The sequence below is a fragment of the Azolla caroliniana genome, unplaced genomic scaffold, assembly GCF_043228905.1.
Source record: "Azolla caroliniana isolate FFs.n. ecotype wild unplaced genomic scaffold, voAzoCaro1.0.p SCAF_9, whole genome shotgun sequence".
Classification (NCBI taxonomy): domain Eukaryota; kingdom Viridiplantae; phylum Streptophyta; class Polypodiopsida; order Salviniales; family Salviniaceae; genus Azolla; species Azolla caroliniana.
In genome coordinates, this window is record NW_028230444.1 from 172,806 (window position 1) to 236,636 (window position 63,831).

At 37.1% G+C, this 63,831-nt stretch overlaps 8 protein-coding genes across 11 annotated transcripts in view; 4 read left to right on the plus strand and 4 right to left on the minus strand.

Annotated features, from left to right (window-relative positions):
• LOC147859667 (Heavy metal transport/detoxification superfamily protein) overlaps positions 1-1,814 on the plus strand; it is a 1,825-nt gene extending 11 nt beyond the window's left edge. Inside the window, exons 1-4 of the mRNA XM_087325195.1 lie at positions 1-319; positions 953-1,006; positions 1,104-1,163; positions 1,476-1,814. The exon at positions 1-319 is cut by the window's left edge and continues 11 nt beyond it. Coding sequence (XP_087181321.1) covers positions 80-319; positions 953-1,006; positions 1,104-1,163; positions 1,476-1,634 — 513 coding nt within the window. The 5' untranslated portion in view covers positions 1-79 and the 3' untranslated portion in view covers positions 1,635-1,814. The remainder of the gene's footprint in view (positions 320-952; positions 1,007-1,103; positions 1,164-1,475) is intronic.
• Positions 1,815-6,748: 4,934 nt separating this feature from the next.
• Positions 6,749-8,308, plus strand: LOC147859668 (uncharacterized). The gene has a single exon (XM_087324667.1). It carries the CDS (start codon positions 7,171-7,173, stop codon positions 8,281-8,283), a length of 1,113 nt encoding a protein of 370 aa, XP_087180793.1. The 5' UTR covers positions 6,749-7,170; the 3' UTR covers positions 8,284-8,308.
• A 16,131-nt stretch (positions 8,309-24,439) lies between these two features.
• LOC147859669 (uncharacterized) lies at positions 24,440-27,011 on the plus strand. The gene is made up of 4 exons (XM_087324693.1): positions 24,440-25,349; positions 25,806-25,992; positions 26,173-26,312; positions 26,638-27,011. The coding sequence occupies exons 1-4, from the start codon at positions 24,502-24,504 to the stop codon at positions 26,744-26,746; spliced, it is 1,284 nt and encodes a 427-aa protein (XP_087180819.1). The 5' UTR covers positions 24,440-24,501; the 3' UTR covers positions 26,747-27,011.
• A 999-nt stretch (positions 27,012-28,010) lies between these two features.
• Positions 28,011-32,188, minus strand: LOC147859670 (catalase-3). The gene is made up of 8 exons (XM_087324213.1): positions 32,053-32,188; positions 30,444-30,488; positions 30,260-30,356; positions 29,742-30,019; positions 28,883-29,659; positions 28,715-28,804; positions 28,439-28,600; positions 28,011-28,341 (listed from the first exon to the last, which is right to left on the minus strand). The coding sequence occupies exons 2-8, from the start codon at positions 30,456-30,458 to the stop codon at positions 28,282-28,284; spliced, it is 1,479 nt and encodes a 492-aa protein (XP_087180339.1). The 5' UTR covers positions 30,459-30,488; positions 32,053-32,188; the 3' UTR covers positions 28,011-28,281.
• Positions 32,189-37,418: 5,230 nt separating this feature from the next.
• On the minus strand, positions 37,419-41,163 carry LOC147859671 (putative pentatricopeptide repeat-containing protein At3g01580). The gene is made up of 2 exons (XM_087324917.1): positions 40,934-41,163; positions 37,419-40,464 (listed from the first exon to the last, which is right to left on the minus strand). Exon 2 carries the CDS (start codon positions 40,066-40,068, stop codon positions 37,855-37,857), a length of 2,214 nt encoding a protein of 737 aa, XP_087181043.1. The 5' UTR covers positions 40,069-40,464; positions 40,934-41,163; the 3' UTR covers positions 37,419-37,854.
• Positions 41,164-42,136: 973 nt separating this feature from the next.
• On the minus strand, positions 42,137-44,449 carry LOC147859672 (putative pentatricopeptide repeat-containing protein At3g01580). The gene has a single exon (XM_087324132.1). The coding sequence runs from the start codon at positions 44,338-44,340 to the stop codon at positions 42,148-42,150; it is 2,193 nt and encodes a 730-aa protein (XP_087180258.1). The 5' UTR covers positions 44,341-44,449; the 3' UTR covers positions 42,137-42,147.
• Positions 44,450-46,483: 2,034 nt separating this feature from the next.
• On the plus strand, positions 46,484-53,923 carry PK3 (serine/threonine protein kinase 3). Its single transcript, XM_087324454.1, has 6 exons — positions 46,484-46,742; positions 49,123-49,271; positions 49,388-49,531; positions 50,761-50,946; positions 53,064-53,188; positions 53,442-53,923. Exons 1-6 carry the CDS (start codon positions 46,547-46,549, stop codon positions 53,662-53,664), a joined length of 1,023 nt encoding a protein of 340 aa, XP_087180580.1. The 5' UTR covers positions 46,484-46,546; the 3' UTR covers positions 53,665-53,923.
• Positions 53,924-54,951: 1,028 nt separating this feature from the next.
• LOC147859674 (protein phosphatase inhibitor 2-like) lies at positions 54,952-58,715 on the minus strand. 4 transcript variants are annotated; one of them, XM_087324851.1, is made up of 5 exons: positions 58,614-58,715; positions 58,176-58,243; positions 57,379-57,479; positions 56,749-56,928; positions 54,952-55,552 (listed from the first exon to the last, which is right to left on the minus strand). In XM_087324851.1, the coding sequence occupies exons 2-5, from the start codon at positions 58,202-58,204 to the stop codon at positions 55,305-55,307; spliced, it is 558 nt and encodes a 185-aa protein (XP_087180977.1). In that variant the 5' UTR covers positions 58,205-58,243; positions 58,614-58,715; the 3' UTR covers positions 54,952-55,304. The 4 variants fall into 4 exon arrangements, with proteins under 4 accessions (XP_087180977.1, XP_087180975.1, XP_087180978.1 ...); XM_087324849.1 differs by having other exon boundaries at positions 58,176-58,298; XM_087324852.1 differs by having other exon boundaries at positions 58,176-58,264; positions 58,614-58,709.
• Positions 58,716-63,831: the final 5,116 nt, after the last annotated feature.

Below are 63,831 nucleotides of genomic sequence, written 5' to 3' on the forward strand. Positions count from 1 at the left end.
GGTGGGGGTAGGAGAAACAGAGGCGCAGAGCTCTGTTTGTAGGGTCAGAAAACAGAGAGAACATAGTAGGTAGATTGAGATGGCAATGCATTGTCTATGCGAGAATCCTTTTCTTTTGAATTCTCTCTCTTTCCCATCCCTGGGGATCAGACATGGCAATCGCAGATCCTTCATCTCTGTAAAGGCCATTTCATCATCACAACCACCGCCAGCATCTTCTTTTTCTAGGTCGAAGTTCTCTGTTTCTGCAGTCGCAGAAGCATCAGAGGTTAAAGCTGTAGCTCCCCTTGCACCAGAAGGTCTCATCATGAATCTCAAAGTAAGTCATTTATCAGTTCTTATGCTCTATGCAGTGTTTTTTTCTCTCCTGTGTGTGTGGATGATGAACATATGGATATTGTGAGATTCGGAGATATTATACATGATTCTTTCTGTAGACAGCATATATGTGGTATTTTTCTTGTTAAATTTTGAATAACAAATATGTTGCTCTTGATTTATTTTGGTCATGTTTTGAATCCGCATTTTGATATTTTTATCTTGAAATTTGACAGCAAAATGTTGTATCTTTGTTATTACAAGATTTTGTTGTAGTCAGCGTGAAGAGGTATATAATGCATGGAAAACTGTATGCTGCAAGGATAGGATCACACAACCTTGCATATCATTAAAGAGAATATGCTATTGATTCTTCTCTATAATCCTTAATTATATGGTACAAAGCGGATTGTATTGTGCAACAATTATGCTTTATCATTCAAGTGGATGAATCAATGTAATATAAAAAGAATAAACAATCCAGGAAGGTTTGCACCAATACATGTAATATCCTTTCCTTTAAAGGACATGGTCTTGGTCCTTCATTTGGAGTCTATTATATATATGTGGAATTGCATATGGAACAACAAGGGATGTGTTGATTCATATATGATCAGTTTTTGTGTTTTCACAGGTAGAAGGAACTCTCAATGATTCATTGATTCCCAAGGTTACTGAAGCATTGAAGGTAATTCTTATTATGTGCATATTGCTCAATGTGGCATAGAAGTTGTCCATGGAAGGTAAGCTTAATCATCTGTACTTTCTGATTCATTCCTATGCAGAAAATGCAAGGTATATCGAATCTCAAAGTCTACTCATCTGAAGGTGTTGCAACAGTAGAGGTGAGTGTGCTCATCATGTTTTGGGTCATGAATATAATGTTTTGGAAATTTACTAGACTACCAGATGCATCGTAAAACAATTACATCAGAAATACTCCCTATTTAGAAGCAAATTTTACACTATTAAGGGGTGTTCTGTCAGTTTGTATTCAAAAACTTAAGGGTATGCTGGTAAAAACCCACCAAGTTAGGGATGTATTCATAGTTTTTCCCTTTTTATGAATGCAAATGCAAATTTTCATGGCATTTAGTCTTTGTGTCAGTGGCTTGCTTAGTCATATGTTGTGTGTCTTTTGTTGGAAATATTTGTAGTTGTTGAAGCAAACAAACATCCAGGCGACAGGTGAGGCGTCGTCTCTGTTGGAGACAATGCAAGGGGAAGGGTTTAAATTGCAGAATCTGAGCATATGTTTTGATGATCCTGGTGCGGATGGTGATGATGATATTGCTTATGAATATGAGACATCATGATGACAACAAGTTGTAGACCCCATAGGTTCATATCGTTTTTTTACTTCATTCAGCAATGCATTATGCAATGCTCTTGTACAAGTATTGGTTTGTAGAACCACCACCATCATTTTGTTTGAGAAGAGGGAACAATATGTATTTTGAGTGTTCAAACATGGATATTGTTTACAATGGACATTTTATTAACGGATCATCAAAAGTATGATATAAAGGATAAAGCGCTGAAGCGCTGAGTGATAGACTTAGACCATTTGATAAGCTTATCATTGGTACCTTCCCCTTTTGATTGTGTGTGCTATAATGTGAATGAAGATAAGATATATTGTAGTCTTGAATTCACTACCAAAGTCTCAATTGACAATCATTCTAAATGAGTCCATTGATTCACTTACCATATAAAAAGAAATGAGCATCATTTGAATGTGAGAATTCTGTCTTGGTGATTATAAGAAGAGCTTTAGGCTTTTTCATTTTGCTTAGTGTTACATGACTGTAGGTGTATTGTTTGGTTGTGATAATTCTTTTTGGTGATTATACGAGATTTAAGCTTTTCATATTGCTTACTGTTGCATGTTTGTAGGTATCAACATACCCCCCAAATTAAGGGAAGTAAATATGCTAGCATGTTGCCCCCGGCACATGGTGTAAATCACCATAGAACCAAGGATAGTTATGGGTTGCAGGGCAAGTGTATAAGAGGATGATACTTTTAGTATATCATTATATATATGAAATGTCTCCTTGTCAAGGGTAGAAGATTGGTGCACGTGTCTAATTTCTAATATAAATTGAACCTTCATAAGCCAAGATCTTGATTTGCATATTTTGTGTCCCAACACCTCTTATGTCTTCTTTGAGATATCTCCAATCATTGTACCTACCTCATTGTCCAAAAGCTCAACGGTTCATCACACTCATGCATATACCATTTCTCAATGATCACACCCCTTAGTTTATTATTGCTTTACTAGAAGTGTCTTCCATACTAGCATATAAACTTTTCATTATCTTATAGGAGTTGCCAAGCGACTAATGGCATACTATTTACTCTCTTGAGTATCAACAAAACTCGATCTAATATCAATAGGACAATTGGCAACCCTAAGGAGAATTTGGTTACAATGATTTTCCCATGTTTTTTACATGGCATACACTATTCCTTATTCATTCTAACTTTCATCCCCAATGGCCCTTTATTGCCTTGAGGTATGATTCAGTCCATCCTAATGTTGAGACCCTACTAGAGAAGCTTTGCATGCTCCAAACTTATCTTTAGAAACACTATTGTCGGTCCACACACCCTACCCCATCATGCTTACCAATGTCCATAGGAAGTTCACTCTAAGAATCGTAAGGGTATCACAAGGTGTAAAATTAGGACTAAAGCTCACTCTTGACAAAAGCAAAAGGAGGCCCCTTAATCCATTCAATGAATCTCTTTAGCAATGTTCAAGTAAGCGAAGGAAAATTTTATATTCTAATGGCAAATGTCTATTCATGTTGGAAGAAAACAAGAGGACCCCCCCAAAAGGAGTAATATCCCCCTAAAAAGAAATCCTTCCTGCTCGCATCCTTTTCTTTATTGCTTTTTTTTCTATTCAGAGTGATTTGTTTCACTATGATATGATTCATTGTGATTGCATTTTCTCTTTTCCTTTATCTTAGCAAGAACCCACCAATCTCACAATTTTCCTCATATCTCAATAAGTGACATGAGTACGTGAGGAACTAGTGACTTGTCCCTATGACAAGCTTGATTATTGATGCGTGTGGCCTTATAAGATGATTGGCTAAATTGATGATGTTGGTTTTCATTTGGAGCTTCCGCCATTAGTTCATCTTCAGTCGGTGTTCCATTCCCCTTTGTTGGGAATGTACACAGTGAATCCCTTTTCGGATCAAGTGTCTCTACCTCCACCACCAATTGAGACTGATGATCATGATGAGTTTGAGGTTTTCGGTGTTGAACTGGGACCTCAAATTCTTGAGATGTTGCCTTTGTTATTTATTATTACTTTGCATTTATATTCTTGATTCTTCATTATGTATATATCAAATCACTTGATGATATTTTTAGAGTATTTCTTGCGTACTTTCATGCACTTTTTGTTCCTTGTTTTCTCATGGGCTCATAACAAGGAGGAGATTAATGGTACAACCCTAGAGCTCATACTAGAGCCCCTTAAAAAATGATGTAAAATTATTCACATATAATGTTTCAACAATTGCCTCATTTTATGTACTCTTGAGTTTTGATAAGCTTGAGTAATAGCCATTACACATAAAGTATGTGCCCTTGTAATTCTCCATGTATTTAGTGGAGTAATATTTCAAAATATATACAAATATTATCTATTGATCCATCATATTGACTTTTGATGAACTCCTTGGTCTCTTCACATTTGTTTACTTTCCTTGCAAAAGGTTCTAGTTCATTAGTGTTTGACATATAACTCATGAGTATGAGCCAAATACTTGTTATCTACATGGATGAGAACTAAACTATTTCCATATATTTGTAGATAATTTATGGTTGGATATTGTACACCTCTCTCTATGTTCTAGCTCTAGTTTATAAGGAAGAATGGTTCATGATGAGAACAATTAGCCAATCAAGGGAATTATTGGTTGATGCTTGTGGTCAAGTGGCCATCAAGATTTAACAACTAACTTCCATAGTGCATGAAAGAGATCTCTCCTACACATTACAAGACCACAAATATGATGGAGCTCCCTAGAGTGAGAAGCCTCGATGAATAGTCACAAAGTCTTTGATGTGATTGTATTGTTAACAATGAACTATTGGTCCTCCACTTGCTTGTTGTGGCTTGCCCTTTGTTGCTAGTAGATTACAACCACATAATCCGTTACAACTTTGAATAACCTGTAGGAACAATATCAATTAATTGTGGGGAAATTATATTGGTAGATTTCCTATAGTTACACATGTTAAAACAAAATTTTAGAAATTATGGGGTCGGTATGGAATCATCCAAAAAAATAAAGTAGTTTGTACATGCTAATTAGGTTTAGACGCTAGAAGTTGTATAGAGAAGTCAATAATGGAGACAACCTCAATAAATAATTAGGGTGAGTGCGTATTATCTTCAAAGGATGGAATAGCAACACCCTTTTTTGCTATTTGCCCTTTGTGTTGTGTCATTTAGCCTCCCTCCAACATTTATCCTTGAAAGTTCTCGTTTCATAGGTACATGATGAATATTGACGTTGTAATCCCTTGGTTGGCATTATCTCTCCCTAGCTATTAGGCTAAACACTAAGAGACCTATTTCTCTAGTTTCTTGCTCTTCTAATTCTTGTTAATTATCGCCTTGGCATACAAAGTTAGTCTTTACAACTTAGCATACATATCACCAATAAATAAAACTTTTCTTAACCTTGTACCCCAGGAAAAAAGGGGTTTTCATAGACTTTATCTACCATGAATCATGCTCATATAATGGTTCTAACCATCATAAACTTAGCATGCATTTTATGATCACAGTTAAACAAACAAAAATTTGTTGCTTCTAGAACTTTGTTTTTGTCATACAACTTAGCATACATATCACCAATAAATAAAACTTTTCTTAACCTTGTACCCCGGGAAAAAAGGGGTTTTCATAGACTTTATCTACCATGAATCATGCTCATATAATAGTTCTAACCATCATAAACTTAGCATGCATTTTATGATCACAGTTAAACAAACAAAAATTTGTTGCTTCTAGAACTTCGTTTTTGAAATTTATACTGTTTAATACATGAGACACACGCAACTTCATTTTTGCCTTTCTACTGAAAAGTATATGGTCCATTCATAATCCAAAATTTGTTGGACGGCCTTACCAATAAACATAGAATATCATGTTGTTAATGAAGATATAATTAGTTATCATATCCTTCTCAAAGATAGATGACGTCGTTATGATATTTTTCTGATATGCCCCACCCATAGTGATTGGAAATCCTTTGAAGTAAATTGTTTATTTTGGACAAATGATTTTCATGACGATATCACAATCTTTCAAAAAGAGATGGATTTTAAACATATTTACAATGTTAAGTGTGAGTGATGAGTACCTCCAATAAAAGTAAAAGAGACAAAATGCTCCTTTATGTGTCACGTTATGTTCTTAGTTTTTACATATATTCCTCAATTGTTGGGATGTACACAATAATGCTTGCAGTGTACATAGATACGAGTACAAAAGAATTCTCTCCAAACGTCACTCAAATGAGAGTATGGAGAGCCGAATTTTCAATTCAAACGATTCCCTAGATGGTCGACAAGGGCCACGATGAACGTTTCTGTATAAGTCTAAGTGCAAATAATGAGTGGCCCCAATAGATTGGAAGGGAAGTTTAGGATATATACCTACAATAATGTCTTCTTTATTTCCCTAATACCTTTGTTCGCTTGTAGAGTAGCTTCTCTTATTCCCTACTACCTCAATATGCTTGCCACTCTTGTCCTCTAATTCATCGATTTCTCTAAATGGTTAAGATTTCATGGGTTAATGATAAGCTACCTTTGCTTTATTAATTCATGGAAGCATTTCATTTATACAAATAGAGGGATACCTCATTCGTAGTTTCCAAATGAGGTATTATTGTAAGCATATTTCTTGAGATGTCCGAGGTGGAGTGACATCACACGCAAAGTTCTTTATTCTCAAGGGCCTTCTTTTTATGCGTTGCAGTGGGAAGGCATCACTTTAAATCTGTTTCTCATCGACCTTGCAAAATAAAGGATACAAGCACACCTTGGTATCATATGTCAAGCAAGCCATGCCCAAGAAGTACACACACACACACACACATTGAGTCTCTCCCTCTCTCCCTCTCTCTCATACACACACACACACACACATTCACTCTATTTTATTGTACTATGACTAACTCCCTAGTATTCTTAATTGTAGTAGATCAATCCAAGGAAGTGTGGAAACATGTGTTTTTTGCCAAGCCTTATGAGACAACCCAGTAAAAGTAGCGAACATGTATCGGTGTGCGGTTTATGTTTGAGTATTCTACCTTTAATTTAAAACGAGAGAGAGAGAGAGAGAGCCGAGAGAGAGAGAGAGAGAGAGAGAGAGAGAGAGAGAGAGTAATATAATAAGGTGGGAGAGGTACTTACGGATAGTATAATATATACATGTCCGAGGTAGTTCAACACTACATAGATATAGTTTGGGCTTCATTTTCAATGTATAATGACTTTGCAATATTAACAAGTCACTCTCATGTTAAGATGTGTTCTCTTGTACTCTTATTTTAAGAGCTGTATCCCCTCGTTTCCCGTCTCATAGGCCAATGTCTCGGACTAGTCTTAAAAGACGGTAATCTATCTATCTATCTATTTATCTACCCATCTATCTATCTTTAGTGTACCAGAACCCATGTGAGGACATCAGGCTTTAATTAACACACACCCTACACAATCATCATCTTGTTGTCGTAGCGACCAATATAAATATCTAGATTTACACAACATTGATCGTATAGATTGTTTCTTCATGAGCACTAGTAGTGCATGAACCAAAACCTTCACCACCAAATGGCGCAATCGAAGTCCCTATGGAGTTGCTACCATGCCAATGATAGCTCTGCATCCCTAGGTGATGTTAGTGGTGACCCGAGCCTAGTAGTTAGTGGCCGTGACCCTGCGGCCGCCGAACTAGATGTAGCGGTATCAATACTTAGAGATGCGGAGACGAAGCGGGAGGCCAATGCGGCGGTTGAGATGAAGCAGGAGGCCGACGAGCATAGCTCAAATAAGATGACATTGCAATTAGGACATGGTGACTTGGTTACAGTAGATGGAGGAGGAAAAGATGAGTATAATGATGATGAGGATGAGGATGAGGATGGAGAAGCACATGATGACAAAGCTTCCTTAGAAGATCATAATGAGGCATCAGCTGCTGCTGATCTTGGGCCTTCTTCGGGCAGTGGTGGTGCGGGTGCGCGTAAATTTGAGTGCAATTTCTGCTTCCGCGAGTTCGCGAGCTCCCAAGCGTTGGGCGGGCATCAGAATGCTCACAAGAGGGAGAGGCAGCACGCGAAGCGAGTGGCCATAGAAGCTAGCAGAAGCATATCCCACAAGGCAGCGGCGCAGATGATGGCGGCCATGACTGCCAATGCTTCTGCTTCGGGCCGCGATGCCTATAACCAGGGCTATGTCCATAATAATCCCTTCTACTGCTACAACAACAGCAGGATTCCACAACGGGTGGCAGTATCGGTGTTGGTAGAACCACATTCGGCACGCGTGTTCCGAGGTTCTGGAGCCGCCTTCGGAGCACCATCTCCGGCGAGCTATCCTGCATCATCTTCATCATCATTGTCATACCATTGCTTGCATCCGGCCCGGCCAACAATTCCGGGTGTTAACTACAACAATAATTACCTAAATCATGTATCCCAAGACCTGGTCGACCTCGATTCTCACCATGTTTCGCCCCACCAATCGCTTCTGAGCCATGGTTTTCATAATGTTCATCGCCAATATTTTGCTTCATCTCGTGCCGATACCCACCTTTCTGCACATACCACTATTGATAAACCGTCTAATCCCTTAAATGATGATAATCATCATCAGCAACCTATAGCCTTTGTAGACCTCAACCTTAAGCTTGGTCTCTAATAATCATTGCATATAATTTAATGAATCAGATTATACACAGACACACACACACACACACACATGGAATTGTGATACATTGTATGATTTGCAGAATTCTGCCAATCTTTTCGAGTGTTTCAGCAGTACTCTTCTCTCTTTATATATTCTCAACGATTGAGTGGGCGTTGCTTTTGAATGGAGTACTTGCGAGTAATTTAAATTCGACTTAGAGGTCAGAGGAATTTGTAGCAGGGAATGTTCAATCAGAAATCTAAATTATGTTGAGAACCACTCATTTGTGGAACAAAAATTCGATGGCGCAATTAAAATGGAGAAACCATTTTGGTAATTTAGTAACACAACTCGATATGGATCTACATAATGGCAGGAAAACAACGAGTCTGGTGAGTTTTAATTGAACAGTACGCAAAGAAAGGATTAATAACGAAAAACAATAGCTCCAAAGCACATCAAGTTTTAACGAAAGTAGTTAAGAGGGATTGACAACAAGAAGTTACGGTCAATTGTTTCATTGTCATGGACAAGATCATGTATTGCAGATTTTAAGTAGAGCAGTTTATGCGTGTGAGGAGTGGGCCATCGGAACCCCCAAGGTTCTTCATCTTCTTCTTTTGCAGTATCAAACTATGTCTTTGGTGGTGTTCTTATACTGTTGGGTTTAGTGATTAGTGTTTGTTTTTACTCATGTTTCATTTCTTAAACTCTGAGTTCATACAAAATAAGACCTTGTTGTCCTTTTATTTTGGTGACAGTGGATAGGTTTCTGGACTTGGTTGTATGATTTATTTTCTTCTCTCCAACAGGCTTTTCCACGTTACATTGTGATGTATTGTGTTGTTTCTCATAAATAGGCTCTTGTATCAGAATACCTTTGCTTCCTATCAATTGGCAAAATGCTGGCGACATTTCAAAACATCAGATGGACTAGATCATGAAAATGATAAGTCGGAATTTAACGTAATATAGAGATGTTTACTGAACTCCTGGTCATGAAAACAAATAGATTGGGTATTTAGCTAAGGTATCGAGCCAAGTTAATCGATCCAAAAAGCAAGGCATGAGAGATTAGGCTAGTTTTGGACACTACTCCCAAATGATTCTCTTTCAAACTAGAATAACCTGAGGGGAAATGTTTTTTGAAGAAACTGTCATACAAGTTTCACACTAACACCACCAAATTAAGGGATCCTATTTGGCATCCCCAGGAAAGATCATTCTAAAGGTAGGAGATATATAATGATAAGGTTTCAATAAAGTCTATCTAAACCTTAGCCACCTCCAAATACAGATTTATACCTGTGACATGCCACTTCTTACAAGACCAATATTAAATTTCAATTTCATTTTCTAATGCAGAATAATTACATGATAATGTGGACATGAAGAGTGGAAACAACATTGTGATGCATTTAGGGTGGGCACCTAGAGTCGACATTACATATGTGGTAGGAGTAGTTAGCAAATTCATGTCTAACCTTGACATGAAGAAGCATTGAGAGGAAGTTCAGAACATAATGCTAACATAATTTAGTGGAACAGAAGACCAAGGGTGTTTGTGCTTGATGTGAATAAAACAACTAAAGTCGAAATTTCAAGTTCTGACTATTCCGAGAATGTATGGAAAGACTACCAAACTCAACATTGGATATGTATTTCAGTATTATGGAAATTGAGAACTAAAGAGTGCATAACAATTCCAACAATGGAAGTGGATTACCCATGACTTACTTCGGCTCTTGTTGTAGAGTTATGCGGATCACTGTCCCATTTTCTTTGTTATCTTCGTAACAAGCCTATCAAGTGGAAGATGGGAAATTTACACAATTGTATCTATGTTGTGGTATTGTGAGGGCCATGTAATTAGAGTTTCTATGTGTAACAATCATATAATTGTGCAAAAGCTTTTCCATCATTCATGCTAATTAGTACATTGGCTATATTCTAGATGTTTCTACCTTCTGAGCTACTACTTTGTGCATGCTTGCATGCATGTTTCATTGTTAATCTTCAACTTAGTTTCTACTTTGTGTAGAAGCTATTCAATAATCCTTGCAAGTCCGACAACAAACAACACTTGGGGTTTTGTGGCTCATTTGTTAGTTTTGAGTATTTGTGAAGCACCACTATTATAATAACTAGGAAAATATAAGGACAAATGGGGACAACTGGCCATTTTCGAGGGAAGGAAATACTGTAAGCAAGAGTGTGCCAGATGTAGTTTACTCAGATGAATGAGGTTGCAGCAGTAATGCTTCAGTCAATTGATAGACACCAAATTTATGTCACATCCTTTCATATCTACTACTCAAGGAGAAACAGAGAAATATCTTTCCTTGTGTTCATAAATGGGTAGCTCAAAACCTAATGGCTGCTCCAAAAACACCCTCTTCCTTGAGATAGCTATTCAGAAAATCATACTAGAGTCATCCCTTTGATATATCTCACTGTTCTACATTGCAGGCACTATCAGGACCACTTGGATCTTCTCACACCTTGTGCCCGGAGTGATTAACCTTCTTGTCAAGTTGATCCACTAAGTCCCCAGCCTAGTTTATGAGCGAAAGTACTCTTCATGTTTGACCCACATAATCACTATCCACCTCGAATCCAAGGAAGTTTGTAAAAACAAACCAGGTAAGTTAAACACCCCCAATAGAATGGTATGAATTTAACACATTATGAGTTGGAGATGAATCTATAATCTACAAGAAAAAGAGGATTCTAGAGTGTGAATGAAAGTGGTGATGAAGAAACATTGTGGAGACTCAATTGAATGTCTGCTGCTGCGAGAGGGTCAAATCGAAAATGGAGTGCATGGAGCTATAAATCCTTCCGTTAAAAGCCAACATAGTGATGAAGCTTGGTGTTACCTGTTGGTGGAGTCTTCCTGAGCACTTCTCCAGAATCTTTTGTGACTGAGATTGAAGACAACTTTTGTTGAATGTGACAAACTCCATATAACCTACAACATGGTTCTCAAGCAGCCATTACTTATGAATTGGAATTCCATTACTTCATTGTTTTATGTTTATTAGGATGAGCAAGTACTCATCAAGCCAGACTGCAAAGGGGATGTAAAAGAAATCCTGACATCGCCATAACAATGAACCTCACTTCGTTAACAAACTCTATAACCTACAACAACACTCTCAATCAAGCTGCCACAACTTATTCATGGGACTTCCTCTACCTCCCTTTTCTTATACTTACACAGCTAGGATGAGTCAGTACACCTTGATCAATTCATTCATGACATCTCAAGAGATTGAAGCCATCACTGAAAGTCATGCATTGTGACATCTGTTCTTCAAGTTCTGTCTGGCCCAAGAGTAATTCTCCATCTACTTGTGGTAGCTCCATTGTCCTCTTCTTTAATTGTAGTAGTTTCATTCCCAACTCATAGCCCTTGATTTGATGGAGGTTCACAATGACCAAGTTTCCCAACACTTGATGACCACTAAGAAGTTGAGCGGACATGCCATGCCAACTATGTTTTGCCTTAATTATCGTGATGTATCTATCTATCAATGTTCGCCTTTGCCGGATAAGAGAAAGAAGACATGATCAAGTGGCATGTGTCATTCTTGCAACTATGCCAAGAAATGACAATGCCCCCACATTGTTCTACGAATCTTGTACGTGCACATCATTGAGTATGATCGTGGTTGTAAAGGTTTTTGGTTACTACATGACCCTACTCCAAGCTTTATTAGCCCTCGTACAAGTTTACGACTATGTCATAGACTTCCATGCTGTAGGTAAAATCAATTGAAGAGCCAAAATTTGCTTCATAGTCCTTACCAAGTTTGGGGGATTGGAGGTCTTCAAGGCACCGCCCCTAAATAACACATGGTGACCACGTAATGAAATGGATACTACTGAAACAAAGTTAATGTCAATCGTATGTGGTGGAGCATGATGGTAGGAAGGAAGTAATTGGTGGCAATGACAATCATTGGGCACATGATGAGTAGTGACAACTAAAGCATGGTGTTGATTGTGATGGTTACAACACATGGAAACCATGTGGTGTTACCTCCATGACCATAATGATAGAAATGAAGCTAATGAAAGAGAGAAGTCAAAGAGAAGAGAAGAGTCATAATAGTGGTAGTATCATCCAAGATGTACTTATAACTATACAAACCTACTTTAGTTGTTGTAAATAGAAACACACTAATGTTCGACATTAACAAAAATGACTTCTCTCTCAAGGTCTAACAATCACAAGAGCTAACCAACAAAAACTTGAGGGGGTTTACGGATTGGCTTTGGTTGGGGAAGTCATCCGTAGACTTGAACAACATAATAATAATTTTTTGTTGGAGAAGGATGTGATATGGCAGGAGGAAGCATTTTATCTATTTCTATTAGACTGGACATTGAGGGGGTTTAAGGATCAGCTTTGCTTGGGGAAGTCATCCATATACCTAAAAAGCATAATAATGCGCTTTGTTGAAGGATGAGGTTATGGGAGCAGGAAGTATTTCTATTGAGTGACATGGAGGTTTATTTTATATGTTTCATAACTTACTTCGTTTTGGTTGACAGATTTTATTGTGTAATTGATGGACTACGGTGCACTATCGTTGTGCAATTACCATAGCCAGATGTTGATGGTGGATGAAGCTACTAGTACTATTAGACTAGATATTGAGGGGGGGGTTTAAGGCTTGACTTTGCTTGGGGAAGTCATCCACAAACTTGAACAACATAAAAATAATTTTGTGTTGGACAAGGATGATGATATGGGAGGAGGACGCATTTTTTATGGAGTGTCAAGGACGTTGGATACATTAGTTGTACGCTACTAGGAAGTTGTCCTTATAGGAAAATCTTTTTAGTCTAAGTTAGTGGTAGAGATGGATGATGTTAATGGACGATGAAGTAGTTCTAGGGTGTGATAGGGAGGCTTGATCATGTTTTCATTTACTTTTCAAATTTGGGGAGCGGTTTTCTCATTTTTCTGGTAAGGATGAGTCGAGTCAAACGGTGTTGTATTAGGATGTATACATTTGGTAACAAGTCTTCTGTGTTGCTAACTATGGGCATGCTGAAGAAGGATTGAAATTAGCAATCGGCAACGGATCGGTTTGAACCGAATTGAACCGCTAAACCGCGGTTTAACGACTCAGTGGTTTCATTCGGTTCGGTTCAGGTTTAGGTTTTTATTAACGGTTCGGTTCGGTTTCAACAGACAAAAACCGTTATTTAAACGGTTTAATAGTTTTTTCTTTTAATTTGTTTTTAAACAATCTTTTCATTTTTAGACCTTATTCTCACATTTTAGGAACATCTTAAAAAAATTTTAAAAAAATTTAAATGAAATATTATAAATTTTTAAAAATTAAAAATTTGACCTATGTTGAAAACCGAAACCAAACCATGAAACCGCGGTTTTTACGGTTTAATGGTTTAAAGATTTGAAAAATGTTTAACGGTTTCGTGGTTTGGTTCGGTTTGGTTCAGGTTTCAAAAAATTTAAGCGGTTCGATTTGGACCCCCTCAAACCGAACCGTTGCCGATTGTTAATTGAAATGGTTCAAAGGTAGGAGCTATGAGGGCTTATCTCAAGACGCAACTACTTTGGTTTCTTTCTAAGGAATAGCTTGCTGCAATGCGTTGATTGTAAATTATGTTGAACATGAACATGAGCATGCTAAAGAAGCATTGAAATGGTTCATATCTATGTATCATGGAATTCATTTATTGCAGGATATGTTGAATATGGACATTTTAGTGATGTTTTCAAATGTATTCAGCAAATGAAGTTGGAAGACATTGTTCCAAAGGTTGTACCATATTTCTGATGCTTGAAAGCATGTGGAAGAGTAGGAGGGTTGAGAAAGTACAAAGACTGAGGCAAAGATTGTATGGGATTGTATGGCAAAGTGATATTTGTATTGAGAATAGTGTGATAGGGAAGTATGATAGGTGTTGATCTCTGTTAAATGCACAAGATGTATTTGTACTCTTGCAAATAGAGATGTTCTCTTGTGGAATGTATCTATTACAGGATATGTTGATCATGACCCAACTGAGTTTTTTTGTGGTTTATTTGGTGAGGCACAAGAAATATTTTCAAAGCTTCAATTTAGAGATACAGGGATGTGGAATACAATGATTTTGGCCTTGGGAGTTTTTTGTTTTAAATTTCAAGAGATCGTCGCCTCGATTTATAGTCTCTTGGAATGCATTGTTCATCGACCTAGCTCAGAACTAGCTATATACTGAATTTCACAATCTGATAGGGTCTTTGTTTATTTCAAGTTAAGGATCATATTGTTAGAAGGGGATTTCTGAGAAGGATGTAATGTTGGGTGAGGCATTGGTAGATAGGTATGTGAACTGTGGTATGCGGTGAGCTGAAGGCTTTTCGAAACACTGGATTTAGTGTAAAAGGGGAAAATATTCATGATGAGAGTATAAATAAAGGTCTCTTCATGGAGGAGGATATCGTGCTTAACAATGCTTTGGTGAATGCAAAAGAAGGATTGGAAAAAGATCCTTTTGTTGGTGCCGTAAATGTGGAACAATAATTGAAGCCTGAGAGCTTTTTGAGACGTTATTGCTCAATATAGCCTGGTACAATGGCCTGCCCTGTTATTGGGCTATATTGAGCATGATAAGGAGGATGTTATACAACTCTATCCTCGAATGCTTGTGCAAGGTCTCTAACTACTATGATGATATTTTTAGATGTTGAGATGGATCTTAGTTAAATGAAAGATCTATGGCTAGCCATTGAGATAGTCATTTCTTTTCCATCTATTTTGTAGTTTGTAGCTGATATGTTTTTTGAAAACTAATGGAATGATATTTTGTTTTGAAATAAAATAAAATAAAATGGAGTATGTCAATGAGCAATTATACCTCCAAGATTAAAAGCCTATACAACTACTCTCTTGCCTCCTATCGACATAAAGGTCGATGAAGACAAGATGGTGCAAATATATCTTGGTGGTCTATCACAATGGTTTAGCTTGCCTAGAACCACCATCAACAACAAGATATAAACCCGATTTAAGTAGCTTATTGATCACTAGTAAGTCCAATTAAGAGTGTCATTGATTTTCTTATTTTTCCTCAATGTGCTTGCTTTTAGTTTCCATCCAAGGCCTTTGACAGTGTGTTGCATCAATTTCCATTGGATTGATCCCACTATTGGAATGGTGATAGGGGCTTGCATAGTTCTAGATGAAGGTAGTGTTGCCACCAACACATGTATGTTTGCTCAAATATAAGAATGGACAGTTGTCGAGGGTTGGAACATCATTCGAATAAACGATCGCCTCAATTTATAGCACAATTGATGGTCTTTGTAAGTAATGAAATATCGTCATTAAATGAAAATTTTATTGATATGACTCTTCACAATATCCATTTCTCCATTTAACAAGTTTGAAAATTATTTAGTAAACTCAACAAAGTTCTTTAGTATAGGCCGAGAACTTTTCTCTAGTAATGGCAATTAATGGGCTATCTGTTAATATGAACAAAATAAAAATGATGGCAATAAAGGCAACACAACCAAGATACTACCCGATTTCTACATACAAGAGAGGACCAATACAATGGTGCAAATTTTCAAATATCTTGGTATTAATGTCCCCTCTACAAATAGGTACAATTTATGTTAATCTAGATTCTAGACTTCAAGGGAGTTGGGATAGTTATTATATGTTTGAGAATCAATGCAACCAAAGTGATACTCAAGGATGGGAAGTAAGATTGATGTGATTCAATGTTATGGTGTTTCAAAGTGTCGACTTTTGGAGTGGAAGCATGGAGTGTTACTATCTCACTTAGTTTGACATGGAGTGTTACTATCCTCATTACCACAATTGGGGTAAAATCCTCAACATCTATGCTTTCATGCAATTAGAAACATGTGCTCTACCCATAGAGGTATTAACTATACAAAGAGTATACGAGCCTATCAAAAAAGTCAAGAATATTCTAATCATAGATTGCCAAAACAAGCTTAGAACAAAGGATGCAAGGTACGTAAAACTAATAAGTGTGAAGTCCCATTTGGTTTAGTGCTTATCATTATGCAATGGTTTAAGAGATGGAAAGTAAAAGATTCTATTGGACCTCTTGGGTGATGCTACGAAGTATGTGATAATGGAGGATAGATTACTAAAAGCATTAAGGATGAAGTGGCACAATGCCAATTTCTCAAAATTGGAATATGACATTCCCCCAATCTTGGTTAGCCTTGGATCTCGGAGAGCCTTAACATTTCTTTGAACTTGTCTCACTCACACAACTTAGATGTGGTGGTATCATCAAGGCATCATGACCCAAATATGATGATATGCAACGAAAACCTAATGGAGGATGAATATCACTTAATTATTTCATGCTCAACATACATATAGTAATTTGCAAGAGATACGATGACTTGTTAGACTAGCTTGATAATGTAAGTGTAATACTCAAGTGTCCACCAAGACAGATCTGCACATATGCATGTGCATTATTTTCACATAAAAAGTATCATGACATGGGAAAAATGTGAAGGCTCATGCTTCATACATTATACTACATATATTTTCGCCTAACCACAAAACCATAATCTTCACTGAATAGGGAAACCACACATGAATACATGTTAGAGCCTATCCAGTTGTTTGCCCTCTAAACCATTGCTCCCATGTGACTGTTGTGTGCCGGAATTGTAACCACCGGACATAACACATGGAAAATAGAGTATTATATTAGGAGCGTTAAATTAACGCGTGTAACGGTTTTACACAGGGAGCGTAACCGATTAGAAGCCTTGTGTATATAAGGGGCGAGAGACCATTGTAAAGAGCTAGCGTATTATGAGAGTGCCATTTTAATATAGTTTTATCTTCTTTTATCTTGATATTCTATCTATTGGTCTATTGGTCTCTTGTTTCCGTTTCTCGTTCTCTGTACAAGACTGTGTTGCAATAAACACAAGGTAAGTACGTGTTGGGTGCTACGCCCCTACAGAGGTTAGGTTGTAGTCGTCTCCCCCTTACGCCTTACAAATCACGCACTACGCATCCTTATTCCCTTGCACCACGATCACCTTGTAAGCTACCCTGAAGGACTGAGGGTGAACTGTGTTCCTAACTGGTAACAATGACTTAGCTCACACTCACTACAATGTGAGATGGGGCATTGGGGCACCAATGATGAGAGTAGTTGACTAAACTCAGTTTTTCCTAAACATGTTCAATGAGTGTCACACTTTGATACAATACTCTACCTTTAATTACATTCTATTGTGCTTTCTCCACATTTTTTACCAAACCCAATCCTTGCACAAATTTCTCTCGCAATGACAATGTGCACTTCCGATTACAACATTCATTAGTTAAGTTCTTGAACATCGAGAATGTCTCATGGATCCTATTTTACTTCCAAAAACAATAATAAAAATTATCTATTTCTCTCTCTTGTTGGTGTCCCTTTTGCCCCCCTCTCATTGAGGCCTCAACTCTAATCAGGTTATGCCAGACACTCCCAAGTTATTGTCAATTGTTAATGTATCAAGGTGCAACGGTGTTGAGAGTAAACTATAGAGACAAGGAAGTTATCTTCCTAGTAAAGAATGGCAAAATTTGAGGGTAGAATTAAAACTATTAAGCCTTCATTAAAAAGATATTGAATCAACCAATGTTGTCAATTCTTGGTTGGAGTTCTAGTACCTAAAAGAAATCCACATTTGTTATTAGCAATGTCATAAATAAGGAATATCATTCTGAACCTTCAACAACGAAAACAAAATCTATGGACATTGAATAATAAAAAGTCACGTGATCAGAAAATCAAATCCAATTTTCAACCATCTTTAAAAGCTCTCCTTCAACGTTTAACGAAGATCACAATTAGATAGTTTTGAAGTGAAGAGATCATGGAAAAAATAATGTTGTCAACAAGTCTTAGAGCATTGATGATGATATTCTTGATGCCTCCACCAAGGCGGAGACCGATATCGAGCAAGGGTGAAACATCAATGGTACAAGGAATAATGGTGTAATGTTGTCTATCTTATGGCACCATATGGACATACTCACCAATGAACGTTGGATTTGAGGACCCCAAGAAAAAATTGGCAAGAGCTAAGTGGGTTTTACATGTATGTTTTTAGGTGGCTATATTTTTATGAATGTACGTAAGATTAACACTATTGATTTTAATTTTTTATTAGATCTTAAGATTTTAGACTTTTATTAAAAGGGAAATAATATTAATATTTTAAGTCTTATACATATTTAAACTAGCAATACTTGGAGACCATAACAATCAAAGTGAGCATCACTCCTATAATTTATATTACCATGTATAATTTATTATTACAAAACATTGGTTGTAGCCATATCTTCCCGTGAACAAAGGTTGCCATCCAGTCTGATAAGGTGATCAAGTGCATGCTCCATGGTGTTACGTCACTCAAATCCATTTTTGGACATTCTAATTTCTTGGTGTCCAATGAGCTAGTTCACAAATGTTGACTCATCCTCAAAGAAAGATATATGAGATAAAGTAAATTTTATAAATGGGGACATGATACTTGTTAGGATTCAGATTTTATTTTTGGACAAGCAGATAGATAGACATGCCTTCGTAAATACATGTCATAACATGAAAGGACAAGAAGCTCAACTAAGATGTATGTCTTTTTCATGGGTCTTGATATATGGGTAGACGCTAGAATGTCACATGGGGACCACATACGGTAAGGGGAGTCTTGTGTCTAGGGTTTTGTGATTGTAAAAATGACTTTCAATGTGCACTTTTTAATAGTGGTGGGGAAATCGGCCATCGGCATGCATTCAAGCGAAGTACCATATTGGCATGCGGTATAAATATATGTTTTCCTTCGAGAAAGGCAAAAGGGGAGGGACAAGAATTGGAATTTGGTATATTCAACATTCTAGAAAGCCAAAACAACGACAAATGAACCTTGAAGTGCGGAAAAAGGAATTACAAAAAGATAAACTTAGAGTGCAAATATCAATGTAAGTAATAAAGGATAGGTGCAATCATTAATAACCTGCATTGGGTTCGCTTCTTGCATGCCTTAGAATATTTTTGATTCAGTACACCAACTTCCCAGGCTAGGAAATTGGTACAAAATGTTTTGATGCAAGAGGCCAAAAATCATATGATTACATCTGTTCAAAATTATTTCTCGCGACAAATACACCCTCCATAGTGACGTTATCTTTGATTGTTTGTTATTATGATCGGTCATCGTCTACTATCTATGGAGTTCTTCCATCGCTAGGTTTGTATTGATGTCTCCATTACACAGTTTATATTCTAGGGATGGGCCAATATACTACATGATAAAAGTTTGTGAGGACATGCATATATTCTAGGTTTTGCATCTTAGTTGATGTCCCATGTCAAGGAAATCGGCCTAAGGGAAAATTGATTTCTTTGCATGAGTATATTCTCTTCTAAATGTATCCCTCTATAGAACATAAATTGGTTTCCGAACATTATCAATTTTGTCTCGTCGATTTTGTAGCATTGTCAATTAGGATACAAAAATATGGATGTCTTGATGAACATTTGAATATATAAATATGAATATGTTCCAATGTGAAACCCTTGTTCTAAAGATTTTGTAACCTTAGTTGCATAGCTCACGTTAACTCAGTGGTGTTAAGGTAATCGAAAACAGACGCTAAGTTAAGAGTGTGGGTATGTATAGGATCAACGTGAAAACTAGGCAAAAGATGGTGATTCACGTAATAATGGATTTTAGTTTTTACTTACTAACGACACTTAGCATGGTTAAAAATTGTATTCAACATTATATTATAGAACTACATACCGCTTTTACATAGTGCCAAGTAAAGAATGAGAACTACAGAAAAGGAATATTTTTTTGTTTGTCCATTAGGTTTACACCCTCTTATATGATATATAAATGATCAACTTCACACTAAATTACAACATTTTATGTCTTGTGTGGTTCCACAAGGCATTGTAAATGGCAAATAAAAAATGTGCACAACACCAAACCATGTTATTTTCTTAAACTAGTTGTTATAATGATGTATTACACTAAATACATCTTAATCCATAAAAGTTAAACACAACTAATAGATAAATTGTTGGGTTAGGTGTGAATTCATGGGACAATGAAAGATATACCTGAGAGACAAGAGAATAAGTAATCGTGGGAGGGAATAAACCAAAGAAAAAGTTATTAAAATCTTGAGCTGAAAAACATTGAAAAGGGAGCAGTTCAAACTCAAAATGGTGAAACCTATCCCTATAAACTTCTATAAGAAACAAATTTAAGCTTCTATAAGAAGCCAAGCAAGGGTAATGTTGACATTGTTAGTAATACTTTATATGTTTCTTCATAAGCATACTTACCTCTACATACTACCTCAACATTTTACTACAAAATGCTCTTTCTTTTTCTTTTTTTTCCAAAAAAAAACTTTCCATTAGTTATAAAATTTTACAGATGAGATGATTATGTACAAATCCATGTAGGGACGCAATAGTTCCATCTTATGTGGATGCCCACTGACTCAAGAAAGGGAGAGGACGACCATTGCTGGATGAAGGCTATTCGTTGTCTTTCAACTCCATCGGAGCTACCCTTGAGGCCATCATATTGGCTCTTTAGAGTGGCTACAATTTCACTCCATATTGGCTCTTTAGAGTGGCTACAAAATGCTTTCGTTTTTAGCATTTGCATGTATGATGGGCATTATTACCATGTAGATCTGCATTAAAATGTTGATCATTCATGTCTAGTTTTGGCAATGCATATATATTTGAGACATTGCATGGTCCTTATAAACCTCTAATATAAACAATGTATATCACGTGCTTTCAAGAATCAAGGCCTTGATTTAACTATATATACACCTTGTTTCTCACATGAAGTGAAGGTCGTATGTAAAACCCTTTTTATGAAAATTTTCAATGAGTTACTATTGTTTGTTCTATATTCAATGTTTAAATATCTAGGTATATTGTATGTAAAACATGTTTAAAACGAGGTGTTCAAAACAACCTTAAAATAGAAAACAAGGTGTTTAAAAATAATATGCCATTGAACTCACTTGATGGTGATACATATTTTAATTTCATGGTTAGAATTTAGAAATATTGTCAGAGGGTATGATTAGATTGTTGGGAGATTAAATGGATGCATATCGAACATGTTTGTGATTTTTGCATGATTAATAAAAATTTATTAATCTTTCATTGTTATTAACTATAAAAGTGCAATATTAATTAGTTGATATAAACTATTACCAATCATGTTATAAGCACAAATATAGCTATTTTCATTATGATTTAATCAATCAAAGAGAAGAGAGAAAGTCGAAACATATCCTTAACTCAAGAGATAAATGTTTATATTGAATTCTTAACTTTGGATAGGTTATAATGTTTTCCAACATAATAGTTTGAAAAAAGTATAAAAAAACCACAAGCATAAACTTTTAATAGTTCTAACGGAGTGAACTTTGCCTTGCCATGGGTTTCACTCCCTCAATACTTATAGTATCTCAAAACTACGATGCATTGAGTTTTGCCTCTATCACACTTTCTTGTGCCCATGGGTATTCATGATAACTCCAACTAAAACAGTCTCCAAAAAGGAACCTTTGATGTACCCCAGGGCTTATCATGGAATGTGAACCATATTGTTCTCTATATCTGTCAATCTTCTTCGTAACGTGCAAGGCACCAAACCCTTCCCTTTTGTAGCTTCTCCTCTCATTTGTGATGTGCATGAAGCTAACATGTGTTGGACCATTCAAAATATCCACTTTAGTATCATGACATGGCTAATTATAAATTAGGCAATTATATATATCAACTTATAAATTGGTTACATCTCGGAAATAGGCAACATGATCTAGAATATATGCGATGAAGAATGGCCATCGTTTAGTAGTTTACTCACTAGGTGTCACCTTGAATGAAGCATCAATAGCTATTCTAACATGAACAAAACCATTGCTAACTTGATAGACGACCCAACAATAAAGGTACAACATATGCATATTTATGTGCTTTGAGATTTTAAAGTCCATTATGGCAATTGTCTAAATTTAAAATGAAGAGAAATGAAATCACATTGTGCATTTTCACACGGTGTCTCGCTAGCAATTGGCTTTCAAAGGGGCGAAGTTGTCGTTAGAAGATAAAACTTTGGGAGGTGGTGCTCTCTCCTCTGAATTGGCCTTGGCCTTTAAAGGGCAATTTTATTATCGTCTCGAGATAAAATTATGAGCGAGAGTTTTTGTGGCGTCTTCCATCATGTATGTATAGACATTTGAATTTTAAATTGCAACAAGGCAACCTCATGAATGCTTTTACATTGCACTTTAATGGTACAAACATGATACAACCAACGTGCGTGCTCACACACAAGCATATAATATTATCCTTTTAGTAACCTCTTCCTATCTAGATTGCATACGTGTAAAATTTTAATACATCCTAGAGCTCCTTTTAAGGTTTTGCTCAAAACTCAAGATTGCCATCCTCATCATCATCATCACTAACGCACCCCTTGTACAACAACAACTACTACTACTGCTATTGCTACTACTACTATCGTAGCTACAAGAACATTAACATGACCACCACTCACTCTTTGAGCCCTCGTGCAATGTTTCACTTTTCCCATGACACCCAGACATAGACACACATTAACAAATTATTTGAGGTGTCCCAACCTTTTTTTTAAATTCACGATCATCTTTGTGTGTGTGTGTGTGTGTGTGTGTGTGTGTGCCCTCGTCATTCCTATGGAAGCTTCTTAGTTTGTAGATCGATGGATGTGAGCCTGATGGTGTAGCCTCTTCATTATTGAAGGATTAATCATGTCCAATATTCTCTCTTGTATGTTCTTCAATATTTGGACATTAATTATCACATACCTCTAGTACTATTCTCTCTTTTAGCTTCTCCTATATTATACAAATACATATGCATGCATATACATACATTATTAGGCCCCTCTATTTGTGTTTGTGTGTGTAGGCTCCTTATATTACATGCATGTGTAGGCATATATCATGCATGTCTCTGCAATGTCGGAAATCTAGCAATGGGCCCGGTTTGGTTTCTTGGCCTTGAAACCAAGCCGAACTGAACCAAACCATCTATATAAAACAAAAATCAAACCAAACCGTTTATGAACTTTCAAGCCATTTAAACCAAACTATTTAAGGAAAGGTAAACCAAACCATTTAGGGGAAAATTGAAACCAAACCGAACCATTTAATTAAAAGTTTAAACCAAATCACATTTAAGTCAAACTAATTAAAAAACTAAATAAACAAAAATACACCAAATTAAATAAGCATTTATGTTAAACTAATTAAATTAATAAAAAAACATTAATTGAACCATTAAATTAAATAAATATTTAAGTTAAATTAATTAAATCACTAAAAAACATTAATTAAACCATTAAATTACATAAACATTTAAGGGGGAAAAAGTTAGCCCAGAAACCAATAAACCTTTAAACCAAACCACTTAAACCTATAAACCTGAGTTTCAAAACCAAACCGAACCGTTTATTAAAAATAATCAAACCAAGCCATTTAATTATTTGAGAACTCAATAACCGTTAAACCATGGCTTGACGGTTTGGTTTGGTTTGAGCCGAAACCAGGCCCATAGCTAGAGAGAAATCTACGAAAATACCGACTCTCTACCACTTCACAGGATAATGTGTATTAATCTTTGAGAGACATAACAAAATGAGGAATGGGAAAAATGAGGGGTATGTAGGGAGTTTAAGAAATACAAGAGGAAGCTTTGGGAGTTTATAGTAAAGACATAACAATTGCAAATCTTTTAGGGTAAAATTATCCAGACCATCGTCCATGAGTACATGTATTCACAAACATACATACATGATACATCCATCCACATGCATTTACAATGTACATACATACATACATACATACATACATACATACATACATACATACATACAGGCATGCATGCATGCAGACATTATATTATACATATATGCATGTGTTTACACATCATTTATGCAATGCTCATCATCGCCATCGCCATCATCCCCATACATATATATATATATATATATATATATGTATGTATTAGAGAGCATCCTATCATAACTTATTATTAAGGCTCATTATAATTAGCGATCATCACTAATTCATTCACCACACGCGCAGACTCTCTGATCATCATCAGGAATTAATGATGTCAATGGATATGAGTATCACTTTAATGGATGACACCGATCGCCATCCCAATCCTAATCATACATTATATTACACCAATTCTAGTCATGCTGCCAATTATACTAGTAGCAGCGGTACTAATGGTCTGCAATTAGGCTGCAGCGGAGCTTTCGCCTCCTCTGACCACAATCAGTTAATCAACACTAATTCCGCCCCGGGATTAGTAGTGGCTGCCGATACTAATATCACAAGATTAGGGCAGCAGCGGCAGGGCCAGATTAATAATAGTAACGGCTGCAATGCCCCATGTAATATTGGCAGTTACACAGGCATCAACTATAATCATAACAGCATTAATAATGCTAATGGAATCAGTGGTAGCAATGCAGCTGATGTAAATGTACATCCAAGTACCTTGATCCACAGCAATAATGATGGTAGTAATCACCATAGCAGCTCCATATTTAATAGACGGGTATCACCTTACCAGATCGTAGTACATGGCAAAACAGTTAACTATACAAATCCTTTTAACAATACTACTGCTGCTACTACTACTACTAGTAACAGTAGCAGTAGTGATAATAATGGCGATGGTGCCATCAATATTAATGAGGTGTCCGAACTATATCTGTCTCCTCCATCATTAGCTAGCCCCTCTTCCTGCTCCTCCTTCTCCTTCTCCTCCTCCTCCACCTCAGGGAAGTATGTGCGGTATACTGCAGAGCAGATTCGCATTCTTGAGCGATTATATGAAGAATGCCCGAAGCCAAGCTCTGCACGGCGCGAGCATCTCATCCGCCATAACCCTCCTCTTCACCACGTCGAGCCTAGACAGATCAAAGTCTGGTTCCAAAACAGAAGGTATACATTCCCTGCAGAGAGAGGGTCATGTTTACCATACATACATGCATATACACAGTGACAGAACCTGTTTCTTACACATACACATACACATCATATCATTTCTTACATAGCCTGCATAGCCTACATACATACATACAACATATCCAAGTAGATCACGTGGGGAATCCGAATCATATATGTACATCAGAAGCTGTACAGTTAATTTTGTGGATGAAGATTGAGGAAAGAATGCACTTGACATTGAGCACTGATACTAATTTCTCACTATTGTAAGACTAGTACTACTATTGATGATCAATATACAATATACTTGTGATTAGTGTGTTCCATTAATTCGGAAAGTGCTAGGTTTTGCTCTCTGTTTTTTGTTTTTCGCCAATCCAGGACCACCACATAATTAATGTTATGTTTACGAGAACTCATCCTAGGAAAATGTATGAGTGAGTATTGCAGGTGTCGAGAGAAGCAGCGCAAGGAGACATCGCGGCTACAGATGCTGAATTCGAAGCTCGCCATGATGAACAAGCTCCTCATGGACGAGAATGTCCGCCTCCAGGATCAAGTCTCCCACTTACTCCATGAGAATGCTTATTTGGTTATACAACAACAACAACAACAACAACAATTGGCCCTCCAACATGTATGTATGTCATGCATGATTGCACCAAAATCTTACTTAGATTATCTATCCTCTATCTGAAATTGCATCAAATTCATGCATTTCATTCTCAATGTCTACTTGATATAGTGTGTACCGTTCATGATGAGCCCACACCTAAATGATTCATGATTTTGTTCTCTCTTAAACTGCTTAATTCAGACTAGTGCAATGACTAATATTACCCCCCATGCGAGTTGTGATTCCATTGTGCTGAATGGTCATATCCAACAGTTTCCCGCTCCACAACAACAAAAACAAGCATCGCCTATCATACCTTGCGATTCCACCAATTACCCAGGGTACTATTAATATACTCTACCTACATGAATGTTAGTTTGCACAGTAAAATTTGAAATATTTTATCACTATTGTTTGTGTCACAAGTTTATGATTTTATCAAGTAATTAGTTTAGATTCATGTCGACTCAATCTTGAACCTCAAAATAAAACAAAAATGTATAATATAGATAGGTTACATAAAACATTTCAATTACTGAATAGCATTTAGGTTAAATATATAGTAATTGAAATGTGATACAAGTTTGGAGTGCTTCTTATGCCAAGCATGAGTAGTCTTCATCTGATGTAGTTAAGAATCTAAACCTTTTTTTTTCTCTCATGAAGTATAGTAGCACTCCCTGAGGAGGCACTTGTCGAGTTTACTGAGAAACCAATTGGGCCAACGACATCGGACTCGTGGATACAAATGCCCGGGGTACTAAAGGTTTTATGATATTATTGAATGGGTGACAAATAATAATGCAAAAAGCCAACAGTTTTAAAAACATGTTGGTTTGTATCTAGAAATAATCGAGACATGGGTTTTTGCTTGTAAGAATTAGATTGGTTCACGTTATACATCTGTATTGGTGAGCTTCTTATCCTCCCTCTTGCTGTCACAATGAGTCATTTGTATTTCAAAGTCACATTAAACTCTTACTTCTTAATTACACTACTTACAAGTTACATCAGAAAGAATGAGTTGACATCACATGCGTCGAGAAGAAGACTCTGATGTCCCCGTTTACATGCCAAATGTTCCATATTTTGATCAATATCATTCGACATATCAATATAACATCATGTCATGGTTAATATGACATATTTGAGGGTGCGCTTCTACTATGCTTATGTAACTTAAGGTTCTTCTCCTAGTACACTGTATCTTTTACTAGATATGATGTTTACACATATTAATGCATAGTTCATTGATTATATTAATGTTGAAACTCAAGAATGTTGTAAACAAGATCCAAACATTCACAAATACAATATACATAATATCAAATTAAGACACTAAATGGCATGACTCCCATGGAGTCATTTTCTCTCTAGAACTCATCTATCTAGCAATGACTTCCATATGGCATTCTTTATAACAAGTCCTCATAAACAAACATATTCAAGATATATCCTATACATGGTTATATCACCTAACGAAAATAGTTTTAAGGGGTTACTTTGAGTAGGTTGCTTTTCTTTTCCTCGGAATGCATGTGTAAAAACAAAAAAAAAATCAATATTAGATCGTTCTGCTAACAAATTTAGTTGCCTGCTCTAGAAGAAAGAGTTCAACAATACACCCTATAACTATTGTGATTACTAAGATCGACTAGTACTTGAGGATATGCATGTATGTATTACATGATTGGCTATTTTGACATAGATTCAGACTTGAGAGAAGTACTTGAATGATAAACAGATTTCCTAATGTCAAACTGCACTGTTATAGAAATTGACAAACCAATGCCAGGACCTGGACTTAAAACATTGATTGCACAACATCAAGACAGACACTAAAACAAATAATCGGCTCATAATGTCTTCTTATCTATCTATTTATATCTATATCTCTATTATGGGTGTAGGACCTAGGTGTGATCTCTAATTAACTGTCAGCTCATTTCTTCTTACCCATCTTTATATGGGTGAGGATGAGGGTATGGGTGTCTTCAACATCACACAAACATATTTACAATTTACAAACACCAACTCTATAAAACTTAAATTACAGCCTTATTTTATTAAATAATGCTATTGTCAATACATCGATGGATAAAAACAAGCCGTGGAATTGCATCATCGATCACACTGGCTGTATAATAGAACTTTAGTAGCAAAGCCATCTTATCATATAATAATACTAATGTCAATACATTGAGTAGACTTGGCGGAACATATGGACAAAAGCAAGCCATGAAAAGGGGCTAGCGCATATAGCAATTAAGCACCGCATACTCATCCTGAAGGAGGGATTCTATCACAGCATTACATGTTGGATTTCGATGTCAAACGCATGGCAACTTTCTGGCCAAAGGATTTGTCAGCCTGTGCATTGATAAGACCACAACAAATTTCACTTGGCTCAGACACTAAGTAAGAAAAAACAAATGTACACTACCGAGATGCAAAAATATCATCTCACCTGGGTCCAGTAAGAAAGCCAGATATTGCGTATCTCATGGGTGACCCTAGGATCAGACAAAGCATCCACCCACATTTTTACAAAGCGCTCCTGCCTGTCTGGAGCCCAAGACCTGTATCTTTCTCCAGGCTGAGTGAAGTTATTCTCCTTCTCTATCATGACCTACGTATTCAGAAGGCAACATATTTGTGTTAGAAGAAAATTTGAGCAACAAATTTGCATCATGAAATAATGGCCAATATATATGCTTTCTTGAAATCAGAAATAGTCAAACACCTTCTCTCGACGACCAGTGAGCACTTTCGTTGGAATCGGCACCCTTTCAGCATGACGAACAGGATCAAATCGAGAAGGGAAATAATTGACCTAAATCACAGAAGTTTCAGTTTTCACATGATAAAAAGTCAACCTCCAACTTCTTCCAATAAGTAAGAGGACAATTACCTCTTCATCCCTGTGGGTGAAGTTCATAAAACCTTCATGATGATTGTTGTGGTATGCACTCTTTGGTGCATTGACGGGAAGTAGAAGGTAATTAGGACCAAGTCTGTGCCTCTGGGTGTCGGCATAAGAGAAAATACGAGTCTGTAGAAGCTTGTCATCAGTATAGTAGACACCTGGAACAATAATAGCTGGGCAGAAAGCAAGCATCTCATTCTCAGCAAAGAAATTGTCAATGTTCTTATTCAAGACCATACGACCAACAGGCTGCAGGGGGAAAAGGTCCTCAGGCCATATTTTTGTGACATCGAGGGGATCAAAATCAAACTTGTCTTCATCTGCCGGGTCCATGGTCTGAATGAAAAGTTTCCATTCAGGGTAGTTACCAGCAGCAATGGAATCATACAAATCTTGAGTTGCATGGCTATGGTTGGTACCACCAACAACCACCGCCTCATCTCCAATCAGACACTTAACACCACAGGTAGGCTTCCAGTGGAACTTAACATAAGTAGCTTTGCCTGCTTTGTTGACCAGGGTAAATGTGTGAACACCAAAACCCTCCATGTGTCGATAATTGAGTGGGATGCCCACATCATCAAACAAGAAAGCGAACATGTTAAGACTCTCTGGATGGTGAGAAAAGAAGTCCAATATACGCCAGATCTCCTGAATGTGTGATTTTGGGTTGGGCTTCAATGCATGTACCATGTCTGGGAACTTCATTCCATCACGAACAAAGAAAACTGGGAAGTTGTTCCCTACCATATCAAAGTTTCCCTGGAAGAATAAGGTTGATTGTAAGCTTACACCGAAATAAGGCAACTTGAGTGCGAAAGTGGAAAATGATATATATGCATACTTCTCTCGTGTAGAACTTCACAGCAAATCCTCGAGGATCACGGATTGACTCTGGGCTTCCACGCTCATGAATGACAGTAGAAAACCTAACAATCAATGGAGTCTGAACTCCAGGTGCTCGCAAGAAATCAGCACATGTAAGGTGAGATATATCATGTGTAACTTCAAAGAATCCCTTCGCACTAGCCCCTCGAGCATGCACAACACGTTCAGGGATCCTCTCACGATCAAACTGAGCGATCTTCTCAACAAGGTGGTAATCCTCTAAGAGGATGGGACCTAAAGAGACATTTAAAGGTACCAATAATGTAATGGGACTTGTGTACCCTAAGGAGTGATTTCATAAAAGAATTGAGCCTAAGATCATACAGTGAATATTAAGAATCTGCACTTAAAAACATATAATTAACGTGCAAATACACTGAAAGAATCTTTTCTAGTTTGAGAAAAAAACAAACGACTTTCGAATGCATAATGTTAAGGGAAGTCCATGGGACTCCATCCTGTCATTTCACTTGCCTCTAGAACCAACAGTCAAAGACGCATTGTTGTTCCATACTGGCGCACCAGAATTAGTGGTAAAGAAAGGAGAATCATAAGCGCTGGAAGGCCGGAACTGCACAAGGTAATATAGAAAAAACTCGTGACATACAGATTGATAGATAGAATAATATATAACTATTCAAACGGAGATTTCTCTTGCCTTGTAAGGGTCCATGATGAAAACTTTGTTGCTTTAAACCAAATTCTGCATTGAAACACAGGCATCAAGGTTAATTGAAGTATGATATACCACAATACAAACACAAGTCTGTATACTGAAAAATAATGAGTGAACGCAACGCAGAAATAAAAACAATAGTTTGAATAAATAAATAAATAACGAGAATACAATAAAATTGGAAAACGGAGCTCCCCTGAATCACAACTAATACAAAACTCTTGCCACATGAAATTGAACAAGAACTTCTGGAATTGAGGAACCTAAAGAAATTTTGGCATCAGGAGATTCACAAAGGAAGACAATGGAAGCAATGACCGATTGAAAGACTAGACAGAGCAATGAATCATGGGAAGTTAGGATCACTTAGAAACTACTTTATAAACGATAAGGTAATTGAATGGCCTGAAATGGAAGAAAAACACAGGGAACCAAATGTAGGAGACTGTATATGAAGAAAAGTACATGATCAGAAAAGCAAAAACAAGAAAACTAAAGTAGACTTGACTTTAAGGGAAGTTCTAGACAACGTGAAGTGGAGAAACCAAACAAACGACCTAAAAACCAATGACAAGTAACATAGAGAAAGAATCAAGAATCCAATCGAAAGAAACTTAAAATAGAACAAGGTAATGTCAGGAAAAGAAAAGAAGAAAAGAAATAGTAGGTCAAAAAACCAACAAGTAAAGCAAGGGACTGCGCAGGAAAAGGTAGGTCCCAATCACATCACAGACAATCAGAAAAACGCAGAGAGGTTGAATGATCAGGAACATCACGAGTAAGTCGAAAAAAGGAAACGGAAAAATATAATAAATACCTCAAAAGGATCAGAAAACCTCATAGATATTGAAGGAGCAAGAACATATAATATAAGGCAAGAAAACTCGAACCATTCATTAACCAAAATGAGGAACATAGTGTAGACTTAAGGAACGAGAACATAGATGGTAGATAAAAGACGTTAATCAGACAAAAAAGACGTACCAACTGACAAATCAGAAAAGTATGACGAGTTCGATGACAAAACATTCAGGGCAAGGTAGGTTATGAAATCGTAAGAGCTGTAACTAAAGATAACCATTTCCTAAATCCGAAAGGATACAATATGACTAATGAGCTTGAACACATGTCCTAGCAAATTGATGAACCAAAGCAAGGTAAAGCGATAAGGCAGGGGAGCAATCAGAGAAAATAAAAACAAAAAATATCACATATGAAAAGGCTATACGCTCGAAGCGTACATCAAGACGATCAGGAATAAGAACCTCATTGATGGACAATAGAAAGGTAGAAGATAAAAACCAGGAAATCAATCATGAGAAAGGAAAAGTCAGACCCGAGAAGGAGCTATACTCATACGTAAAAACGGTTATCAAAACCAGAATCAGGCAGTGAGAGATTTGATGGAGCAAGGGAGTTAGGCAGAAGAGTAAGTCAAGACAAGACAAAAGCGAGGCTCGGGAGATTCGATGGAGGAAAGAACAGAAGGCAAAGCAAGAAGAAAGCAAGGCAAGAAAGGGAATCAAAGAGAAGAAGAAGGAGCATCGGGGAGAGGAGACATGAGAAGGGAAGAGAGGTGGAAGAGAATTACCTGTTGTAAGAGGGAGGGAGCTCGATCGCGCGCTCTGTGTGTGTGTGTGTGTCTGCGTGTGTTGATTTGGTTTAGGGTTAGGGTTGTCGCGTGGAGGAAGAAGAAGAAGGTTATATCCAGACGCAGACGCAGAAGGAGATGGGGATGGAGTTTTAAAGGTATTCGTTTTTTAGAGAGTTTTGTTTGCTCTCCCACACAAAAAATAAAAATAGGTAATAGAAAAAGATTAAAAAAAAAATCCTCCGACGATTTTCGCTCCTGAATTTTCTTGTGGCGGATTAGGAGGGTGACGTGGCGACCCCCCCCTCTCTCTCTCTCTTGAATCTTCTCTCTCTTTCTCTCTGCCCTGTGTCCTTGTCTTCTCTCTCTCTCTCTCAATTGTGTGTGTGTGTGCTCTCTCTCTCTCTCTATCTCTCTGGGTTGTGTGTGTGGTGGTGTGTGTGGGGTGTTCGTGTTCGTGTTCGTGTTCGTGTTTGTGTTTGTGTTTGTGTTCGTGTTCGTGTTTGTGTTCATGTTTGTGTGTGTGTGTGTGTGTGTGTTTGTGACTGTGACACTCGTCTTCATCGGTTGAAGTCACCACTTTTACTTCACTTGACCCATGAATGGATAAATAACACGACTCGTAATTGCTCGCCACCCCCTGCCCCTCTCTAGATAGCATACATAATTTTGGGAAAGGTCACCTTGCGTCTAAATATGTGGATGGGGGTAAAACTCTAGCTCTTAACTTCTAGCTTCCCTGTTACATACATATATGTGTGCGTGCACAATGCACGTCCCGTAAAGCAAATTCTCTGTTGCAAAACTATAACAATTGGAAACATGACGAAAATAACATGAAAGTGAAATAAACCTGGTTTAAACCTCCCACTGCATCTCGTTCTTGATACTAAGGAAAATGAGACCATCGCCTCGAGGAAATGCTAGCATGACAACACTACATGCCAAACCATGATGTGAAGAATTGCCTTTATACATCACATTATCATATACAACCCAAAGTTTTAAGGCCTATAAACTTTCTAATCAAGCAAGAATGAAGATAATATTTTGTTGGGAAGTGGAATTCAACATTTTAGAGGATATACCATAGACCGTCAAAAGGTGGAGTAGGTACAAGAGATTGGCTTCCAAACATGGTGATCAAGTCGAGCATTCGATGAGCCTCGACTCAACTCAAGATGGATCACCACTTCTTGAAAACCATTTGGCCATTCAAAATATAAGACTTGTTGTATAGGTGTCAAAGTTCACCTCCTCGATCTCTAGTTCAAACAAGTGATCACTCATCCTCTATTGATAAACAAATTATGATTCATCACATCATAGCCTTTGATCATTTGCTTCCCTAGGTTGCAACTAAAAGGATGTAACACAACTAGTAGTAAAAATTTTGGCATGACACTCGTGTTTCCAAAGGCAATGATGAGGATTGTCGATAATGGCAAACATGTTCTAATCTTAACACTACTCATGCATGACGAGGATTTTACACCACAAAACTCAAATTTGGCAAATAGATTACCACTTTGATAAGACAACCTTTTTTTTTTAAAAGTCAAGATTCACCGTGGTATTAATGAAAAGATGCCCAAAGGCTACAAAGTATCCATACAATCTATTATAACCCTCCTACCCACATGAATCAACATGTGTAGTAGTGGAAACCCTCATCCAAGGTCTTTTCAAGACAGGGGGTGGAAAAAGCCATCTTGGTGGAGCGTATCTCTATTTTATTCTGTCCCCAAAATAGGTGAAGACCTTTGCCTTTTTCCAAAATTCGCGAAATTGTTGTTGCTTGCGAAACACAACATCAGGCTCACCATGTATTGCGAAATTGTTGTTGATAAGACAACCTATTGATGGACCTAAGTTGACTTTAATGACTTCCAATGGCAACAACGTTTGGTTACACTTCCTAACAAACATAACAATGTGCAACAAGCAACATAGTTCAATGACAACCAAATAACTTGGGATATTTGCAACAACGATGAGGAAGTGGCCAACGCTACATGGAACTATGAAAATGTTGACAACCAACATAAGGAGAAAACTATTAATGTGCATTATCTTAAATAAAAAGTATGAAAACTCTTAAGTTTTAACTCCCATTGGTTGAAAATCAAACACATAAGGTGAAGATTATGAGAAAAAAACTTTGCCACTGACATCATGTCACGTCAAAACTAAGAATTCCCAGTATATTTTTAAGTTAGATAAAAAAGTGTTGAGGATGTATCAAATATGGATACAACAAATGACTTTGGAAGTTATTCAACAACCTTGGTTCTCTCAAAGCTAGCTTTTGTACATAAGGTTACTAGCTCTAACGGCGAAAATACAATTAGTGCATTAGATCTCAAACACATAGCTTATTAACCATGATCAAGACATATGTTTGTTGTGTTCACACCTACATATCAACTCACGATTTCCATGTACCTTGTTGTCTTTGATCATAAAAATGCCGTGGTTTCTTGAGTTCTAAAGGTTTAAGGATGAAACGATGACAATGTAGTGGCAAAGCACAATAATATCGAGGTTGTGGGTTCTAGTCTTGGGCAATGGATTTCATGGTATATCTTCAAGATCTAAATTGTTCATAATTTTAGCTTAATATCTTGCATATACTAGAAGAGGTGCTTAAATTAAAATAATAATAGGGATAAGAGTTGAAATTTACATAAGCAATAAAGTTTATGTGTTACAAAGAAGATGTGCTAAAATCAAAATAAGAGAAAAACAATGCACCACTTCATGCTTCATTGGGATAAAAGCCATATACAGATAAATACGTAAGAAACTCTAGATGCTTCGCTATTATAAAAGCCACTTATAGATAAGTAAAAAACTTTCGATGATTCTAAAGAGTTGCGAAAATCTAGAGGATCCTCTATCCATGGCATGTTTACATGCTCAATACAAATAGTTGACATTCCTCTTCTCCCTTAGTTACTTCCAATTCATCATGATCTCATCCACACTTGTTTCCATCCCACCCAACAAAGCCTCATTGATATGATAGGAATATATAGACGGGAAGATTTTTTGGATTAGCCTTGAGGCATATGTAAATATAAAGTCGTCGTGTAATGTCACTCACAACCTTGGCTTTTCCTGAACAATATCAAGCCTTCTAATATAAGGATATTCGCAACAATCACGCATTTTGTTTGCATGCCATTTTCATAAGTTTGAATTGAATTATTCAATTATAGTCCCCTTCCCTTATCAACATAACCCCATCATCAACTCCTTTAATCATATTGATGAATTATTACACAATTTGAACCTTCCTCTTGCCTCATTGTAATTATTCCCAACATAACTCTTGGGAAAGGGGGCCTATTCTTTTCATAAGCCTAATTTGAAAAGTTATTGTTAAGAAATCTATTATGACTATAGTATTATAGTTTTGTAAAATAACATTATAAAAAAAGTGTAGGCACCATTTATATTTTATTGATATCTTATGTAGAGAAGAATGAAAGATAGCTTATTGTATGCAAGATGGCAAATTTGGTCTATGAGACAAATCATGATTACAATACACATGGATTCATGGCATCTATATTGAAACATAAATAAAAGCTCGAGTTTTCCTAAAGATTCATGAACATGATATTAATGCATGGAATGATCTTAGAGATTATTTACAAGCACGAAGTGCATACCTCATATGCATGTAATTAGTGGTGATTGGACAATGTGTTTGAGGTTCGTTGGTGTAGTGAAACGTGAATATGGAAGAGTTTCACAAGTGTATCTAGGTATCTTCATGTGGATTAGACATGGCGAGCAATGATCTCCGTGATCTAGTAATTATATGGCCTAGTGAAAGAAGGGTATGATGAAGTTTCACAAGTGCACATGGGTATATTTGTGTAAATCATGCACGGTGCGCGATGAACCATGATCTAGTCATGGTATGGCCCATGTACCTTACATCCTGGTACTCGTGGTCTTCACTACCGTTGTTATTAATCTAGTTGCTCTTTGGCGACTCCTCAACACATTAGTAGAGGTAAGGAGGTATTGAAGAAATGGGTTCTTGTTGGGTGGTTCCCTTGGGGTGTCAAAACACTACATAGATTGAAATGAAAATTGATTTGGTAGTTTTCACAACTAACCTATGTGGACTCAAATCCATAGAGAAGTACGTATTTTACTTGTTATACAACACCTTATAGGGTTAACCTTGTCATAAGATCTTAGTTATTGTAGTAGGGACAAGTTTCTTTGTTGTATTGCCATATTGTTTCCATCTATACAATACTCCGACAAAAAATAAGCAATTATACTATTGTCATTGGAGGTCACATCTCATGCATGGGACCAAAAATTAAACATTTTCACGGGGTACGTTTGGAGTTGAGTAGTGATTCGTGATATTCAACAATTATATTGATGAACATTGGCCATTGTGACTATGAGAGAAATGTGGATAGGGGTTGAGCCATATTAACAATGTATAGAAAGCAACAAATATGGTTGAAATTGGAGATTGTATCAAAGTTAGATACCAAGAGTCACCAACTTCGTCATGGCACAATATGTATAATGGATAAGTCTTCTTACTTGAAGAGAATGTGAATAAAGTCAAATAGAAGCACTGTAATGGATGGGAAATAACAAAATGGGCTTTAACATATATTGGTGAATGTTTATTTCATGCATCTAATGCATTTGAAACCAATTGAAAAGTGGCCTATATCAAGAAGCGTGACTTTATGTTTGCAGGATTCTTCATGCAAGTCACGCTTTTGATCTTCAATTATACTCTCCTTTTGTTATGGTTAAGATCGTAGTATGAACCATGCGTACCATTCGTGCATTCGTGTTCGAGAATGATTCAATCATTCGAGAAGGGTAAACACCCTCGAAGAATGATAAATACCATACTTTTGGTTAAACTATTTACTATAAGATAAATATTTTTTCAAGGTAAAAAAAATTTTAAAAATTGCAAAAAAAAAAACACATTACCTTCTTAATAATAATATGCATTTTTTCGTAAATTCTAATAACAACTATCCAAAATGAAATTTCACAAATTTCTATGATGAAATTTCAGAAATTTTAGCCATGAAATTTCACACATGAAGCCTGAATGTCGTGAGTCATTTAGGGTTTGTTTGCACTGTGCACTGTGCAGATCGTTGGAGGCTAGGTGGGAGAGGAGAGGAGAGCGTAACGTTACGTGCAGAGAAGAAGAGGGAAAAAAGAGGGAAAAAACAAAAAAAATCATGAAAAATATAAAAAAAAACGAAAAAAAACACACACGAACTTTTTGATATCATTCGTGTTCGTTTTCCAACGTAGGAAAACGAATGATAAGCCTGACGAACACGAATTTTACGTACTATGGTTAAGATCATTCGATATAGGCATGCCCTCATCTAGTTTTAACACCTTTCCTCTTGAGGATATGGGCAACAAGAATGTAAGAATGTGATCTTCATCATTTGAAGAGAATTAAATGGTTCTTCACCGCCGTATTTTAAAGCTGATCTCTCAATTCATGAGGCAACTCATTCAATGTTGGATCTATATTTGCATTTCCATCTCCCAATACCATGCCCTTTCTCTTCATCAAACACTGTCCTTCTTTTCTGCCACTGGATACCTTTAGATATTTCAGGTAGTATTATTTCTTATATTTGTGGCTACTTGTCACAAATTTCTCATTAGCATAAAGGTACTCCATTTTGTGTTTTCCATCATCCAATAAAAGGATAATATAACCTTAATTTCTCCACTGCCAGCATTATGTCATATACACCCAAGTTATACTTCTATTCAGACTTTCCCCAGGGAGGTCATTTCGAACATTTGCACACCATGTTTTTGAATCTCAGCATCCTCATAAATGTTTGACAGCAAAATATACGCAGTTGGGTGTGTTGACTGCAAATCTAAAGCATTTCGAAAAGCCTGTTGTGCTAGGTCTAAATTCATATGAGTTCGGCATGCACCCAACAAGCTCAACCAAACAGTTAAATCAGCCTGCATTGGCATAAAAGCCAACATCTTCTCTACCTTTCTAAAATCACCTGCACGGCCAAGGAGGTCAACCATGATTCCATAATGCTTTATGTTGGGCGTTATGCCATAGCATGTAATCATGAAATTAAAACATTTAATTCCTTCACAAACAAGACCAGTTCTACAACAATATGTCAGCATTATTATGAATGATTCTGCAGAAGGCGTGGTGCTTTCCAATTTCAATTCCTCAAAGAGATTTGGGCTTGCTTTACAATTATCTCCGCCAGTGTGACTAGTGATGTATGCATTCCATGTCACTGTATCAGGCACTCGAAGTTCATTGAAGGTTCTTATTGCCTCTATGACACTGGCACAACTCCCATACGAGTGGATAAGCGTGGCAACTACAGACGGCTTCTTATCATAACTCATAGAGACAATTTCAAAATGAAGTTGCTTGCACAACTCCAAGTTTCCTGTTTCACCACAAGCTTGCAGTACACTGGTGAGAGTGACATCATCTACCATCACAAGCTCTGTCTTCAGCTTATCATATAACTTTAAAGCTCTCTCTCCCAAGCCTTGTTTGGCATATGCAGAAAGCATAGTATTCCATGTCACTATATCACGATGGGACAGCATACAAAATAGATCCTCTAGTTCTACAATTGTGCCACATTTCCCATACATGGTCACTAAGGCATTAACCATAACAACATCTGCAGTAAACCCTCGTCTACAGGCATCATCGTGTAATGCCTGGCCAATTTTCAGAGAAATCTCTTTCATTGTATGCTCTTTCTTCACTGAAAGAGAGGCTTCTTTCATATCTGCTAGGATGCCACATGCTTGAAGGAGAAGCAAAAATGTGAGCTGGTCCGGGCTTTCTCCCTCCTCCTGCAATTTCAAGTACAGCTGCAAAGGCTTCACTGCTTGACCTTGGTCAATGTAAGCTGAGAGCATCACATTCCAAGTGACCACATCTCGTTCGGACAACCCTACAAACATAGTCTCAGCCTGTTGAACGGTTCCACATTTTCCTGACAAATGCACGAGAGTATTGCCCACAAGGATGTCAGACATACACCCCTTTTTTTGAGCATCTGCATGCAAAGCTTGACCAATATCTAGAGAAATTGATCTAACTGACTTCGATGACATATCTATTGGAACACCTTCCTCCTGGAATCTGAAGGTAGAGGTGTCAGAAACGTTACAAGAAAAGCTAGCACAAGCATGAAGCATAATGGCAAATGTCCACTGATCTGGAAATATACCTTCTCTTTGCATTTGTATATACAGTTGAAATGCTGTTTCTGGCCTCTCTTGTTGTTCAGTATATATGGAGAGCATGACATTCCATGACACAATGTCACGCTGATCCAGGGAAACAAACATGTTCTCAGCTTCTGCAATAGCTCCACATTTTCCATACATACTAACAAGGGTATTTCCAACAAGAGGGTCACAAGAGAAACCTTGCTTGCAAGCATCCACATGCAATTCCATACCTTGACCAAGGTCAGGTATTGTTGCACAAGCCTTGAAGAGGCTAACAAAGGTATAATGATTGGGGAATATACCCTCATTACACATACATTTCCACAAGTACAGCGCATCCTCCCCTCGGTCTGAATCTACATAAGAAGAGATCAAGGCCGACCATGAGTAGACAGTACGAGACTGTAACGAAATGGCAATTTTGTGTGCATCTTCCGCCGATCCACACCTGGCCAGAGCCACCACTAAGTAGTCACCCAGTAGGCCTTTCAGCTCCTCCTGAGGGCGACACTTCTCTATATGTTCATGAACTCTCTTGGTTTGATAAAGGGACTTACCTTTGACGCATGCTTTGAGAAGAGAAATGTAGGTGGTGTCAGAGAGGGGTGAATGCATGCGAAATAACGTGTCCACAGCCATACCAAGTTGATGCCCATCATTGCAGAGGGCTCGAACATGAAGTTCATTGGCATCGGAACTTGGAACCCACGAGTATTGAGGTGGTCTTCTCACCAAGGTTCCCATTATTATGCAGGATGACCCATGAGAGACAAGGTCTCGTAAAATGTTTTCCTACCTGATTGGAACCTAAAATTGTGTTTTTTTTTGTGGGCAAGGTGGAGTATAGCTAGCTAGGTCTTACGCCAGTGACGCTGAACATTGTACAGGTACATGAAGAAACAGGGCAAAGCTGTCCCTTGAGTTCCATTCGATCAAGAAATGCATAGATTCTTCAGTTGCATAGAAGCTCACAATATTGAACAAGGGATCCCATCTCACCTGGCTATGACATAGAACACTGCCTGATGGTTTTAAAATCCGTGAATTAAGAGGGATGGGGCCTGGCAGCATTCTTGTTCCACACTGGGCCACCAGAGATGGTGGTGAAGAAAAAGAACGGTGACCACTGGAAGGTCGGAGCTGCGCAGGATAATATAGAAAAGAGTTTGTTAAGTAACATTATATACAATAAGCCATCAGAAGAAGACACTTAAATTTTCCCTCTAAGCATAGACGAGAACGATTTTAATGCGGAAAAATGGAGAATCTGCATTGAAATACATTGAAGAGTGATGCATTGTCAGAGAATAGAAAATACATTATCAGAAAGAGAACACAAGTGAGCAAGATATGGCGAGAAATCAATCAACCAATGAATCAATCGTAGGAGGACAAGATCTGGGCATGAAAGCTCGAATCACAACTGTAGACTACCCAGGAATAAAAGGAAAACAAAAACGTAAGCAATGCAGATATGGAAACATCAGATGTCTGATGCTTGAGTTAACAAAGGAAATTCCCGATCGTAAGAAAAGATGAAGAAATCGAGAACTTTGAAAGTACTGCAAGGAAACAGTATATCAGAAAAAACGTAGAGAAGCTGAAGGACCTGGAGACAACGTCAAAGATATGGCGAAAATCATACCAGAAGAACAAGAATCTGATATGAAAACCTAGAACCATACGTGTAAATGACCTAAAGAGCAAAAAGGGAAGCTTTAGTCTCACAGACACGCTGATAATAATTTACCATATATATGAGGCTTCAATTCAAAGGAAATTTCCGACGTAAGGGAAAATCAGGAATTACAAAAGGATCGCAGCCACCGAATACATCAAGGTAAACTTTCAGAGGAACGCGCAGAGAATAAATGGACAAAGCAACAAGAAATTGAAATAGTAGATAATCAGTACCAATTGCACACCAACCCCCCAATCGCATCAAGATCATTTCACAGACCGGTTTAGGCCTCTTAAGTAGACATTAACATAACTTTCTTTCTCTCTGTTTTTCATGGAAAACGTAAGGCAACACGAGATTTTTCTGACAACGGAACATGTCTAGACTCTAGAGCTTCTTTCTGGGTCTCTGTTTATAACTCCTTGTCTGTCTTGCCTATGCCCCAAGGCCTTGTAAGTTGTAGCACAAACATAATAGAGGTAATTATACAATCCAGGAGTCTCTTAGACCAGAGACACAAAACCGTGTTTGTTTTCTTCCATGGCTGGGTTGTGCGCATACACCTTGCTAGCTCATAGACAAGAGCTTGGGCCATTCGATTGAGTGCAGAGTAGTATTTGCAGAATAATTAACTCCACTAATGCATGACTACGTATATATTTGTTCTATCATAGCCCATAGGCCAGAGCATGGTGCATTTGCAGTCTCCACAATTATGTTACTATTGTAAGTTCATATCAATTTGCTTGATTACAGCTAGTTTACAGTTTATGTGATAACGATAGGAAAAGAGGGCTATGTTTTTTATGCTATTGAGCACCTTTCTGTTTAGCAGCACAAGTATTGTTTGAAGTTCAGTTTAATTTGATTCCTAGATGTTCATGGAATCTATTGAAAAGAATCTTCTTTCTTATTGGAAGTATCAATTTAGAAGTTAAAACCTCCGTTTAGCCATTAAAGTGATTCCATATGCTCATTTTGTGTCATGTTGTTTTATATGAGGATGGTTGCATGAGCATTTGATATTTTGGAGTTATTTAATGTGGGTTTTTGCCTTATTTGAGGCTATTCACAAGTAATATGGTGTGTGTTAAGGGAGGAGATGGAAGGAATTTTTGGACTATCTCCCAGGGTAAACAGTATCACTTCCTATTGGAACTCAGTGGAGCTGCAAGATCATATACCTCAGCATCCGAATAGATATTTGACATTAGAATATACACAGTGGCCTCCATAGGTTGGAGTGCTATTGCATGGTCAAAAGCTTGTTTTGCCAACTCAAAGTTTCCATGTGCCCGACAAGCACCTAGCAAAAACAACCAAACATTCAAATTGTTTGGCATCCTCCTAGCTAACATGTATTCTATCCTATGAAAGTCTCCAGCTCGTGCAAAAAGGTCAACCAGAATGCTATTGTGTTGCATATCTGGATCGATTCCATTGTCTCTGCTCATGGATTCGAAGTAAAGGATGCCTTCGATAACATGACCAGTGTGTGTACAAGCTGAAAGAACTGATGTAAATGTTATTTCATCAGGAACAATGCCTTCCAACTTGGAATTTTCAAACATGGACAATGCCCCTGTATAGTTGGCTTGACCAGAATAACCAACAATGCAGGCATTCCATGAAGCAGTATCTGGCTCAGGGAGATAATGGAAACAAATGTGTGCATCTATCATTCTTGCACAATTACCATATGCATAAATTAAAGAAGATACGACAGCAGGAATAGAATCACATTTGACATGAACAATTCCAAAATGAAGTTGTTTACACATTTCACAATTCTCTGTTTCACCACATGAAAGAAGAATGCAGACGAGTGTGACATCATCCTGGATGACCTTTTCGTCTTGCATTTGTTTATACAAATCCAGCGCTTTTGCTCCCTCACCTTTTTCAACATATGCTGTGAGCATTGCATTCCAAGACACTAAATCTCGTACAATTATAGCATTAAACACACACTCCGACTCTGACATTGATCCACACTTAGCATAAGTGCTTATAAGGGTAGTGGCAACATGGATGCTAGTTGAGCATTCCTTCACGTGGGAATCATTGAACATAGCTCTTAAAATATGTAAGCACTTTTCTTTTGTTAATTTTCCTTCATCTTCATCTTCGGCAAGAATGCCACATGCTTGAAAGACAATTATGTATGTTAATTTCCCTGGCTTTACTCTTTCTCCTTGCATTTGGGAGTATAAAAGTAAAGCCTTTTTCACAAGACCATGCTCAACATATGCAGATAGCATCGCGTTCCATGTCACAAGATTTCCTTGGGACAATCTATAGAAGACATTCTCGGAGTCTGCAATGGTTCCACATTTTCCATAAACACTTACAAGGGCTGTCCCAACAAAGACGTCATTGGCATAGCCCTCTTTGTGAGCATCGGCATGTAATGCCTTCACTATCTCAAGAGACGGAAAATATACTTGTGTCTCTGCTGTACCTAGATTTTGTTTCTGTTTTGCTAGGATACCACAAGCCTGAAGGGCAAACACAAATGCATATTCATCTGGACCCAAGCCTTCCTCTTTCATTTGCCTGTATAATTTCAATACTTTTTGTGCTTCCCCTTGTTCAATGTACACAGAAAGCATAGTTGTCCATGAAATGATGTTTCTCTGGTATAAACCAGAGAAAACATTCTCTGCCTCTAAGATAGCTCCACAGTTGCCATACATATTTACAAGTGCATTGCCGACATGCAGAATACACATGAAGCCTTTCTTACAAGCATGAACATGTACTTGTTTACCAAACTCAAGATCTCGAATGCTTCCACAAGCTTTGAGAAGACCAACAAAAGTGTAGCTATCTGGTTCGATACCATCCTTTTGCATAGAACAATAAGCTTCAAAAGCATCTTCAGGGTTACCATACTCTACATAAGCAGATATCATAGCTGACCAAGAGAATACAGAACGGCAAGGCATCATGCGAAAAGCATTGGAAGCTTCATCAACTGCACCACATTTTGCGAGTGTCATGACCATGTAGTCGTGCAAAAACTCATTGAGAGGAATCTGGTGATCTGTGATGTGACGATATAGCTTCTTGGCCTCAGGTAGAGCCTTCCATTTTCCACACGCCTGAAGAAGACATAACAGACGTGCACTGGTCAGTTGAGCACAATAAAGGTCTAAAACGGCCTTTTCAAGTTGGTCTATAGATGCAATTTCAAGATCACAATTCTTCTTATCATGATGGCAATCCATTCTAATACCATTTTCTGAATGATATTGCATTAGACTGGTCAGATGGCAGAAAAGGCCACGTTTCCTTAATCTCTGTAAGGTTAAACAGCTTATCATTCTAAACATAATGATCCCACTGCATCCATGGAGGATGATGAGAAGGAAGCTTTTCCAGAGTTCTTAACTGCGCAGAATCTATTACCAGATATGAATTGTTGAATTTGAAGTGCCTTTGAATCTCTCTTACCGCACAGACGAGGCATAGGGAGAAGAAGGTTTTAGATGGAACAAGACACAAGAAGATACTCTGTTTTCTGAAGAGCTATATATATATATATATTGAATATCATCTTGCACACCTCTGAATGAGTGTTAGTTTGAGTCAAGATGTCTAAGTGTGGGACAGAACTCAGCAAAGAGATAAATTGGAGCACATATTTGTGCATGCCATCAGTTCAGAAATACAGTGAAAACATAGTTATTTCATCAGGTGTTAAGGATTAACATAGTTAGCAAACGGGTAGAACCCATTTTATAGATAATTTATGGTCTTGACTGTTAATACATGTACCTTTGCAATGTTCAGAGGCAAATTTGAACACATGACCTTCACAAAGGAGAGGAGGATACAAGAAAGAAATACAGTGGGATCACAGTTATGATGTTTCAGAAGTTTGAAAAAAAAGAGAGTACATCGTCAAGAAAGCTCAAACGCCCACTTGGATCAGAACTCGGGGCAATTTGCATTTCTTCTACTGATGTTCTAAATCCTTGTCTGCTTAAAAATCTAATTTACATGATTTTTACAGTTGTGATTAAACAGAGCATTACCAATTTCTCTGCCTTCTGTCTTCTTCTTGACTTGTTTATACATGCCTAATTAAGGCACCAAAAATAAACAATTTTTTACCATTTCTCTGGTAATATACAGTGTGTTCAAGGCTATCAAATAAACAAGAGTTCAGAGAAACAAATAGAGAATTGAAAGATAAAGGGAGTGATATACTTACAGTCGGAGACGAAAACAGAAAATAGTTTTCGAGACACAAACACAAGTAATCACACACAGATTTATGTGGAAAAGCCCCTAAATGCTGGGAAAAAAAACCACGGACCAAAAATTTCACTATGAGACAGGTAATACAAAGCATATAAAAAGATACGACCTGTTTAGGTATGGAGGTTCTCTAAGGTTGCTGTCTGAAACCACAGTTTCAGCCGAGGTTTCACTCTCTGTTCTTACTTTCTCTCTTGCTCAGTCACACGTTTAGACAGCTTCTTCACGAATTTTAAAGGACCAATTGGTTGGTCAAGGAACCGACCCGAAGAAAACCTAAGAAGGAATTGGGTTCTTAGGTTTTCGTGGCCACACACGAACAAATTATTAGGATTGGAACTTCGGGATTTGGTCGTGAGGAAGCGATCAAAGGATACCCATCTCTACAATCGGACCTTCTCTTAACTTGGGATTTAGCCCCTTTGACTCGTGATCCGATGAATGACATATCCAAACTTTCAATTTGATTCGGATGGAGATTCTCCTCGTCTCATTCCTTTGTGAAAGAAGTGCCCTCGGCGTAAAGGTTGAGATCAGCTGAAGTAGAGCGAGAGATATAGACTTGGAGGAAGGCCTCGAGTGAGCGAAAGTGTGTAGTGTAATTTAAAAGTACAAGAAAGCCCAATAGTTCAAACTGAAGGAGTAACCTTCATTAGTTCACGAAAAACAAGTGTATCGATGCATGTTCTCTTAAGTGCCCATTGTGTTCACTTCTCCACGGGATAGGTATTATCGAACAAAAGCCAAAGATGGGTTGGATTAAGTGGACACCCACCCACATAATTATTGGTCAGAGAGGCCATCTTTAAGACATTCACCGAAAATGTTCGCAAAGGGCTAGAAAAACTCAAATCACGGGATGGGGACTTCAGAACACCACTTATAATAAGGTCATCACTTGAGGGGTATATGCAACATGATCGAGGGCGAATCTACCAAAATGGATCGAACCTTTCGAGCTTTGATCACTTGCATTGTTATAGGCAGATTTGTTGTTTATTATTAGAGGCTTCTAACATGTTTGTTGTTTATTATTAGATGCATCCCAATCCCAGGGGTAATTTAGCAGAAATAGGAAATATTTATTTCCTTTTTGGGAAGCTAAAGGGTAATGTTGTGAATATGCAAAAACTGGAACCGGGACTCTAAACGTGGTCATGGTCCATGGAAGCACAGATCTCTGTCTTTTCTGCTCTTGGTCCGATGGACAGGATGGCATCGTGAAGACCAAGGTCTTCTTTCTGCCTTCCTTCCTTCCTTCCCCTCCTTCCTCCAATGGGGTGCACATTTTCAGGATTGAATGCTCTGTACGATGTTGTTAATGGTGGATCCACAGACGTATGGATCAATGAAACGAGGTTTCGAATTGTTCGGACTCTCGGAGAAGGAGGCTTTTCTTCTGTTTACCTTGTTAAAGAGCAGCCTGGTGGTCGTCCTGGCAAACAGATCACCAATCTCTCCTTCACCAACGGTAAATCAGTTCTTTATTTCATCATCATCTTCTTCTTCTGCACATTTGAATTCTGTCTGCATCTCACATTCTTTCTTCATGAATCCTCCAGGATTACGAGATCCAACTGTTGTTTGCATTAATTAAAATTGCCAAATCTTTTCGTTTTCGAATTCTCCAGGAATAGTGTATCCTTTCTTGTTTTGAATTCTTCAGGGAAAGTCATATGCTTTTCTTGTTTCAAATACTACAGGGAAAACGATATTATGCTTTTCTTGTTTGAATTCGACATTCTTCTTCACGATTAACAGGATCCTTTTTCTATGGGATTGCCGGATCTTTTATATTGCCAAATTCTTCTCAGGATTAGCACATGCTTTCTGGTTGAATCCTTCCTTCACCGTCTCTTAGTTTATTCCTTCCTTTCTTTTCTTCGTGTTTGAATTCTATAGGAAAATATAATTTGTTTTCCCGCTTGAATTCTACAGATCCTTTCTAGTTGAATTCCAGCTGATAATTTTCATGCTAGGATTAGCAGATCCTTAATTTTTGTAGAATTATTCCACTGGAGAAGCATACGATTTCGTGTTGAATTTTCCTCCAGGACAAGCAGACCTTTTACTTGTTAGAATTATACAGGATTAAGGCTTATAGCATCCTTTCATTATTGAATTATACAGAATTAATGCCTAGAAGATTCTTTCATTGTTGAATAATACGTGATTATGTCTCAGATGATTCTTCTGGTATTGAACTCTCCAAGATAGGAGATCTCACGAATCTGTTTAAACAATACAATTCTTGTTTATATTGCGATTGACTGCATTCATCCCTGTTATCAAGATTGATACATCTCTTTGCTTCAAAGTAGCTTAAATTTGTGTATTTAACTTGCCTTTCTCGTCATTTGTTCATCACATTCATAGCTTGAATGCAGATACCTCTAAACTATTTTACAGTTTAGAATAAGAAACTTCAGAATTTGAGATATTTGGTAGTGTATCTGATTGATCTGATAAAAACAAACTATGAAGGCATCTCCTCATACTAAAGAGTGTAAAAATTGAGTCCGAAGCTTAAATTTGTAATATCTGAAAATATGAAATTAGGTTTTCTTATCTTCTGCTTTATTATTCACAACTAGGTATTTCTGATAAAAAATTAAGGTTTGTATCATTGTTTTCACAGCTCTGGCATCAGGAATTAGGATTTCTAATCCATAGATTCTGACGTGCAATTAGGGTTCTCTGAATGTGTATCAATTCCAGAAATTGTGTTTTTGAATATCCTGAATGTATTTAAAGTTCCAGCCAGTTGGGACTCTCTGTTAGGATTGCAATCAAAACATGCCTTTGGCAAATGAAAAATCCATGTGGAAGGATTCTGAGGCACTTTGATGCATGCAGTGACAATCTAAGGAGAGTGTAGCGTTTGAGAAAGAAACCACCTTATGTGCAGACCAATATTGGGTGCATGGGAATTGGAAATATTATTTGTGAGTGTCATAGAATGCAGTGATTCATTGAACATGAGGTTGTTCAAGATACCTTGGAACTTGTTGTAAAGGCATCCCAATGAGCAGGTAAACGGATTTTGCATCAAATTTGAAAGGTAGCCTTTGATTAAACAATATATTTCCAAGAATACTGAAAATGGTTCTAGGTTAGTTTTGACATATTCGCCTATAGGACAATGCATTTTTGAACATGGACACCTTTTAGTAAAATTCTAGTTTTTATGCAGGTATAAAATTTGATTGGTTTAGATGAAGGCAAAGATTTTGGAATTCTGGTTTTTCATTTGGTGAAAGTACACTATACATCTTGTTTCCATGGGCATCAATGTTTTTTGATTGTGGCTGGCTTTTGAAGGAGGTAAAACATGAAGGATTGCTGCCTATGTATGCTAAGAAAGTCCTGGCAAGAGACATATGTGGCATATGACATGTTCCTATAGCATGAATGGAATGGCAGAGGGTCACATCCTAACCTTTGGGGACATATTTCAATTGTGCAGTCCAAAATATTTGAGCTTTCTAGAGAATATATACATAACAAGTCTTGACTTAGAGAATGCTTATTCCATGATCCTCTGCCATTCTCAACTGACAAGCAGTAGGATTGGTTAAAAATCTCCTGATTACTCAAGCAAACAATCAAACATTTGACAAAAAAATTTGCAAAGGTTTTAAAAGGCTATTTTAATTTTAACATTCAAACAATTGGCAAAAAGCTTTGCGAAAGTTCTAAAAAGTGCAATTGTTTTGAGCTGCAACAGCATTTTCTTCCACAATATTTTTTGGTTTCCTAGATATGTTTGATTTCTTGATATTGTATCCTGTCCAAAGTCAATTAACTTGTTTTGGGAAATGTATATTATCTAACTCAAATTTTGTTTGCAGCTGTAGACGCTGGGCTATTTGCTGTGAAAAAGGTGGTGATTCAAACAGAGGAGCAGTTAGAGTTGGTGAAACAGGAGATACATGTGATGTCGCTGTTCAACCATCCAAACTTATTACCTTTAGTAGACCATGCTATAATATCTGTGAAGGTGAGTATGTTTTAAGCTAAAGCATTTCAATAGTATACTGAAAAGGATAATGTGAGAATCATTTTGGGCATGAAGTTAGGTGATAAATTTTGTCAACAGCTGTTGTTTTGACACAGGGTTCACAAGAAGGAACACTATATCGTGAAGCATATCTGCTGTTTCCAGTTTGTTTGGAGGGCACACTACTTGATGTTTTAACAGTAATGCAAACAAAAAAAGAGTTCTTTCCTTCCATAACTGTACTTCACATCTTTAGGCAGGTTGGTTTCTTGCTTTACTAATTTATTAAGCTATGATAATAGTCATGTGATGCAAAATTGCCAAATTCTTAGGTAGTGGATACACCCATATTGTTTGTAAATAAAAGATGGAATGATGCGTTTATGCTTCGACTATCCTAGCTTGAATCAAGTAGCAAGTAGAACTAAATTTTCTATGCGAAGTATTGACAATCTCTGGATTTTGTGAAGGGTGCCATGTACTTTAGTGATATAGGTTATACTTCAAGATATGACCCAGTCATATAGACAAAACAATGTTTAGAAGCTCGTTGGCATTACATATGCCCGTCGATAATGCGTCAACTACATTTATGACATCGATGACCTCATTGTTTGATAAGCTTTTTTATAGTTTTATCCTGAGATATGTCTAGAACCTTGTTGGCATTACTATGCCCTTTGACTAATGTTCAACTGCATTTATGATATTGTTGAAGTCATTATCAATGCCTTTCTAATTAGTTATAGCTTTATCTTGAGGATAGCCTAATCTATAGTAGACCGAAACAGACCATACAGATTATTTGACTGAAGTAAAATGTCTCAATGAGCTTCACATATTTCTTTGTAATCACTCCAAATGACATAAGCATAGATCTTAAAAAGGTTTATGCCATCCCGAGATGGCCGTTGTCCAAAAGTCTTGATGAGCTTCATAACTTTCCTCATTTATCTGAGTTCTATCGACAAATTTTTGTGAATATCTTGACATTGTCATATTGTTGAAACCAATTAAAGGGGAAAGGTCATGTTTTGAGTGCACAGATCGGCAACCAAGGAGTTTTGAACGTTACTTTAATTCTAAAGACCTAGGATAGTGACTTCGTTATTGGCACAATACTAATGGAGCAAGGTTTTCCTGTTTTGTAAGAAGTTGGAGAGGCATCAGTATAATGGTAAGACCTTGCACCATATATATGAGAGTGTGTATAAGAAGGTTTTCCTGTTTTGCCATTATACACACTCTCATATATATGGTGCAAGGTCTGATGTTCCTTCGTCATAATACTGCAAACCTTCACTTTCTTATTTTCAGTGCAAATTCAATTGAATTAGGATCAGGTTATCGACAAATCTGTGGTTTACATGCTTATTAAATCATGGTTTCTATTTTTATTAACTCAAGGTAGTTAATGACCCTTTGATGCTTGATACTCTATTGCATTTTAATTCATTTGTAAGTTCTTTATTTACTGTGTTGATATCAGATCTGTGCAGGTTTGAAGCATATGCATGCATCAGATCCCCCATATGCTCACAATGATCTGAAGCCAGGAAATGTATTATTTTCAAGCAAGAAAGGTGATTTACCAGTTGCAATAGTAATGGATTTTGGTAGTGCGGCACCTGCGAGAAGATCAATCAGATCACGTTCGGAAGCTCTAGCGCTGCAGGTAAGCTCTTCAGCATATGTTAGTCATGAAAATGCAGATGCTCGTGAATCTCAAGCCCGTGCATGCTTTGTTCTGATGAGTCAGTTGTTTTGTGGCTATGTCATCATGGAGATATGCATCGAGGCATGCAAGTAACCATATGTATTGCAACTTGTTTGATTATTCAATTATTGTAGATTGTGTTCTGATTCATCACTTGAAATTCTTTGGCTCTTGCAACTGGTTCATCATATGATTTTGGGGCTTAAGCCTGTGTTTCTAATCAATGACCCACACTAGTTGTTTCCCACACTTCTATGCTGGATGTAATACGCCATTTCCAACTCATTGTAACCTAAAATTCCTTGTGTTGCATGTACATGACATGCATGATACTACTTTCTCTTAAGAACAATTGATGTCCTGATAGAGGATCCCATTTTGCTAATCTTAGACTTGTTCCTAAATTTAAGCTAGAGTGGCAGAGATGTTGATTGAAGACTAATAGATTCATGAGAGAAATACTACATAGCTGGTTGGATTAGCTTCCCAAACATTTTAACCAATGGGAAGACTATATCAGTCTCACTTGGATCTATAGGGAACTTAAAATTTCTTTTCTTGTCATATAGCACTTTTGATGGTTTTTCGTGTCATTGACTACTTCTAAAATCACAGAGTACTGTGGAGGTTTATGGCATTTCTTATCAGACCGTTTTTTTTTGGACCTGCATATTGAGAGAAAGAAAGATATATTGACTTCTTTTAAGAGGCTAGAATGTCCGAAAAGACCAAACAAGAGATTATATGTTAAAATGTTAGTCTCAGTCTTTGAAAACAACAAACCGAAATAAATGTAACTAAGTGAAAAGTAAAGATGACTAAAGAATCCTGTATCCATATGTGTAAGATTCTCAAGTAAGATTGTAATTTCTGTTTTCGAAGATGACCTTTTTCTATTGATGACGGGTGGTGAGATCGTGGTCCATGAGGCTGGGGCCTGCATGCGTGACAAATTTCTATTCCCCGATAGTAGCTCCTTCGCAATGTGCTGGTCGGGAGCCCATTTGTGTAGCCCGTGATTGACTTGTAGCTTGAGGAATGACGAGGCTAAAGAAAGTTGTGATCGTTCTTTGTCAATGAGTTTGTGTGGTTGTATTATTGTCCTTCAACTTCTCCATCTGTCTCTTGAGTTTTAGCAAGAAAAGCCACAAGCACCAATGGTCCTCATACATCCATTGCCTTGCATATTGGGCCAAAGCCTTGCTTAAAGAGGCACTGGTATTGCCCTCTTATTTCATAAAAAATAGTACAATGACAAACATAGTGTTCTTCAGATTCCACTCCCTGATGACACAATTTGCAACTTCTTTCTTCCAAAGGTATGCATATCACACTGACGTGAAGAGGTCCACCGCTGAGGTATCACACTGCATATCACACAGGATAGATGTATGTCCATATAAAGGTGGGCCTGATGATGAATCCATTGGCCAATGTGTTAAAAAGTGTGCCTCATGGTGGGCCATCGTCCTATCAAGAGATGTTATGGGTTAATCCATGTTCGTGCGTTATCCAATTTGATAATATCAGTTTGGATCACTGTATATTTTTTTTGCTTTGGTCATTGTTAGATGTGGACAATTGAAGCATATATATCGGAACAGGGATAGTGCATTTATGCTTATGCCATGCGACCTGAACCATTGTTGCATTTCAACATATTAACAATGGTTCTCTGTTTTCAGCAAGTTGTTTTGATGACTTAAATGCCAACCTGGTACCTTTAGTTTAGGGAGCTCCCTCTCCCAAAGCCATTTTCTTGTCTAACCAAATTAATATAAGTAAACATAGTTACTAAAAGAATCTAAATATCTAGGAACTTACCTTCGATTCAAGGGTAGATTTCATTTCATCATTTGCCTTCATTAGCATCTCTTTTGCTGCATCTAGACTTAGCATTTAACTTTCTATTTCAGGCATCTGGTTATCTTGCATTTGAGAGTCATGTTTATTTTCATTGCATGTAGTTCCTCCAAACATTTTATCTCTATGTTTTGCATCTCCTTTTCATGCTGGAGAGAGAGAGATAGAGATAGTGAGAGAGAGAGAGAAAGAGATGACTGCTGTGCTTGTAGGAATGGGCCGCTGAACATTGCTCAGCTCCATACAGAGCACCAGAGTTATGGGATTGTCCAAGTCATTGTAATATCGATGAAAAAACAGACATTTGGTCACTTGGCTGCACTTTATATGCCATCATGTAAGACAACCAAACTCTTATTAGAATCAACAACATAGATATATACACGTATACACATATATATGTATGTATGTATGTAGGAAATATTTTTATTATTCATTTGATATCCAGTATTGAAGCTTCTAGGCTGGTTTAAGCAAATGGTTTATGGATGTATTTAAGAGTTGCATGGTGATATAAAGATTTTGGGCGTTGTATATGTTTTAGTATTTTCTTACAAAAGAGAAAAAGAGTTGCAACTTTTTTATAACAGGTATGGTGTCTCTCCTTTTGAGTATGCGCTGGGTGAATCAGGTGGAAGCTTACAGTTGGCAGCAATGAGTGGTCAAATACGATGGCCAAGTGGTCCCAAAAAACCATATCAGGATTCATTGCATCAGTTTGTTACATGGATGCTCAAACCACAGGTAGAGCTTCGGCCTACCATTGATGATGTTATTATCCACATTGACAAGGTTCTTGCTAAGTTCTCCTAATCAGAAATCCGTTGTTATCCACATTTGCAATGCCCTTGCAGTAGGTGTTCTCCTATTCAGAATTGTATTGAGATCGTGGATTGATTGTTTTCTTATGTGTTGTTAGCAACAGAGTTCTTTATATTTTGGCTTCAAAAATAACCTTTTGACTCAATCAGATTTTGGCCAGTGCTCCCCATTCATCAGGAAGCACATACCAATGAAAATAATAACAAATGAATGTGTATCGATGTTCTGTTGTAGAACTCGTTGGTCTTTCTCGTCTTGCGTTGTCTTTTGAGTAAACTGTGCCTCATTCTTCATTCAACCACCAGGAAAACCCAAGTGTCTGAAATAATTGTCATGTGTAAACTGGATAATTATCTGTAATTTTTTTATGCTGCTTACAATTTCATTTTTCATATTTTGTTGAGCTCTCATGTTGATTCAACTTTTTAATTATAAAGAGCAAAACGGGTGGTTAGGTTAGATTTAAACTAAATCTATTTGAATTCTGTTTATAGAGCATTGCCCGTTGAAAGGATGCTCAATAGCTGACGGATATAGTTTTGTATTGGCCAAAAGAATGAACTTGTGGAAAGATTACGAGCTCAATAGAAAATAGGGTTACATGCCTAAACCTCAAAACTTCTGTTTGGTGTTTTCTCTCAATACATTATGTTGCTTATATATTTCTACTGGTACAGAAGCTGTAATTTCATAGTAAGCAGCTATAATATCACCAAGTACCTCTCTGAATGTCTTTCAATTATTTCAAAATAGTTCGTAGTGAATACAGACTCTTTTAACTTAAATGACCATAATTGTACATTAGCCAAAATCTGGCTTCAGAAAATTGTCCATTTTCTTCTACTATGTGGGGGGTTTAGCTAAGAAAAATATATAATTAAAATTCTTATCATATGATATTGTAAAGATCTTACTTAGGAGGGTTATAATATAACAAGGTTGGCATAATTTGGAGTGGTAGTGCAGAGTTAAGAACTTCTTTCTATATAAAAAGCAACTCAAAAGGTTCAATGGAAGAAATCCTATTAATTGAGAGTGAATCATGGGTTTGTCCCTTGTTGGAATGATCTTTTCATGTATACCAAACAAAAAGATTAAATTGCATTTTGATTTGGTTTTGTTGCAAATAATAAACCTACCTAAATCATGTGATTGACCAACACTAAAAGTCTACAACTGAAATTCTTTTACTCAGGGAATGCAGGAATTGGTTCTAGCAGTTTTTCAATATTGCCGAGCTAAGCAAATCATGGCCAATGTACCCAATGTACTCCAAGATAATTTTTAACTGTTTTGTATCCAATATATAATGATTTTAGACCAATGTAATATATTCAAAAAACATGCATTCACTCAAAACCACCTACATTAGCTAGTACCACTACAGATACATAGAAAGCATTCAAGTTCTCTGTCCTATTAACTATTAATCCATATTTTGAAAAATTGTTGACCACACATTTCTACTTTCTATCTTTTTGTGTTGTACTGTCGCAGAAAAGATTCCACTCTCTTCATACAAAGAAATTTTATCCACATACAATAACTGAAAGAATGCCATGTCAGAGTAAATATGTTGGACTATTCCAAAGCATTGATTAACAATGTCATGGACAATTCCCATCCAATGTTTAGTTATGAGGTTTCTTCCCAGGATCAAATTTAGAACACCCAGATGTTGATATTTCATCATGGAGGTGAACTGAATCAATGCCATCGATTATCATGTCTTCTTCTCTATTTATCTGCATCTCATCATCTTCATCAGCATCATTCACCACTAAATCCTCCACCCTCAAAGATTTGATCATTCGATATTCATTATAATGTGCCTTCCTTTGTTCAGCAAATTTTGAACTATGACTATTTTGACCTAATCCTGTAGAATATTATTTAATGTTAACAGCGTGGTTGTAAACAAGGAATTTTGGTACCACACATTCCTTTACATGGATCGATGATAATAACAAAATGGGTATCTTAGGTTTTGTTCTCCAATACTGCATACACAAATTCAATGATGATACTAGAGAGAATTCACAAGCCATTGGTATGGAAATTTATGGATAGCCCTATTATTGATTGTTAAATATACATGCATAAAGTAAAAAAACATGCACAGGATGCATTTTTTAATGTATCCCTCCAAGTCAACTCCTAATTCAAGGTGTTCCAACTGATAAAATAAACATCTGGTTTCAGATTCATAAGTATTTTTTAAAACATAATTGTGCTGCTTGGGATTAGAAATGATGATAACAGAGATTATCTTGTGATCATTTATGTGTTGAATCCCATCACTTCAGTGGCGTTTGGATGCCACATCGTTTAGGCTTTAATCTAGATCCCTTTCTTTGACCAATGGAATTCCATCATCATCGATCACATATTTTATTTCCATTCAGGAGTGGATCGATGAGGTAGAGTACCAATTGAATCGATCTTCATTAACCTATTATCAAATCACGTCATTGAACCCTTAATACACCACTGGAATCTCAAAATTGTACTAACCGGAGGCCAAAACTGTCCACAAATTAGAGATTTCTTAAATGTGAGTAGGCAATCACTCCTCCTGAGATGGACTTCCTACTTAAACGCGTCAAGGGAATCTCAAAACCTTATTGACTGCTGACCAAAAATGTTCACAATTTAGAGACTCCTTAAATGTGAGTAGGAGGTCACTCATCCTGAGGTGGGCCTCCATTTTCTTTGTAATAAAAACCAGAACCCCCCCCCCCCCCCACTCAAAAAAAAAAAGCTCCCATGGTCAAATCTTTTCCCGAAGAACATGGATTTCCGATGCAGTTCACCGAATAGACTTCGGAAAACTCCTAAATTTAGACAGCCAAATTTCCTTATGGTATGACAAAACAAATGGAAACTACGAGAAAGTATTGAAGGTATTATTATGTAGAAATATCCTTTTATAAATAGTTCCATCGATTATGAGAAAGTATCACCAATTCTGAAGGAATCTTGTAATTCTACTAAAGAGTTCTATTAATTAGATCACCCTTTTCCAGATCACTGGGTAAATTTAGTTGACCTAAAAAGAAAGATAGCTCAACTAACCATATTCAAAGTTGAAAGATTCATCACAATCCTCATCTTCATCAGAAGCCCAGCCTTCTTGTCTTCTTGAGGTGCTCGCCTCTCCACTTGACGATGCAACATCACTCAATGCATCCCAAACTGCTTGAGCATGTTCAGCATCATCTAATGCACCTTCTCTTGCAAACGGTGAAATAAATCCTATAATGTGCATGTGTTTTTCATCTTTGTTAGAAATTCCATTTTATAACTTTAAATGAACATTACATGGTATTGATTTTATGATGCTCTTGAATCTCATCCAACAAAGAGTCATTTCATCACATGTTATTGGATGGCAATTACATGATCTAGATTATATGGTGCTTATGTATCTCAGCTTGTAAACAGTGTCGTTCTATTGCTTATATTTTAATTGAAATCACATGAGATTGATTTTATGATGCATGTGTATCCCATCTTGTGAAAAGGGTGCAAATTTAAGGCAGAAGATTCTTTGAATGGAGGCGCTATGAAATTGAAATTTATGGTTATACCATGCATATGAATCTTATTTTATGAAAAATGTGGCATTTTATAGCAAGTGATAATTTCTTTTTCATATTATCAATGAAGGGAAGTAAGAGTTTTGCTTTTGATTGTTTCTCCCACCATCTGGTGCATGATATGGAGTCTTTGGCTCAGTGATCTTCCTTTTAGGTGTTTTGGTTGCCTCCAGAAAATTTAAATTTGCTTCATCCCAAGCTACTCGGCTGGAGACAAAAAAATAAAAAACATAGAAAGAAGAGAGAAAGAGAGATAGTAACATTACCAAGGCTCTCGAAAAACTGTATACTTATTACTAAAAAAAAAAGCAACAAAACTTGAGCAAGTTGGAATCTGATAGAAAGACAAGAAGTAGACGGGAAAGAAAAGAAATAGGTAAAGATTTACTGGACGCTTGTTACATATTTATAGAAAAAAGCAAGCAAGTATCTAGTAAAAAAAAGAACATGGGGATTTATGAAAGTTGGAACTTGACACAAGGACAAGAAGAAGAAAAATGAAGTCATAATTTGTTCAGAAGAAGATTAATGGAGGTTGGGGCCAAATTGTAGAAAAAAGGAGCATAATATCTCCGTGCAAAATGATGAGAAAAAGAAGACATAACATAACTTATTCAGAAGAAATAACAGAAAACTGGCTCCACTTTGTGGAGAAAAATAGGCACAGTTTTCACAACAAATGAAGAAAAATTGTATGGAAAAACATATATAATACGAAACAAGTATGATTTCAATAGAAAGACAAGGGCAACAAGAATAAAAGGAAAACGTTCATATCTTGTTCAAAAGAAGGTTTGATGGAAACTAGCTTCAAAATTCACGAGAAAAATAGACATAATTTCTCTGTACGACGAAATAAAGAAACAAGGAAACAAATTTAAGAAGAAGGACGAAGAAGAATACCTAGACCTTTGCTTTCCGTATCGTTTCATGTCATCCAGAGGCAGAAGTTGTCGAACAGAAAGAAATTGCTGCAGAAGATGAGAAGAAAACTAAACAAATTCAACAAATGATAGCATGAAATTCCTGCATTAGAGTGGGAAAAAAAAATCCAGTGATTATTAAAGGAAATCGTGCAGAGGATGAAAAGAAATACATGCATGCATACGTACGTATGAAGTATATGTATAAAAGACGAGGATTAAGAAGTTCCTGGAGAGAAAAAAAAAGAAAATGGATAATTTCAAAAGTAGGAAATAAATAAAAAAAACGAAAGAGATTCCTCGAGAGAATGAAATATTAAAGAATTCCTGCAGAGAATGAAGATAATCAAATCGACGAAGATTGCAGAGAGAGAGAGAGAGAGAGAGAGAGAGAGAGACAGAGACAGAGACAAAGAACCTGAAAACCGGAACGAATGGAAATCTGGTCTTCGTCGTCGTAGTCGTCTGATTCGTCGTCTGCATCGCAGAGAAAGGATTAAAAAACAAAAGCGAGAGAGAGAGAGAGAGAGAGAGACTCGAGAGGCCAAATGAAGAGAAAAAGGGAAGCATTAAAAAAATTTAAGAAATTAAATAAAAAGGAAGAAGAAGTACATACATATGTATGTATATAAAAGGGAAAATTTTATGGTTTTGCAAGATTGTCGACTTATTGATTTAATATAATTATTTCGTTCGTTATTTAAAATTTGGTAAATTAAACAAAAAAAAAAAACAAAGTCGCAACGATTGAAGTTGGAAAAATAGAATTAGAACTAAAATTTTAAGCAAACCTTTTTAGAGACACATCCGAGATAAACACGTTTACTTTTAATTAATGTCCTTGGAAGACCAATCATGATCTATGTATGAGACGTTGCCTAGCCGATGGCCAAAGATCACCTACCGATGAAGATCCTTGCCCGCCGCCCATTACCCCCCCTCTCTCCCCCTCCTAGTGAGCCTCATCTATTGTGCCATTGTGGTAGTTCTTAACCTCATTCTTGATCTCCGACGTGTGTTTCGTATTAGGGAAAAGTACCAGGATACCCCTGGAAGTTCTGGTAACTTCCAAGGGTATCCGGGTACTTTTCCCTGGTATCCTGGTACTTTTCCCTTCATATTATTGCTGGACGATCCGTGCAATCATTGCATATAAGCAAATGCCAGGACCGATCCGACTCCATACTCGTGATTGGGTCCATCATTTCGTCAATATCAACCTTGAAGCCACGCGTCATTGCAACCTAGTTTATAATGCCCTTGCATGTGCAAAACAAGCGACAAACTTCAAAAGTGGTTGGTCCATCTACATACATGTGTCACTTGTAATGAACCTACTTGTGCGAAAGCTTTTAGTTTATTGAGTGAGTATATGAAACCTCTAGTTTCCTTCCTTGTACCCATTAGTTGTGGGCTTTTACCTTCTCTTTGAGGTTTTCCACATGTAATATATTAATATATGGACAAAACAAAATATATGCAGCTTTGTAAAGCAATGCTTTGACATTATGTAACCTTATAAACACATATTGGAAAGGTTGGGTAGTTCATAGAGTTTATGCAAACCCACACGAGCGTGCAACTTGCTTCTAGAGTTCTTGTAAGTCCACACGAACATTCAAATTGCATGTAAAATCTATGTGGATGATGGGGCATTTGAACAAACGAGCACTTGGGCAAGCAGGTTTTAGACCAAAACACTCAATTGTGAATCATTTGGTTACATTAAGAGTAATTATGTAAGAAAGTTGGCTTCAAGGAAAAACATTCTCATGTTGTTTTATTGACTTTAGAAAAGCTTTTGATACAATACCACATAGTGAGCTTTTAGAATAGGATGGTGGAAATTGGCATGCCATAAGAGTATCAAGTTGTTATTGTATCATTATATGAGCAAGTTAGATGCCAACTAAAAACTGAGAATGGTTTCTTAAAATACATTTTAAGCTTTGTTGTATGCAGTTGAAGTGTAGGGAGGCATTATCCCTCATAATGCATGGAATGAGATTGAGAATAATCAAAATATGTTTTTAGGGAGACAACTTGGAGTTAAATCTACCACTTCCTATGAGGTTATATTGAAGGAGATCCCAATGCTAAAAATAGAGGAAATACTCTCTTGGTTTTTATTTAGAAAATGACAATTTTTTGTTTCAAAGCAAGCAAATTTTTTGTTTTGCCATTTTCATATTAAAGGAAGCAAAATTCTCCAAAAAAGTGTTGGGAAAACTATGTCCCTCTAGAAGGGATGAGCCGAATCGAAGAGCAAGCTCGGTCGAGGCCAAAAATCAATCTCCCAAAACCGAAATCCAGAATCGTTTATACCACCGATTTGGAAGACTATATTTGTAAATAGTCCAAATGTGCCCTTGTGGGCCATACTTGTAAATAGCCAGAAAATTGTTTTAGTATATAAACAACTAGGGCAAACTTTAAGTGAGGTAGTTGTATCATTATTAGTTGTTACAATGTTAGAGAAGGTAGTTGCCTCTGTAACTAGTGAGAGAGAGAAAGAGTGTGTAACTCTGTAGCCATCACTTGACGAAGAAGAGCTCAAGGTCATTGCCTTGGAGCTTCTTGTTGTACTCCTCTCCCCATAGTGATTTGTTTTGGGGTTTGTGGACCCCCGGGGTTTTTTCCCTTTCGGGTTTTCCACGTTAAATATCTGTGTCCTGTTTTTGAGTTTCTTGTTTTTTGCTCTTCCTTGTCTGTGCACTGTCATTGTCGATTCTTTGCACCTGAACAAACGAACGAGTAACCGGTTGTGGTTGGTTCGGATCCTAACAAAGATGAAAAAAATCGCACTAAATATGTTGTCAACTATGCTTTCTACCTAGGCCATATAGTTTGTTCCTTAATAAATGAGGACCATTATTTTAGTGAATGAGGACCATTCCCATCACCACATGCATGTTGATGTTAACCAAATTCTATACAAAATGTGCATATGGCGCTTGTATATTGAAATAATATAGTGTTTTGTTGGGATAGTTGGTGCTATGTATGCACAAGAGGCAAAATCGTCAAGATCCGTTTCGAAAGAGGCTTGCAGCCCGCATCCCCTAGGTTTCCAGAAATCTGGATGCTGATCGCAGGTTTCACCTTGTGGTATATATGGAAAGCATGTTGCCTCAAGGTTTTCCAAGGTACAGTACGGCCCCCGGAGGAAGTGATCATGGACATATGGTTCGCGATTATCAGCTGCCCAGGAGGGCAACTGGAAGAGATTTGCAGCCACTCCAACGACGTGATCTCTGCCCGGTTGCGCTTTTGGGAGAAATGGAGGAACACACCTATGGTGATGCAAGGCAGGAGTGGCCCGAGGTGGAATTACCAACCCCCACGCTGGTTGTTTCCTACTCATCTGCCATCCTCTCTTCGTTGTAGGCCCCAAGAGCCGACTCGTACTAGGCAACATTGAAGGGCATCGCCTTACATATAGGTAGCTTCTTACATTAAGTTAGGCCGCAAGGCATTGTAAGTAGGCTCATCTTCTTTTACTTGATCGGAGGAAGACTCCCCGATGTGTGTATAAGTCTCCTTGTAGACTCTCTATGTAATAATCCTTCCTAACTAATGGGAAAGTAGCTTCATTTTGGAAAAATAAAATAAAATATAGTGTTTTGTTCTCAAAATGAACTTCATAAGCTTGATAAAAAAAGCTACTGCCCAAATCTCATAAATATTCTCCCTCCAAATTGGAGTTTGCTTTACACATATTGTTAATCCGGACCATTGCCTACACATATTGTTCTCATATTTACAATGTGCACTCTCAATTGCAATGTTCAATAGTAAAACCCTTGAACATCAAGAATCACTACCCAATTCCACACATCTTATGTAAAGGCTTTTCACTTTTGGTCTCAAAGGTCATATTTGACTTTGATGACGATAACATAATATATATACTTGTATTGTCTTGCTCTCTTCCTCTACATATACATAGGTAAATATGATAGCTATTTTGTGTAAATAGGCTTTTGCACAATCATAACAAGGAAACAAAGATACAATGGAGGCAAAAAGAGAATATAACTTGTGCAAAACATCTTGTTGAGCAATCAAGCTAAACCACACCTTGTGTGTGAATCCATTCCATTCCTTGGAGAACATGTGTGAAAGTCCACTTGTGTTATAAGTGTAAAGGAATATATTCTCTATATTGAGTGCTTTGTGTACTATATTATATTTCCACACTATCTCATCATGATTAATTCGTTTATGATTCTCTAGGAGTATGCAAGAGAAGTTGTCTATAAACTAAGCTTCCCTTCTTTAAATATTTTTATCTTATGTAAAACTTCCTAATTAATTAATCCCAATTGTTGTAGGTATGTGTGTGTGTGTGTGTGTGTGTGTGATAGGCATACATCTATGCTATGCGTTGCATAGTGCGATAGAGCATATCTAAACTTCGTCACATTAGTTAGAGATTGAGGTAGGCGGATATGCATGAATACCTCCAGAATAGAGAATTTGTCAATTGTGTCATCAAGGAGTGGAATTTGAAGAACAATATGTTTGTCATTGTATTGTTTTTATGAAATAAGATGACGATACTATTGCCTTTTTAACTTTGGCCCACAATGCAAGGTAATGGATATATGAGGACCAATGGTGCCTAGGACTTTTCTTGCTAGGACTCAAGAGGCACATGGAGAAGTTGTTGATGGACGATAATACAGCCACACAAGCTCATCAACAAAGAATAATCACAACTTTATTTACCCCATCACTCCTATTCATGCTACAAGTAAATCAAGGGATACATAAATGGGCTCCTAACCTCTCCATTTTGGATTGACCTACGTTAGAAATCTTTCAAAGACATAAAGTACAATATATCTTATTTGAGAATCTTACATGTATAGATAACAAAATTCTTTAGTCACATCTATTCTATTTATGTTTACTTTTTTACTTAGTTACATTTATTTTTGTTTGTTGCTCTCAATGAGAAGATTACGTTTTAATATTTAATCTCTTGTTTGGTTCTATAGGCCACATTTTGGCCTCTTAAAATATAAGAATCTATCTCTCTCTAAGTTGTTACACTAGCACTACATCTTGGGTTCGAAACCCAATTTTCTCACCCCTCTATTACTCCATAGATGCCACTATGGAATGTAAGGGTCGAACCTGGCCTCTCTCTCTCCTCATACTTTTGTGTGGATATGGTTGATCAATTGTTACTGCAAAGAGTCTACACAACTCTTGTGTGGAAGAGGTCCACCAACATCTCATTTGTTGAGAGGAAGATTATTATGGAGTCAATAAAGAAAATGTCTTCCATAAAGTAATTTTTGGCATTCCCAAGGAGATTCAAAATTGCAACCCTCCTCCTTTGATGTTCCTTTACTTTAAACGATTGAACTAATGCTTGATGGTAGTGTCTTTCTTACACTCTTTGACCAATATACAAATCTTATGACCTTTGGTATTTTCTCCCCATGACCATGTCACATATTGCTCCTTCCCTTATTGTTCAAGTTGTTAGATCTTGTTCCTAATGTAAGCATATGATAAGGAAATATAATAAAAATAGATAAGAGAGGAGAGAGAAAGAAGGGTACCGATTCACCCGACCACCCCTAAGCGAAGGGATCAAGACAAACTCGAGCCTCGATCAACGT

Bases quoted from the DNA above. Each gene is read 5' to 3' on its own strand.
- LOC147859672 (XM_087324132.1), bottom strand. From the start codon at position 44,340: ATGTTTAGAATGATAAGCTGTTTAACCTTACAGAGATTAAGGAAACGT.
- LOC147859674 (XM_087324851.1), bottom strand. From the start codon at position 58,204: ATGAAACGATACGGAAAGCAAAGGTCTAG. The intron at 56,929-57,378 runs GTGGGAGAAACA...TGCACATTATAG, and splicing joins TCCATATCATGCACCAGATG to GATTTATTTCACCGTTTGCA. The intron at 55,553-56,748 runs GTTAGTTGAGCT...AATATTCTACAG, and splicing joins ATCTTTCAACTTTGAATATG to GATTAGGTCAAAATAGTCAT.
- LOC147859671 (XM_087324917.1), bottom strand. From the start codon at position 40,068: ATGGGAACCTTGGTGAGAAGACCACCTCAATACTCGTGGGTTCCAAGT.
- LOC147859669 (XM_087324693.1), top strand. From the start codon at position 24,502: ATGATGTCAATGGATATGAGTATCACTTTAATGGATGACACCGATCGC. The intron at 25,993-26,172 runs GTATGTATGTCA...TGCTTAATTCAG, and splicing joins AACAATTGGCCCTCCAACAT to ACTAGTGCAATGACTAATAT. The intron at 26,313-26,637 runs GTACTATTAATA...TCTCTCATGAAG, and splicing joins GATTCCACCAATTACCCAGG to TATAGTAGCACTCCCTGAGG.
- LOC147859670 (XM_087324213.1), bottom strand. The intron at 28,805-28,882 runs GTAATTGTCCTC...TCTGTGATTTAG, and splicing joins TCACCCACAGGGATGAAGAG to GTCAATTATTTCCCTTCTCG. The intron at 28,342-28,438 runs GTGAGATGATAT...ATCAATGCACAG, and splicing joins GGCTTTCTTACTGGACCCAG to GCTGACAAATCCTTTGGCCA.
- LOC147859668 (XM_087324667.1), top strand. From the start codon at position 7,171: ATGAACCAAAACCTTCACCACCAAATGGCGCAATCGAAGTCCCTATGG.
- PK3 (XM_087324454.1), top strand. From the start codon at position 46,547: ATGGGGTGCACATTTTCAGGATTGAATGCTCTGTACGATGTTGTTAAT. The intron at 49,272-49,387 runs GTGAGTATGTTT...GTTTTGACACAG, and splicing joins ATGCTATAATATCTGTGAAG to GGTTCACAAGAAGGAACACT. The intron at 50,947-53,063 runs GTAAGCTCTTCA...CTGTGCTTGTAG, and splicing joins CGGAAGCTCTAGCGCTGCAG to GAATGGGCCGCTGAACATTG.